Below are 71,728 nucleotides of genomic sequence, written 5' to 3'. Positions count from 1 at the left end.
GTGAACTGAAGTCCCTGTGCCATTTTCTTGAAAGGAGTAAAGGACTGAAGTTGAGCAACACAACTTAATGTCTATCATGCTGGCAAGCAGAATCGGGGTTTCTTTTTTTGTCTTTCACATTTACATAGACGGAGCTGATTAAGCTCATTAGTACAATACATCTATAATTAGACGATGAGTATACATGCATCTAGTCCGAATCACTACTCTCTCACTCCTCTGACCCCAATTCTAGCTTGAGGCTTTATCCACACCTCGAAAAAGAATATAGAAGAATCTCACTCGAAACATATTTACAGGGGTGATCTCTACTTACGGGTAGGAGCAGTTTATGGCGACGTCATCATCTCGCGATTAGCGGCTCCGACGATTCGTCGAGGTTGACAGCGGCCACCTGTGAGGGCCCGACGCGTATTGCCACGACGGCCGGTATCCTTAGCGGCGGCGGCCTCGGTGCCTTGACGACGGCGGGAGCGACGGCGTCCTGCGGCGCCTCTTTGGTCTCCCTGAGGTCGCTGGGCGGGAGGAAGCAGTCCATGGAGAGGCCTCGGATGTTGAAGTCGACCTCCTCGATGCTCCAGGTCTCCTCCATCCTCGTCCTGGTGCTGCCGTCCTGCCCGTCCCCGAACCGCACCAGCGAGACCGCCGTGCGGCCCGCGTGGGCGATGTTGACCCCGTCGACGGCGCGGTAGTCGTCGAGGCGCGACTCCATGGTGGTCTCCCAGAAGACGCTGCCGGTGCCGGAGGTGGGCTTGATCTGGAGGAGGTGCGAGTCCTCGAGCTGGACGAGCAGGCCCGTGCGCTGGCTGAAGTATCCCCAGACGGTGTGGCGGATGATCTCGACGCTGCCGCTGTTGCGCGCCCGCAGGCTGGACGCCTCCGCCTCCACCTTGAGCACGAAGCAGTCCTCGCCGCCGATGCTCCGCTCCCCGATGCACACCGAGTCCTCCGCGAACAGGCTCGCCGTCAGCATCGGGTCCAGGCCCTGCACGTTGAAAGCAGACGTCAGCTTCGCGTCATGCAGGTGTGAAAAGTACGTTGGAACGAGCGGTGCGGAGTGGACTTGGGCGTGTCGAGCTAGAGAGTTGACTATAGGGTCAAAAATAACGACGGCAACAACCGCACGATGGAGGGAGCGCACGCGGAATGCAAAGCTAGTGTATTTTTCTCGATGGGGTTGGGTTGGTGCGGCGCGATTAGCGGGGATAGTTGGCCTGTTGGACGGAGAGATTGCGCGGCACCAACCGACCTTGATGGCGGCCGGGGCGATGAGGAGGCCCATGTCCATGTGGAGTGTTCGGCCAGCAGCGCACATGCACGCACGTTGGAGTGATCCCCCTAATCACGCCGCGTCTCCGCGCTTAATCTTCTACCTGCGGTCACGCCCTCCGTCATCATCACAGCACTAATTACCTTCCCAGGCGCGACCGGATACCGCCACGGCGGCAATGATGAGTTTTCGCCCGGCCCAAATCTACTACTGATACGTACGTATACGTGCCTGCGAGATACCTGGATCTTCTCCTCTGCTCCATGATGAGCACGCACGCACGCAGGCGATCTTGATCTTGATCTTATCCCCGACAGACATTTGCCATGGACCTTGACCGCGGCCGGCTCGATCGCGCAATCATTCCGCGGCCGATCAAGGGGCGTAATTTATGTCCCCGCGCGCGCCGTACGGGGAATTAACGCCGGCCTGTCTCGCCGACAGCGCGCGCGCAGGGGAGCTGTCAGTAGTAACACGCCAGCCCTGATCAACGCCGCACAGTCGCCGTTGGTCCAGCACGGCCGCGCGTCGGCAAGGATCACGTACAGATGACAATGGTGTTGTACCAGGCGTACGGTTGGCTTCCTGCATAGCGCTGTACTGCGTACTGTACCATCGGCAATGTCCATGTTAAGTTAAGTGAAAGACTATTAGGAGGAGTACCAACAGCTAGCGCAACAGCTAGTTAAGAGCCACCGATGGCAGCAACAGCAATGGCCTCGGTTCGTACGTCTAGCTAGACTTGCGTCAGCTCAGGCTATACACTGTTTTCTTTTCTTTCAGAAATCAGAATCATAGTAAGCAAGTGTGCAGAGCTGTTGCGTTAAGTTTAATCACAATCCTAGCTAAGCCAAGCTATCTAGTATGTGGGAGGGAGTTCGTTTTGTTCAGTCAAAACATACTCGTACTACGCATACCAGGCGTACGTACGGGGAGTACCAAAAGAACACGCTCACGGTACAGAAAGGCGGCAACCAATCAAGGGGTAACGTATACGTTGCGAGCGTACATACAGCAGAAACTACGGCACGCACCTGGAGCGACCGTCGGAGCGGCCGCGGCGGGCCACGGGAGGCGTGCGACTGGTGCCACGGCGTCTGCCGCCAGGCAACCTTGCCGTCGCTGCCGGCGCTGATCTTGCACCCGGACACCACCAGCTCCAGGCACCACAGCTCCGGCTTCTTCTGCCACAGCACGAACCCGCCGATCTCGCCACTTGAGCCAGCGCCCTTGCCGCCTTTCTTCCCGCCGCGGTGACCGTGGCCGTTGCCATTGCCGGTGGCGCCGTCGGCGTCGTTGGTGTTGAGCTCGGCCGCCGTCATCCGCACCCGCCCCATCGCGTACATGCTCGTCACCTTGTTCAACGCCCACTCACCGCCAGACGCCGCGATGTACTGCTGCACGATGTACTTGGCCGAAGAAGACTCCTGCCAATTCAAACGATCGTTGATTACTACTAAAACCAACCTGCAGGCAGGGGAAAGCCTCGAGCACACGATCGAGGAAAAAAACGACGTACGATGGGGTCGCCCTTGAGCTGCTCGCAGAGCACGGAGGACGGCGACTGCTTGGCGTGGCCGACGGGGAGCGGGATGAGCGGCGCGCCGATCACGCCCAGCATCAGCTGCAGCTCGCCGCGGCTCATGGAGCACGGCTCGCCAGCGCCGGACCGGTCCGGAGCGCCGTGCGCGCGCATCCACGCCTTCACGCCCGTGCAACCGAACCTGGACCCGCGCGACCCGCCGCCGCCGGTGAACATCTCCTCCGGGATCGGCACCTCCAGGACCGTGTCCAGCGCGTCGTCGCGCTCCAGGTTTGGGCACAATTTCCTCATCGGAGATACAGGGGCGGCGCTATACCACAGCTCAATCTCTTCTCGCTCCTCTGCTCTGCTCTGTTTCGTCGATGCGATGCAGCTATACCTCTGTAGTCTGTACGCCCAGGAAGTGTTTGTTAGCTAGAGCGCAACAACAAGGCTCCCCTTTTTGTTGGGCTTCCACTCTCCTGGTCTCGGTGCTCTTGTACCGGTTTTTCCTGGGTCGTGCGGGCGGCTGGCACCTGGGCCCCGCCCAGGATTTTTTATTTTCCATTTCCATTATCTTTTCCCCAAAAGTTTGGTCGTGGCCGCACGCTCTGGGCAATATCTTGTTTATCGTTTTCTTTTTCTAGATTTTCCTCGGGCGTCAGCGTGTCAACGAAATTATACATTTCCCTTTTCGATTTCCAAGTTTCAGTCCCGCGTTTCTTTCCGGTGTTCCCACATACACATTTGACGACACTTGCTTTCAGAGCAGCAACCGGCCGTGTGATTTTCAGTGGACTTTGTTTGATTCTTCCAAAACGAAACCAGATTTTGCCTAATACGACCTACTACGTTTTACTACTTTGCAACTAAGTACGTTGGAAGTATTCCTACTTGCGTGCGTAGAGTCAAAAGCCCTAGTTTAGAGCCGACAGAATGTTGAATGTATGTTATCCACAGGCTGGGCATTCGACATGATACAAACTTGCGTGTAAGGATCATGCCTCTACTCCGCTGACGATGAACATCATGCTCTTGTGCGGCTAGATTTGGGGTTACCATCAATGCCCAAGACTCAGGATTACAAGCAACCAATCCCTAACGGTTTTGATCATGCCTCTACTCTGCTGGCGATGAACAGCATGCTCTCATGTGGCTAGATTTTCAGTGGACTTTCTTCAGGATTTTATTTTACCTGTCTTCGGGCTTGTTTGATTCCTCCAAAACCAGATTTTGCCTAGTACGACCTACTACCTTTTACTAACTAGTACGTTGGAAGTATTCCTACTTGCATATACTAGTCAATAATAGCCATAGTTCAGACTATGCCTACTTTGAATCACCAAGTATTGCCATGATAATTAACTTGCGCATAAGAGGATGAACAGCGCATGCTCTTGTGTGGCTAGATTTGGTGTTACCATCAATGCCCAAGCCTCAGGATCACGCCCCAAGCAAGCAAGCAATCCCTAACGGTTTCTTCCGCCCAACCATGGCCGCTCGCCATCACGCGCACTGTGCCACCGCGCTCGTACGCCATAGCTAGACCTCTGAACTGCTCGAGATGTTCTTCCTTCCCGGCCTCATGCATCCACCCACCGCGACGTACGGCCACGCAATCGGCCAAGGCCAGTGTCCCTTTCCATAACTGGTAGCCTAGCCTACGTGACCAGTACCGGCTTGAAAAAAGGTCCAGCGTTAGCTAGGGCTCTGTTGACGCTCGCGCGTGTGTTCCCCCAATCGTCCTGCTGGGGCTGGTGGTTGGATGCCGCAATGATCCGCGCTTGATTGGTGTCTTGGTGAGATCGCACGGACGGATGATGCGATGAGACGGATCTTCCACCGCCGCCGGTGGTTGGGCCGGCCGCGCACAGGACAGCTAGACTCCGGCGGGCGAGTCGATCGGGGTGGACGGAGCGGATTCGTCTCTCCGATTTCCACCTGTTCTTATCGCGCTGGTGCTGTACCTTTGCGTCGGCCCCGTCCGTCGTCCAGGCGTGCTGGAGTGTCAGTATATAGTATAGTAGCAATGTAGCATCTCCGTTGCCGGCGCCGGGCAGAATATTGTATGCGCGTTCGTGTGGGCTGGAGATCTTGTCTCTTCCCTCGACGTGCCAACCAGGTTCCTGCCGCGGCCAACGGCCATGGCCAGCACCACTCTGTCCTTATCATTGCGCGCGCGCGCGCGGCTGACCTGATAGACAGGTGCCAGCCTCCGGGAAGAAGATCCACAGATCAATCAGGGCGTCAAGGCCAGTAGATATTTCCCTAGCTCATCATTTACGCCTCCTGATTCGATTTGATCCGGCCGCACGCATACGTTTTCTAATCGGAGATCGCGCCCGGTATCAACATCCCAATCATCATCAGCAGCAATTCGACGATCAGCAGGCATTACATACATGCATGCCGCGTACGTTTTCTAATCGGAGATCGGGGCCGGGGATCATCCCAATCATCAACAGCAATTCGACGATTAGCACGCACGTTTGCGTAGTGTGGCGGATAAGGAATGCGAGCATTACCGAAAGTAATTAGTAGTGGTGGATCTAGGTAGCTTAAGCACGCAGCGGAGTGAGTGCTGAGGCACGTAAGCACCTTGCCGACGTGCCGGCCGGCCGAGAACGTGATGACGCCGGCGGCCGCTTTCACGACTGGTGCGCCTGGTTTGCTGGTGGCATCGGTTGCTGCTTGCTATGGGGACGGGGATACTGTTTGTCCGACGTGATATCCCCAACAACCTGACAAGGCGATCGGAATCCGGTGAGCAGCCTGAGCCTTTCGGGCTATAAACTCGAGTTCTAATCAATTTAAGCTTGTGTTTGCTAATTTGGTGCTAGGATCCGACACAACTATTCTTGTCAGACAGCTGACACTTTCAGCCCCAGTGACCACGTAGTATCGACGTATCCTACTTCGACTATAAATTACTAAAATTGCCATAATTCGAGCTAGGGTTATAAGTTAGCATCGTTTTTCTTAAAATAAATTAAAACGTACCAATTCTATGGAATAGAGCAGCATATAACGCAAATATGGTAGTGCTGACTAGGACAAACGGTCATTTCCAAGCCGTTAAAACATGTCGTTGTGTATTAGATGGTACTCCGGAGAGGGGTGTCTCACATAGAGGAGAGAGAGGAGAGCCATGGAGCGAGGAGTCACCGGAACGGGGATATACGAGTTACCCAGTTTCAAAAATCTTACGACGGTGGCGAGGCCCTACTATCGCTTATGTGAAATTATCGAGCAACAAGTGCAAGATTACAATAAGTTGTGTCATGCCTCTAGGGCTTCCAGGATCCGGTTTATAAAGGCGCCCAGATCTAAAGTTACAATCGTAGGAGTAAATGACAAAAAAACTACCACAATTGTGGCAGTCGTGACACGGAACTACCAAATGTGTTGCGTTTGTCACATGACTACCAGATTTGAGGCACGATCGCGACGCACAGCACTGATTCTACGTTTTACCCATCTTAACCACGTTTCTGGCAGCTGTGACCCACTGTCAGGTCTGGCGTGCCGCTCACTTGACGAACGGAGGCCACAACCGTTAGGGCTCGCGGTAGGGCAGCATGTTTAAGTGGTCGGCTAGGTCATTGTCTCCTTCCTCGTGTTTCTTCTCTGTCCCATCCCAGTGCCGCCCCTCGCCGCCGATGCAGATATCCGGCGTTAGCAGACCAATTCGTCCATGGTTTCATGGGGTGACGGCGAGGAGTCCTCTCCAGAGATGAGCTCCCTCGGCAGTGATGTGAGTACACGAATCTGTCCAATTTGCAGGGTATCGATTTGGGGAATTTTGATTTTGAGCATGATTTTGGCTGATTCTTTCTTGTTTTTTTAACTGTTAGAGTGTGAACACTACGTACGACTTCGATTTCTGCGGATTAACTGATGACCGTGGTAGGCCTGTCACTTGCAAACATGTGTTGTAGCTGCCCGAGGATGTTCTTAGGATGTGCAGGCCATGATGGAGAAGTAGCTTGTGATTTTCATCTTTGGGTAGACGGTGAGTGGCCACCTACAATTCAGAAATCGCTGTCAAAGCTGCATGATTTGTATGGGGAAGAAAAGGTTCAAGCTGAAAGATGATATTGAAAAGATGCACATTGACTAGAGGAATGCCCAAGATGAGATAAAGAAAGTTGTAGAGGAGAAGCAGGTCATACTAGCTTGGATTGGAAGGCCCAAGCTGAACAAGGTTTGATTGATGTCAGGGCTGAATTAGAGCAGAAGAAGTTATTGGATGCATCAACTAGCAATAGGCACAAATGCTTGAGGATACATGCAGAGAAGGAGAGGATAAGTTGAAAGAATAGAAGAGGAAGTTGGAGTGGGATTTTTTTAGGCAGAAGGAAGCCAGAAGGGCAAAGTTGAAGAAGATTAAGGAGATGTGTGAAGAGTAGTTCCTATATTTCATATTAGCTAGCATGTGTATCAGTTTAATTTGATTGCAATGTGGGAATTTAATTCCCTTGGTTTGTAATGTTGAACTAAATTATGTCTGGTTTGTAATGTTAACCTAAATTATGTTTGGTTTGTAATTTTAAACAATATTTGTTGAATCGGTTTGATTTGATCCCTTATGTTGAAGTGAATTCCTTTTTATCAGAGTTATTAATGATTTTAAAATATGTGTTATGTGGAGACTTTGTCGAGACCTTTAGGGTTATTTTATAGTTGGAAAGATTTCGACATCGACTCGTCGATTTTGTCAAGACTTTTAGGGTTATTTTATAGTTGGAAAGGTTTCGATATCGACTCGTCGACTTTTTCGAGACCTTTAGGGTTATTTTATTCTTGTAAAGGTCTCGACATCGACTCGTCGACTTTGTCGAGACCTTTGAGGTTATTTTATTCTTGGAAAGGTTTCAACATCGACTCGTCGAATTTGTCGAGACCTTTAGGGTAACAAATACGTAAGGAAAATTGAAATGAAGCACAAACTGGTCTTAAGCAATACAACATCCGATGTTCATAAGCATCTCTAATAGTGTTAAATATGGTCTTAAACATCTCAGGTAGCATGGTCTTTAGTTTTACAGGCATCACAAAATGGTCTTAAACATCCCAAGTAGCATGGCATACATATGAAACTCCATACATGCATATCACAAAGGTACATAGCAAATAAGAGGACCTAATGTCCTTGTAGAGGAGGATCAGAGGCATCTCTTCCTGGACCAGCATTAGCTCCTGCATTGAAATAACCAGACAAACCTGGCAGGTTGTCTAGCTGTTGGACCTAGAGCTTGACTTGGAGCATTTTCTGGGAGTAGTTCTTGGAGCTTTTCCTGGAGTAGTTCTTGGGGCTGAATGATTTACATTAGTCCCAGAAGAACTAGCAGCTGCATGATCTGTTGTTGGCATTGATCTATTGGCCTGGAGATGTCATGTGGAAATAAATTAGGAGATTACAATGTTAACTACAATGAGAAGAATATGCATGTATGCATTACAATGAGAGGAATGTTAACTACAATGAGAGGAATAAGCATGATCTCGTTGTTGGCACTGATCTATTGTCGAGTATGTCAAGGAACCGACCAACATCTACTATGGGCTGCATTCAATTACTTCTCTCCGGCTGGACTCCTCCATGTTGGTTTTCCGAGCAACTAGGCAGCCCAGTTAGGCCATAGGCATCAACACCATTTGTGGGTCACGTGGACTTGCCGGAATTGAGACCCCTTCGTGGTCCACCTAGTTGGCATATCCAAAACAGTACCCACCTGCACCAGCCGCTCTCTTTCTCTCTCTCCGACTCTCTCTCTCTCACTCACTCACTCACTCTCTGTCTCTCTCTCTCTTCTCCCATTCTTTCCCACGCGAGCTCGAGTACTCTTCCCGCCGTTTCATTAGAGATGGAGGAACTGATGAATCCTGCTGGAGGCAGCGGCAACCACATCGGCGGCGAACGCGGTGGCGGGAGTGGCGTCTCCAGTGCTACCAGTGGAGGAGACGCAACTGTTGGAGGCGGAAGCGGAATTGATGGCCTGGATCGGATGATCATTGGCCATCTTGGCCATAGAGGACAGTGGTAATGCTTGCATAGATTGGGTGGACAAGGCGAAGAGCGAGTGGTGGACCCACAGTCTCGGTAGAATTGAGTGCGTATCCACTCTGTCCCTCTCGATTCGTACTCCGTTGATCAAATTTTGATATTTTATAATATTTTGGAATCTGGTATAAACATTCACACAAAAAGTTGCACAATCATTTAGAATCTGATACAAAGCATACAACATATTTAGAATCTGATACATAGCAACATATTTAGAATCTGGTACATATCATAACCATCAAATGCTAGTTCAACAACCCAGGACACAACACAATTAGTTCAACAACATAATAAAATCTGTTACATAGAAACTACTAATTTATTACAAGCACAACTCATTCTCCACATATCTTGGATATTTGCTTCAGCTTGGCCTTGTTAACTTCTCCGGCCTTGAGAAGATGTGTTATCTCCAACTTCCGCTTTTCTTCTTTCAAACTGGAAACTTGTAGCTTTTTTGATCTTGTGCCTCATTGCCTTCGAAGCTCCGGATCATGGATAGTCACAATTGCAACTTGTTCCAGAGTCAAAGTGTTACCCAATTGTTTATGCAGTTCGAGGTTCAACTTTTGTAATCCCCTTTTCTCTAACATAAGATGGTCATTCTTAGTTGCATACTCCACATTTCCAGAAATTATTTTATCTTGCTCATCCACATACATAGCTCAAATCTTGAGCGAGGACTACTTGAGTGTAAATGGCCACTCTCCATCTATCCAACGAAGTGTGTCACATATCCTATCCTCCTACACATTTGCTAAAACATTTTTACACATCAAATCCTTGGCAGTCTCTAAATTAACCGAGTGTACAGAATTAACTAGGCCATAGCTGAATTAAATAAGCACTGCTATAAAAATTTAGCGATGTAGCTAATCATGTAGGCAGTAGCTAAATGAAATAAGTGTGCAAAATTAAGTAAACAATCAAATTTTGTAGCTCTTTTATCTAAGGAGTTGCTAAATTAATTAAGCACTCAAATTATCTAGGCAGTACAAATATAAACAATGTGTAGTCAAATTTATCTAGGCAGTAGCTAAATTAAATAAGAACTCAAATGTAGCAGTGTGTGTAGCTGAATTATCTATTCAATGCAATCAAATTTCATGAAATATAAACAATGCAATTAACTAACCTACTTTACATCCACAACTCATAATTTTCCTCCCAGTGTTTGCGCCTTCGAAAGCGACATACTTGAACAGTGGCGTCATGCTTGCACCGCAGGTCAAAATCATCATAACCGTGTACGCCGGGTCAACAATGCTTTCTGGGATCTAGGCAAAGCAGAGGAAGCAAAAAAATTGAACTGCAGTCGAAGCTTCAATCGAAGAAATCCCAAGTCAGTAGGAAACCATATTCTTAATCTTACACATACTAGCGGACGTGGACTAATATCATGCCCCTCCTCGAACGCTGAGAGAAGGTTGCCGCTGCTAGTTTCTCCATCGTTCTATCCTTTTAGGACGGCATGGAGACTGCCGGCACGCGGCAGCGAAGGAGGCGACAAAGCAGCACGACGAGACTGGGCAAGGAGGGCGAGAGAGAAGGGTCAAAGCGGCACGACGAGATTAGGGAAGGAGGGCGAGAGAGAATCGACAAAGCGACATGACGAGATTGGGGAAGGAGGGCGAGAGAGAAGCGACTGGAGTTTGGTTCCGACCGATCGCAACCGCTTGGTCTTAACCGGCTGGTGGGCAAACAGCTTAGAAATGTTCGTTTGTCCTAGTTAGCATTGACTGCGGAGCTGCGACCGTCCAAACTCTATCAGTCGACCATTAACGCTATTTGGTGCTCCCTTCCCTGTAATTGACACATTTTTCCTTTCTTTTAGAAAAAATAGTAAGAAAAGATAATGATTTGTTACTTTAGCCCGAACTATAGTAGTTTTATGTAATTTAGTCACGTACTTTTTGCTGATCGTTGTGTGTGCCCACACTATGTGTCTATGTCAGCTAGCTGAGAGTGTAGTACGTGGTGGTTCCGGTGATCACGTCCGCTGGCTTGAAAATTAGCATCTCTGCACGTTACCGACAATGCACCCTCCGATTCAAACATGTCAATGATCGTAGTAACGGAAGATGGCCAGGTACCGATAAGACTCGAGATTTTTATTTCTCGCTCGCCGAAAAAAGGTCAAAAGCGATTGTTTCAGTACAAAAAGGCTAGTCGGAGTTAGGCCGGTCGTAGGTCCATAGCATGAGAAGGAAGCCGTAAGAGGTCAATGAGAAAAGAAAAGAAAAGGAAAGGACCTTTTGTTCCCGCGGGAATCACAAAGTCAAAATTCTAGCAAAAAAATGCGGAAACTACACAATCCACAACTAGCTCCGTGTACATTTTATTTTCTTTTTGACATTTCCACGTTTCCAAAAAATATAAACTATAATTATGGATCTACATTGTGTTGTATCTTGTGTATCTGTGAAGTTTGATCTAAAAATATGTTTATATGTGATCTGCAAAAAAAAGACAAATGATATGTAATAGTACATGACACTATTCACTTATGTGTTCTTTTTTTTTGCACATGTCACATATGATCATATTTTGGCACAAATTTTTGCAGGTTAACAACATATAGCATAATCAATGTCCATAATTTAAGTTTACATTTTTTAGAAACCTAAAAATGTCACAAAAAATGAGGTGCACCCGCAACTAGTTGCCGAATGTTCCCTCTAAAAAAAGGGGCTGATCGGGTATACGCTAGCAAACAAGAACACTGGAGCGCATCCAGCCCTTCCGAATTAAGATCGTCGTCGATCGGATCGGATCGGGTCGGCGACGGCGATTCCGATTTGGCACGCATGTCACTAGCTAGAGCTACCGCATTGATCAAACGGTCCCAAGATTTGTACCCCAACAGCAAGTAGGCGGGGAGGCACCTCCGAGTAGTAGGCCGGTCTACTTGTAGTAGCCGTAGTAGTATACCTACCGGCGCAATACACACGAACGCGACCGCGCGTGGATCGGATTGGTGCTAGTCCACATCGGAGACGTCGGAGGCCCCCGTTTTTCGCCGCACTGTCCTCTCCTGGTGCGCGCTACCACGTTAGCTTTGCCCGGTTGGTGCGCGGAGGCGCAGGCCGGCGGCCGATCGTCGATGGGGCGTGCCCGTCGACGCCTTTTTCAGTTGTAAAGCGATGACATAGGCGTCATCACCGCCATCTGCATGCGACGTGATCGAGCCGGCCGGGCACTGAGCAAGTGGAACATCTCACATGCATGCCAAGGATGCATGCAGGTGAATTTATGATATGGATCGAGAGATGATTTCATTCAGGCAGCTAGCAATCGGATTGCAATTAGCCGCACGATCTGCGCCGGGGATTTAGTCCGGAGAGTGACGCTACGCTCAAAATAAATGTCCAACGTGCCGAAGACCGATCGCCCCATCGGCGTCCCTGACTCGGCGGAAAATTATTGTCACCAGCGCGACACGGTAGTGCGATGCCTTTCGGGATGATCTGCACGTTACGTTAATCTGCTCTGCCGTCTGAAAGTACCGTCGGCGGCGAAAGGGTAGCGTATGTTCATATGCGTGGACCTTGCTTGTCGGGGCAAAAACCTCTCCTCCTTAATTCTTCATGGTGGTGGAGCCGGAGGGTGTGACTTGCTAATGAGTTTAGGGTTGAGCTGCCGGCCGTTGGGATAAAAATGGAGCGGAAATGGATGCAACGGGGGTGGTGCCACATTTGTTTTTATATTATTTTACGAACGCAAAAAAGCGAATACATATACACTAGAAACAAAAACGAAATCAAATATTACTGGAAACAGATACAGACCGAATGCGCATCGGATGCGTAGCTATGCAGATGTTCGTGGGAACAAGAACAACCCTTGATCCATGGAACAAAAAAACTCAAGCATTCAAACAAACCAACAAACTTGTTTCCTAATTCTCTTAGTGGAGCTCGATTTACTAGGAAATAGTGGAATGGTTAGACCCGTGAAAACCTCGTCCAATGGATGAAGGGGTTATATGGTTGCCAGTTTTGGGATTATCTGTTTTGGAAGTTCGGCTTGACAAAGTCATGGAATGTGGCTGTTGGATTATGTTTCCGTGTCTGTTCCGTTGGAAAATGTTGTTCCTTTTTCTTTTCTGCCAAAGTAATTTCATTTCTATTTTGAAAAATTATGTTTTCATATCTCTATTCCGTTCTTGTTTTTCCGCACAAAAGTATAAAAAGTTTTCGCTCCATTTTTATCCTGACTCGGCTGGACGTCGGAATTAGCATGGCCAAACTAGCTTGTTTTGTGAAGTCTTTGCAATGTTTCTTTTTTCTCGAATGTTGGCTTATTGTAAGCTGCAACACTTTAATTATGAAATCTAAGACTTGCTAGATGTCGCATGATTCCTCTCCAGCTAGTGCTCTTAAACTGTCAAATGCTTTTTTGTTAGTTCATAACACGAAATACAATGGTGGGGGTAGTTGAATCCATAGAGTGTGGTCGAATCAAACATTCTTTGACCGGTTAGTGCCTGTCTAGTTTAGTGAAAGGTCAGATACATAGACATAACTTTGTATATATCAATGGGAAAACTGTAAGAGACTTTTGGAAAACAATTGGATCCTGCAAGTCTACTGTAGGTTACTATTTGTTCTGCTCCTGCTCTGAACAAGACAACAGGCATAGAGCCATAGACAGACTAGACTTGGCTGGTTGACATCCCATCCAAAAAAAACAAAAGAAAGAGAAAGTAGGCTTTGCTGGTTGACTAGTTCAACATCGATGTTCTCTCCCGCTACCGACAGAAATGTGCCTTTGGCCGCGTACTGGCTCACAGCTTTGGCATTGAGCTACATGACATGGCGTCTCCTAAGATGACGCGCGCGATGGAATCAAGACGGTGTGATCGCTAAACCTGTTGGGTGAATCCGAACATTCTGAATCGAACAAAGCTCTGCCGGTGATCCATTGAAGATTCCGTTGCTAGCTACTGAACGCGAGAGCGGACAAGTACAGAGTTTTCGACAAGCGTATTATTCGATTCTTGTTTTTTCTTACGACTGTCTCCGGCGAGGTGTCCCGATTGGCGGTAGACACAAAATAATGCCGTGGGTTTGGAGCGGAGCAGGGCGCACATCTGTTTCCCGGCTTTGTCGATGTAAAGTGTAGCACGTCGACGTGCGCGTATCGTGCGGGCTTCCTTCTTGGAACGTCCACTTTGCTGGACGCATAGTATAGGTGTTGTCTTCTGATTGCTTGGGGTCGATGGTATGCGATGGCAGAGTTCAGAGTTTGCTAAACGTAAAACTACTACGCAACAAGATGGGGCTTTGCGGCCAAATTAATCGGGTGTTCTTGTTCAAACTGTTAGGCATGGATGCTTCGGTTGGTGTTGGTAATGACGAAACGTGCACAGATTGGCAAGAATTCAGCTCCAGACGGAGACACAAGAGTTCATGGCAGTCGTAAAAGAATGAAGCAAATCATCTTCGGTTGTCAGCTCTTAGGCTAAGTTTGGTTGCTGACTTGCTGTCCATGACGAATCTCTACCAACTAACCTATTGGTCTTATCCTGCAGGATTGTTGCCGTATTTTTGGCATGCTCATGTCATCTTGTTTACTCTATAGCAACTTTGCTGCCAACATTGCTGGTCAAATTATATATGGGCGAGCAAAATTCTAAAAAAATTCTACACTTCTGACAGATGATATATTTAGACTAACATATAGATGCGCTTAATTCTATCCGGCTGGTCCATTTAAGCTCGGACTTTTTGATACTATATCGAAAACCTTGCAAGATTTAACAACTGTTCTGAACTGTGAGAACAAATAATATACTTCTCACCAAAATGGACAATTTGTTATAGCACAGTGGACATTTTATAGATACTGTATATATGGACAAATTTATAAAGTGATATGCGACTTTTAGTTGGCCAACACAAATACTACAACTACATTCCTTGGACTATATTGAAAGAATATTATAATATAGTGATTTTCTATTTATGTAAATAAATTGTAAAGTCAACTAAGAATTTGTTCATTCAGAACGTAGACGTGGGTAGTCCCCACCAGATCGTGCCCCTGCTGATATAGTGGCAAGAAAATATAAAGGCTCCAGATGTTCCAAAAAATTGTTCAGGTGGTGAAGAAGAAAATGGTTCAGTTGACATTCTGATAGTACGTCAGAATAAGCCTTATTAGCATATCAGAAGAATACATGATTTACATCATATCTTGATTTGGTATACGCTCTACGTGATCCAAAATTTATTATGTGACATATGTGCTTAAGGTAATCTACCGACGCCCATACTACTTGACGTTGACGATGCAATATGCAACAACTACAAACTATGGCACATGGAAGCCTGGACCTCAACGAAAATGCGCCAGCAGCCCACGTGGGCCGAAAATGCATGTTTTGGTTAGAATTACCCACTACAATGGAGTGGGCTAGAGTCCTTTGGTCATGGGGGAGGAAACGGTTCTCATTAAGAGGCCCATCCATTAGTTGACAGATAAACATATCTTGAAAAAAGGTTTTTTAGGGCATTTTTTTTTTGATAAAGGGATCTTTATTACTTAAAATATTTAAGCAACACACCCGGCCTCCGCATAGCTAAGATGCACACCGCCGTTAAAAAACTGTGAAAACGACATAAAAGATACAAAAACCGACAATAGAAGACTAGACCGCTAGCTATGCCATTGGCGTCGCAATCCTACGATTATGCAGTCACACATGTTGGGTAATAAATTCTTTCGCCGTATCCTATAATCGTGTAAACACCTCCATAAAGAGGTCGCTATCCTCCAAGCTCTGAAGCGGCGGCCAAAAACGAAGCAAAGCCGTACAGCGGTAAATAACCTCCATAAGAGAAGAATTTTTATCCTTAAAAATCTTTTCATTCCTACATAGCCAAGATGATCATATAATTCCAATCGCTCCCACTCTGATAAGAGTCTTAAACCTAGAATCCGCCCTATTTTAGCCAATTGCCAAGAATATTTGTAATGCTTCGAGAAGGGTATAAGGTAGAACCTATCTGAATGATTAACCATATAGATCTAAGGAACCGACAATAGAAAAAAGATTTTATTGTCTCCTCTTCGTGACAAAAAACACATTTCGTGCATCCATGCCAGTTTCGTTTTCCAAGATTATCTTTAATAAGAATAACACCACGACGAATATACAATGCAAAAACTTTAGTTTTCAACGGTATCTTCATCATCCAAATTTTGTTATTATTAAGTACCATCTGAATGGGATCGATTAACACTTTATACATGGAACCTACAAAAAATACACCATTCTTAGTTAGTCCCCATCAGACCCCTGAAACAACTGGACTGAAGCTAACCGTTGTAGCATTTCATTCCAAGAAGCCAACCGGGAGCCAATAAGATCACACCTAAACGACATAGACGGTGGAGATGTTTCCATCACTTTTTGTAAGGTGCTGCTTTTATGACGTACGATATTGTACAAAGCTGAATATTGTTCTCGAATGGTGGTTGCTCCCAACCATCTATCCTCCTAAAACCTTATCTCTGACCCATCCCTGATGGAGAAGCATCATATATATAGGAAGAAATACCTTTTAGTTGCCACAATAACAGACCAAAAATGAGAGTCTCCAAGTTTCCATATGACCTGAGAAATCGCTTTTGAGCCAACATACTTCTCCGCAACAAGTTTGACCATATACCATCCTCATTTAGTAACATAGCCAGCCATTTTTCTAGGAAGACTCTGTTTTTAACCTCCAGATCGTAGACCCCAAGTCCACCTTGATCTTTTGGAAGGCAAATTACACTCTATTTAGTTAACTGGTATTTCTTCTTCTCACTATCTCATTTCCAAAAGGATCTATATCGGAAATAATCCAATCTATGCAAAACTTCTTTAGGCAGCTGAAAGAAAGAAATCATATATACGGTACCACGTTTGTGAGTACTAAATTTATGAGGACTAATCTGACTCCCAAAGATAGTAATTTTCTTTTCCAACTACTTAAACGCTTCTATAGTTTTTCCTCGACAAATTTCCATTCAGCAAGCGTAAGCCTCCGATAATGAATCGGAATGCCCGGATAGCTGAATGAAAAACTGCCCAGTCCACATCCAGAAAGCTCGGCATATAGATTGACCTCGTCTTAGGCCTCGCCGAAGCAAAACATTTCACACTTATGAAAATTAATCTTTAGACCTGACAAATGCTCGAACGCTGATAGTATTAATTTTAGGTTTCTCGCATTTTCCAATTCATGATCCATAAATAGAATTGTGTCATCGACATACTGAAGGATTAATAATCCTCATCCACTAGGCGAGAGGCCACTCATTCAATTTGACCATCAAATTTAGCAGGATCAATTAAAATAGCCAGCATATTCGCCACAATATTAAATAACATCGGAGATACGGGATCACCTTGCTGCAAACCTTTTTTTGTTTAGAAGTATTTACCAATGTCAGCATTAACCTTTATGCCAACACTTCCATCAATTTTTTTTATCAATTAAAGCGCGCCACTCTTCATAAAAACCTTTCATTATGAGATATTTTGTTTTTGGTAGCACAACGCGAATCCCAACCCTCATGCTCCTACCGCACGAAGGCACTCCGGGTCGTCAGGACATCGCTGGAGCCTGTCGCGGACATGGTCTAATGCTTGTCGCGCCGACGCGCCTGACCCTCCTCCATATGGCAACTTCCCAGCAGAATCTCTTCACCAGTAGCGCTGCCTCCATGCCAGCATCATACGTCATAGCGAGTCTAGTCGCTCGCCACCGCTTGCGCCATGGTCATGGTGGCCTGCTCCAGTCCACCAGCAATTGCCGATTGCGCCTCACTGCTGGAATTTGTTGGGGAACCCCAAGAGAAAGGTGTGATGAGTACAGCAGCAAGTTTTTCCTCAGTAAGAAACCAAGGCTTAATCGATCAGTAGGAGAAAGGCGTGACTTCTGAAGGTGTTGCTAGCTGACTATTGGCAGGACGTACTACCGGCGTCAGCAACAATATGGAACCTGCATACAACACAACAAAAATACTTTGCCCCAACTTACAGTGAGGTTGTCAATCTCACCGGTTTTACTGAACACAAAGGATTAAATGTATCAAGTGGAAAGAGATGTTTGCAGTAATTAAAGAGAACAATGCTTGCGGAAAGTAAACAGAGCAGGATTGCAGTGGATGAATTTATCAGTGTAAAAGAAAGAACCGGGGTCCGCAGTTCACTAGAGGTGTCTCTCCATAAAGATAAATAATATGCCGTGTGAATAAATTACAGCTGGTAATTGACAGAATATCGACCATACATGACAAGATAATTACTATGAGATTCGTTTGGGCATTACAAGATAATACATAGACCGTATTCCAACTGCGTCTATGACTAATAATCCACCTTCCGGTTATCGTCCGAACCCCTTCCAGTATTAAGTTGCAAGCAACAGATTATCGCATTAAGCAATATGTGTAAACTAAAAAAATAGAATTACCCTCGGATAAAACATTGTTGTTTTCTTCCTAGTAGCAACAACACATCTACAATCTTAGAAGTTATTGTCACTCTTCCAGAAAACTAGAGGCATGAACCTACTATCGAGCATAAATACCCCCTCTTGGAGTCATAAGCATCTACTTGGGAAGAGTATCTACTAGCAACGGAGAGCATGCATGATCATAAATAACATATGACAAGAATATATAATCGATCTCAACATAGTATACAATATTCATCGGATCCCAGCAAACACAACATGTATTACATAAGGATGATCTTGACCATGTAGGGCAGCTCACAAGATCTAAACATGAGGCACAAATTGGAGAAGACAACCATCTAGCTACTGCTATGGACCCATAGTTCAGGGATGAACTACTCACGCATCACTTCGGAGGCGAGCATGGCGATGTAGATGCCTCCGGCGATGATTTCCCCCTCCGGCAGGGTGCCGGGAAGAGCTTCAGAACCCTCCCGAGCTAGGGTCTGCAATGGCGACCGCGACGGAACTTTTCGTGGATGGAGGCTCGGGTGTTCAGGGTTTTCCCGAGATCGTGAATAAATAGGCGGAGGGGAGATGTCGGTGGAGGCCAGGGTGGCCCACACCACCCCTAGGCGTGGGCCAGGGCTAGGCCGCGCCTAGGGATAGCGTGGCCGCCCTGCTGCTCCCCTTCGACACCCCTCTGGACTATGTCTTCGTTACAGAAAAATATTGACTTCGGCTTTTGTTTCGTCCAATTCCGAGAATATTTCCTATACAACTTTTCTGAAATACAAAACAGCAGAAAACAGGGAACTGGCACTGTGGCATCTTGTTAATGGGTTAGTGCCGGAAAATGTATAAAAGTGCAACAAAGCATGAGCAAACCATATATAAATTGGTGTAAAACAAGCATGGAACATCAAAAATTATAGATACATTTGAGACGTATCACTCACCTCCACCACCAGCGATCGTGCCACGTCTCCATTTCACCGCGTAACTTTTGTTCTCTCATTGAAGATTTTCCCACCAACGGTTGCTGGCTACGCCTCACCTCCACCACCGTATTGTGCGGCACCACCGTATCGCTAGTAATGGCCGACGTGGCACGACCCCATTGGCAAAACTTAGGCTCTCCACAACACCGTGAAGTGGAGACCGGCACGCCGATAAAAGATTAATGACAAATAATCACCGAGTCAAAAATCTGTATCAAGAAATAACCGCCAAACAAGTCGAAAAATCACCTTCGAAGTTGCAGTGGACAAATTGCGGCCGGAAAAATGTGTCAAAAAATTATCGAATAAAAATAAAAAAACAATAAAACAAATAATAAATTACTACTAGAAAATTTTAATCAAAAAATATTGTCGGATAATTACTCACTGTCAGGAGGTACCGTGGGGTAACTACCAGTTGAAAACTACAACCGAAAAGTTATCTCAAAAAGTTAACGTCGGAGAATAAAAGGTGAGCAACATAATTTTTTTTAGCGATGGACGATGTGGCACGATCCCATTGGAGAAAATTAGTCTCTCTACAGTATCGTGAGGTGGAGTGTTTAAATCCTCTATCTTTAGTATATGTATCTATTGATCAAATATTATTACGGGATTTTTTCGAAAGTCTATATTTTGGTATTTAATTTTAGTAGCCAGAAAACCTTTTTCCTTCTTATGTTCTTGTTTTAGAGACCTTACGGGGGTCAAACAATTCAAACAAAAGTTGTGGAAGTTTTTGTCACAAAACTAGAGAACTCGAGTGACAAGCGGGGAGCCGCGAGGGCCATAGTGGGCCCCACGTAAGGCCCACCTCCTGGCCACACCATGGGGGCCCATCTTGCCCTCGAGCACTTCCTCTCACCCTCCTTTTTACGAGGTCTCCGTCGCGGAAAAAGTTACACCATAGTTTTTAGTGTTTTTTTTTCTGGCGTCCAACTGGCGAGAACTTGGGATGAGGAAATCCAAATCTGGCAAAATGGCAACATGCGATATGGAAACCGGAGAAGAATAGACATAGTTGCTCACCGTCGGCGTGAGTATGAGGCAGACGCCTAGCCGCAACAGAGAACGGTGCGTCGATACGAATTGTTGAGGGCGCATGACATAGTTTATAGATGGAAATTCAGCAGGATCCGTCTCGTATGCTAGCATCAATTTGCCATACATTAATTTCTCATAGAAGTCAGAGGGGGAGGAAGAGAGGACGTACTCATGTACATTGACACTGATAGAGAGGAGCCGCTGGTCGGTCGATCCAGATTTTGTTCTCTCGAGAAGAGAGTACTGGGCTGGTTGGTGCCCCCGAGTCACTCTATGGCAAGCTAGGAGCACGCATCCGATCCAACCTACAACGAGCACCTCATGCACACGCTTTCAAAGTTACACCGCTAGGGCAAAGATTCGCATAGTCCTTGTTAGTCCCGCCGTCGATATCGCCCCGACACCAAACCCGTGCACCACCACCATGCGTCCTATACCGAGAACCCGCTGCACCATGTCACTGAGAGTCGCCATCGCTAAAGCGATAGATACAACATCTCTCCACCGTCAAACCGCTCCAACTAGAAATTGCTCCAAAGACCATGACCTCAAGAGGGAGAGTGGCGCCAAAAGTGCTGCTAACGTCTGATCTGGGGGACTTGGATCTTCGGGTCTAGGGTTTCTTCTGGAGCACCCAAGCAAGGAAATGGGAGGTGCAAAAACGATACCTTCAACAAGGCAAACGATGCCAAGAGGTGCCGACGTCGTCCACCTTGGTTTTCATCAGCAGCCACGTAGATTCATCTTCGACACTAGCTGGTTGGATCCCGAGCACCACCGCTGCCGAAGTGGCAAGCGGTTCTGCTGCCCGTGCCACCCAACCCATTTGCCGCACATAGATCGGGGCCCAAGCCACCGTGCCGCCAGGACGCAGATCAACATGACGCTGTTGTTGCAAAAAAAAAAAAAATGAAAGCTGAATAGTGTGCCGGATGCTATTTCTACGATCCACGAAATATCTATTCTCACTGGGCGTATATGCGAATGTGACTCAGGCAGAAGACAAGACTCTGAACTTCTGAAGCGAACGATGACATCCTCACAATTCTTTCCCCAATCCACACACTCGCCTCCCGCCCTCTCTCGAGCCACACATACCACATACCGCAGCCCGGAACCAATGGAACAAAACAAGAAGCTGCCACCTCCACCACGGTGCGCACCAACAGCAAAGCAATGGCCGCCGCGACCACCACCACCTCCCACCCGCTTCTGCTCCCCCGTCAGCAGGCGGTGGCCAGCTTCCTCCAATGCGGCCTCCCCAGGAGGACCGGAGGCGGCCTCTTCGCCGGCCAGGCTTCGGCTCCGAGCATGCGGTGCATGGCGGTCGTGGACGCGGCCTCGGCGCCGGTAGCAAAGCCTAAAACAAGGAGCAGCTACGATATCATCACCCTGACGACGTGGCTGCTGAAGCAGGAGATGGCCGGAGTCATCGATGGCGAGATGACCATCGTGCTGTCCAGCATCTCCACGGCGTGCAAGCAGATTGGGTCACTGGTGCAGCGCGCGCCCATCTCCAACCTCACCGGCGTCCAGGGTGCCACCAACGTGCAGGGCGAGGACCAGAAGAAGCTCGACGTCATCTCCAACGAGGTATGTGTGTGCGGATGGAGTAAATAGTAAACAAATTAACCACAGGAAACCTCGAACCGATGTACTGTACGCACGCGCGCCCGCAGGTGTTCTCGAACTGTCTGAGGTCGAGCGGGCGCACCGGCGTGATCGCGTCGGAGGAGGAGGACGTGCCGGTGGCGGTGGAGGAGAGCTACTCGGGCAACTACATCGTGGTGTTCGACCCGCTCGACGGCTCCTCCAACATCGATGCCGCCGTCTCCACCGGCTCCATCTTCGGCATCTACAGCCCCGCCGACGAGTGCCTCGCCGGCATCGGCGATAACCCAACCGTACGTACCACTTGAATCCATATCGTTCTTGCTTCTTCCGCGCAGCTCGTTCGTGCGCTAATAGAAGCTCGTTCATGCGCGAGCGTGCAGCTTGACGAGGTGACGCAGATGTGCGTGGTGAACGTGTGCCAGCCGGGGACCAACCTGCTGGCCGCCGGCTACTGCATGTACTCGAGCTCCATCATCTTCGTGCTCACCATTGGCACCGGAGTGTACGTGTTCACGCTGGACCCAATGTACGGCGAGTTCGTGCTGACGCAGGAGAAGGTGCAGATCCCCAAATCTGGCAAGATCTACTCCTTCAACGAGGGCAACTACGCGCTGTGGGACGACAAGCTCAAGAAGTACATGGACAGCCTCAAGGAACCCGGCACCTCCGGCAAGCCCTACTCTGCCCGCTACATCGGCAGCCTCGTCGGCGACTTCCACCGCACCATGCTCTACGGCGGCATCTACGGATACCCCAGGGACACCAACAGCAAGAACGGCAAACTGCGGCTGCTCTACGAGTGCGCGCCCATGAGTTTCATCGCAGAGCAGGCCGGCGGCAAAGGCTCCGATGGCCACCAGAGGGTACTTGACATTATGCCCACCGAGGTAAGCTGCTTATATAGTTATATGCAATCACCACTGATGCGCTTAAAATGTGTTGGTTAAATTGGTGTTCGTGATCTGAACCATTGTGTATGCTCCGTGCAGGTCCATCAGAGAGTGCCTCTGTACGTTGGCAGCGTGGAGGAGGTAGAGAAGGTGGAAAAGTTCTTGGCTTGAGATTAGAGCATGAGTGAGGATACGCTGGCTGTGTCGTCGAAGAAATTATTGTAACTAATATATGTCATAGCAGTTTTCTTTTGTGATGATGCAAATCCATTTTGAAGAATTGGATTGTGAGGTCAAGGTCTGCTAATTCTTTGCCGTCTCGTTCAAATGGTCAAATACATTATCATGGCTTTGAATCGTAAATATCTAAAGACACCAAGAGGACCAGCATTAGTGTCCCCCTGATCATTCAAGGTATTAGCATTTAATCGAACCATAGAGACAGAGAGCACTTGTGGACTGAACAAGCATAGAAAGTTAGAAACGCCTGCATCTGTTCGTTCATTCAAGTGCAACACATTTCCAACAACCCGATTCGAAAATTTGGATAAACTTTGAATGCCCATCGTGACCCCACGTCGTCTCCCTCGTTCCACTTTGCCCTGATAGGTGGGTCCAATGTCTTAAACCTAGTCAATTTGCTCTCAGCGTTGATCGGTGCTATCTTGGCGAAAGAACTTTCAAAATCCTAGTGTTTTTTTTTTTTACTTTGAAGCGATGGCTAAAAAAACATAAAGTGATAGAGTTTGTTAAATTAAGCCATCAGAGTGATGGTTTTATGAGTGTTCAAAAAAAAAAAAGTGATGGTTTATGCCCTTAACTCACTATAATCAAAAGTACAATCTATTTCCCATCGTCCGAAAGAACGCTCACAAGGCAATTAGGGTTTCTTCGCCTCCCCGAGATCAGGAATAGACAAATACCAAATCTTCGTCTGACATAAGTCGAATCTAGAGCTCTAGAGACTACAATGAGAGAATCGGTAACACAACAGTGACTCTACGACTCACAAACAATATATTACAACTCTTAGCAGAGTAAGATCCAAATAATTACACATAGATGTCACTGACCCAACATTACAACAAGAAAAGGAAAGTGAATTATGTTATGCTACATAACAAGATAACAAAGGGCCTAAGAGGTCATAACATAAAGCGAGTGTCCTAGTTCATAAGTCTTAGGTTGCTGCCTAGGAACACCAAACTACTCGTCGATGTTAACGTAGAAACCACCTTCGGCTGTAGCAACTTCATCTGAAGCAGAAATGTGACAAGCTGAATACAGGGACTCGGCAAAGACTTAATACAACTTGTTAAAAAAGCAGGAATGCGGGCTTTCTATGGAGTTATTTTGCGAAAAGCTAGTTTTTCTATGTAAGACAAGAGATAGGAGAAGCTCGACTACTCAGAACCTTTAGAAGGGGATAAGAGATTGATACCTCGGGATCTATTGATCATCATATGATATCCAACGAATCAACATCACCTCAATCTATCAACTAGGATCACCCCTGGATCAACCCTAGAGGAGGCATCCGTATTCACACTTTGTTTCCAAGTTTTAATACCAGGTTAAAGTTCTCTGTGAATCCAATATTCGTTCCCTAGTTGTCTATAACCGTGGATATGACTTTTTGAAAAGATATAACCCTACAGGGATGCACAACTTTTACCCACACGTGCCAAACAACTCTAATTTCAATCGTAGCTCTGATTCATCAACCAGAGCACACTAAGCATAAGTTATGTAAGGCTCTAGCGATGCATACGAGATCAAACCTAATTATGTCGGGAGAAGTGGATCAATGAATTTATGCTACAAGGATAGAACATGCAACACGTAGGATAACTCTATCTACCGACAAAAGACACTTGAATCGTATGGAACATGTAGTAACCAAAAGTTGTAATGCTTTGAAATCATATAAACGAGGTTATGCTTGCCTCGTCCTTCAGCAGACAACTTCGGATCTTATGTGGTGTTGAGCTCGGACCAAATATTGAAAAGGGAAACATCCATTCAAGACATGGCATAATGCAATGCACATATAACATAAATGATATGTCATGTTAAAGGACTTGAATAAACCCTAGGTGCAACATCAATTTGAAGGATACTGACATCGGGCCCGACATAAGAGAGGGATTCGTTAGGGTTTAACTAATGATGCAAATTTATTTGTTTCAATGATGTATGAATTATACATAATATTTTAGAGTTTATTTTCAGAACATTCTGATATATATTATTTTAATTTTTCCGATTTAAATGAATTAGTTCTGAATTTCCAAAATTTTATTTAATTTCTGCAATAATATGATAGTCGGACCCATTGTTAGGGTTTTAAACATTTATTAGCATTTAAGAAAAATTAAAGATCTAACGACCATGGCCCACTTGTCATATATTTAAGTAATACAGAAATGATTTCCGAAAAAGAAAAGGGTCGCTAAGTCATAATGGCATCAGCGTGACGTCGGCCGGACTTCGTCCACACCGGTCGAGCACGACATCATCGACTAAGCGTGCATGCGACTACATGCACTAGCGCGTTCGACACGCAAGTTCACGGCGGACCAATTGGTGGCGGCGCCACTCGCCAATGGTTGCCGGAGACGCGGCGCCGAAAAGCTAGAGCAACACCGAATGCAGAGTGGTGGCGCGAGCGCGATAGAGAGGGATAGGGAGAGAGGTGAGTAGCGCCAGAGCAACGAGACCTCACCCTAAGGTGGATGGATTCGACGGCGAGGAAATAGATGGCCGAAGACGATGGCAACAACAACGACTGGCTGTGGCGATGGAGGCATCGATTGGCTCAGTTCGGATCTTCCCAGCAGGCGCGCTTCAACGGAGAGGTAGAGTGCCACGATGCGGAGCTTGTGGGCTTCTCAGAAGGCGTGGGTCGGCGTAGAGCGGAAGGGGCATGCGGAAGCTGGGGCTAGGGTTTCCGCAGTTGGCTAGAGAGCCGGGGGGATAAGTGAGGGGCTAGGGTTCCTGCGGCGTCGCCGGGTGCGGCGGCGCAGATCGCAGCGGTGGGGCGGATGATTTAGCAGCTGGCGCAGTGCCAGGCAACACTGTGTCTTCCTATCAAAGTATACATGGGAGGTTTTGAAGAAAAAAAAACCCGCACTTTTGGTAATACTCTGCATAATTTAAAACAGAGAGGTATTTTGAGGTTTTAGGGTATTTGAACCCATTTTGAAACTTCTATTCAAACCATAAATTATAATTAGAGAAAAATGCAAACATTTGCAAGGTTTTCTTCCTTAATTTAGTGATCTTTTTATCAAGTTCAATGTAATGCACATGATCTAACCAACATTTATTTATGTAACAAAGTTGGGATGTTACAATCTGCCTTGCTATTATGGCCTTCGGGCCATGGAGGTGGAGTGGATTTCAGGCCCTGTAGGAGGGCTCCATTCCACTGGTTTTAGTGTTTTGGTTTGGTGGGCGGCGTTCAGGTGGTGGCGGCGGCGTCTTCTCCAATAAATTCTTCTCGGCTTCAGCCACATATTCTTCTAGATATGGGGATCTCCAGGTCGCAAAGGAGTTTCATCGACGGTTATTCCTTCTTCTTTGGGACAGATGTGATCTTCTTGACCCGTTCGACGACTTCCCGTTCGCAACCAGAAATATCATGCTGACTCAGGGAGGAGTGGAAGCGGTAGCGCACCATTAACACGGTCTGAAGATTGAAGACGAAGGGCATTTTAAAAATTTCGTCGTCATTTTCATTTTGTTGATCTGCTTTGCATTGTTCGATGTTGTCTTATTGGCAAGGAAAACTCACTGTAATCAAGAAACTCAGAAACAATCTTCTCTCATCTTTGATATTCCATGTTTACCCACCTAAAAAAATGATATTACATGTTTACACTCGTCGATAATAGCGATGAAGTGTGGCTCATTACTATAGCTAGTGGTCGAATTTGTCATTTTTGTGTAGCCCAGAATATGAAGTTGTTTGTATTGAGATTTCATACCATTATAGTATACATCATTGGCTATCTATAGAATTTTATTTTGATTTTTTTTGAAACTTCAAAATACGAAGTGTGAGTGTTGACAAATAAAGAGTCACAACTTCTCTTTGCTTTCCACTTCAGCCGTTTTCTAAGGATTACTAAAAGTTATGTCTCGCGCGTGTGCCGACACGGATTTGGTAAACATAAATCCATGTGAATCCCAATAAATAATAAATCAGAAAATGAAATTAAAAATACAGCATAAATTGTGTGTCTAGAGACTGTATGCATGCACGTTAAGTTTGAAAATAAAGTAAAATGTGATATAAATTTCCTTAAAAGGGCAAAGTATATAAGAAATAGTATAATGCTCTCTTTTTTAGAAACACAATACAAACGCAGAAGCTTACATACACGCGCATACACTAATCCCTAGAAACGCACACACGCACACCCTACCCCATGAGCACCTCCGCAAGACTAAGCCGGCGGATTGGATTTTGAAATTGACGAAGTCACCGCAGCCGTCTCGTTGTCAACGGGAATGTCGCCTCGCTAAATGAATATTCCGTCTTTCATGAGACACACAGATGTCAAACCTGAGTCTGAACTCTGGTGGGCTGGGGTACAACCACCCTCCTAATCACCCAACCTCAGGTTGGTTCTCGCCCCGAATTTCTACTGTGTCAAATATACGCAGCCGTCTCGCTGTCAACGAATTATGGAATGTGTCCGCACAGTGTCTTTCTCTATCCGCGTAAATGGTGAATTCTCAAATTTCTTCAGACCATCTAGAGGAATTCGACAAGGTGGCCCTATTTCACCTTATCTTTTCTTATTATGTGCTGATGGTTTCTCCTCTTTACTTAATAATTTAGGACCAAGACATTTGGCAAGAGGAATTAGGGTGGGAGTTCATGAGCCTTGGGTGTCACACCTCCTTTTTGCTGATGATTGCATTCTATTTTCGGAGGCAACCAAAAAAGATGCAGATCGAATTCAGAAAGCCATTGAGGATTATAACAGAGCTTCTGGCCAGCTCGTCAACAAGCAGAAATCTTCAGTTTTCTTTAGTATTAATACCAATGAGAAGGTGAAGATGGAAGTGCTGAATAGTCTGGGCATTGAAACTGAGGCGTTAGGTGCTAAATATTTAGGCCTCCCTACGGCTGTTGGAAGGTCGATAAAGGAAGCTTTTGAGTACATACCAGAGCGAGTGCATGCCTTAGTATCTGGATGGTGCGAGAAGAATCTGAATGCGGCCGGAAGGGACGTCTTTTTGAAGTCGGTGGCGCAGGCAATACCAACTTACTCTATGAGCTGTTTTAAGCTCAGTCCGGCGATTTGTAAAAAGATCACCTCATCAATGTCAAATTACTATTGGGGTGGATGTCCAGAGAAGAGGAAAATGCACTGGTTAAACTGGCCAGATATGACATGCTCTAAGCTGAAAGGAGGAATGGGGTTCCGTGACTTGCCTACTTTCAATTTGACACTTCTCGCAAAATAAGGCTGGCGACTGTTGATGAAACCAGACTCGTTATATGCTAGAGTGATGAAGGGGAGGTATTTTCCACATTGTGACTTCATGCAAGCAAAGAAAGGAAAACACTCCTCGCATACATGGCGTGCTATCCTCAGTGGGCGTTATGCGCTGGAACGTGGTATGATCAAACGAGTCAGGACTGGAAAGGATATTAAAATATGGAAGGACAATTGGATCCCCGCAAACAGATCGCTTAGACCCTTATGGAAACCCCCGGACACCCAGCTAACATGGGTGACCGATTTGATAAATGCGGCTGAAGGAACTTGGAATGAAAGCCTGGTACGTGATACTTTTATACCTCCAGATGCAAATGCAATTCTCTCCATCCCTCTTGGTGGAATTGAAAGTGACACTCCAGCCTGGCCTTTTGAGAAGCATGGTATGTACACAGTGCGCTCGGCGTACCATCTTTTATCTAATGCTGCTATGGACCGACGCCACAATGGTCCGACTTCCTCTGCAGGTCATGACCTTCCTATGTGGAAACAATGCTGGCAACTGAATACATTGCCGAAAATTAAACACTTCTGGTGGCGAGTTCTTCATGGCTACATCCCTACCATGGGAATTTTGAAGAGGCGCCATATAGAAGAATCTGGGATATGTATTTTCCGTGGGCATCCAGATGAATCCATTTTCCACACAATCATATCTTGCCCATGTGTCATTGGAGCATGGAAGGCGATCAAGGATGCCACAGGTGTTAGATTGCCCCATCTGCACCCAAATACGTGGGCATCTGACATTATAAGTGGGCGAGTTTGCTCCCGCTATGAGGCTGAAGTTATCACAACTGCAGCATATAACATATGGACGAGCAGAAACAAGCACAAACGAGGGGAACAACACTTTCGCACTCGCCAGTCAGCACACTGGATCGCTGAAGTTATCCAGGAGGTTTGCTCAGCTTCAGACCATCAAACCACGACATCGTAAATAATGTTATTCGTTGGCAACCTCCTCCTAATACATGGGTTAAAATCAATGTGGATGGCAGTTTCAATCCTTCATCTATAAATGGGCTACCGGATGTATAGCTCGCGATCATGATGGCCATTGTCTAGCGGCTCGAAGCCGTTGGTACAATTATGCACAGAATGCTAACAGAGGCCTTGGCTTGTCGTGATGGGATTGAGCTTGCGAAGTCCCTTGGAGTCCAACAGGTTATTATCGAGACGGACTGTCAGAACATCGTGAATCACTGGAATAATTTTCAAAATGAGCGATCGGAAATTATGGGAATCCTCCATCAAGTTCAAATGCATGCCTCACAGTTGGCTGGTTGTAGCTTACAGTTTACTAGACGAGAAACAAACTACAAACTATGCGGCACACTTGTGTGCGAAGCAAGCTAGCTATGAAAATATTAATAGCTCATGGGTAGGGATGACACCGCCTTTCCTTGTAAGTTGTATCGAACATGATTGTAACTTGCTTGGAAATATATAAATGAAGCCCTAAGTTTTCTATAAAAAAAAAGAAATGAATGGAGAAGCGGTGGAACGTGGGGAACCACAAAATTTACATGCCTAGTTTATTCTATTATTTCTAAAACTTTAAAATGCGATTCTTGAGATCTTTTATATATAATTCAGCTGTACGTAGACACATACTCTATTTGGGTATTTTTGGCAGGTGTGCCTTCTAAACACTACACAGTAGTACTCCCTCCGATCAAATTTAATCGACTCAAATTTAGTATAAATTTATAATAAATTTGAGTTAATTAAAAGGATTAGAGGAAATAGATTAGAACATTGCTAAGGGCATCTCCAACGGCGCGACGTAAATGGAAGCCGAGCGGCCGTTTGCGTCCGTTGGGCCGAAAAATGCGTCGGGTTCCTGCTCCAGCGGGGCGACGCAAAGTGACCGGACCGTCCGCGGCGACGCAAACCTGCCCAAATATGCTCCTCCGATCCGTCTCTACGGACGCAACGCGGACGCGCAAAGTGTCTGCTCACATCTGGCGGACGTTTCGTCGGGCCCGCCTGGCAGTGATCATGCGTCGATGCGTCTTCTCAGGCGCGCCAGCGACTAGCGCCGAGGCGTCGCTTCGGCAGTCTGTGCCACGTTAATGGCGATGCCTCGCCTGCCGAGCGGCCACCCACCTCCGCCAAGGCAGTAATGGCGATGCCACGCATCCCGTGGCCGTCTCTACGTTCGGCCTATATAAAGAGGGCGCACGCTCTTCTTCCTCATTCACTCGTCCACACAAACCCTAACCACCACAAGCTCCACTGTAGCGCCGCCTAGCTCTACCTGCGACGCAGCCAGACCCGCGAGGAACTCCATGGCGGGTCCTGGTGGCCGGCGAGGCGGTCAAGGCCGCAGGCATGGTCGCCCCCTGGGCCGGGGAAGGGGCCGCCATGGTGGAGCAGCACGGCCCCATGGTCGTCGTCGCATGGGCCTTCCTCGTCTTCACAGGAGGAGCGTTGCTTCGAGTTCCTCCTCCGCATCGACGATGACCCACTCGGCATCAAGCGGCTTCCGGACAAGTTCACCGAGTTCGTCGGTGGCGTCGAGCCGGCCCAGTTGCAGCTAGGGGAGGCCAGCTGCAACTTCTGCCGGTGGCCTATCGTGGTCCTGTTCGACGGGCAGGGCAAGATGTACCTGCGCACGGGGTGGGACAAGTTCGCCCGCGACCTCGCGCTCGAGCCCGGCTGCCATCTCACCTTCCTCTACGAGGGGGACGGCGAGATGATCGTCAAGGTGTTCGACGACACAGCCTGCCGCAGGCACTACCACACCGGCGAGTTTGGCTCGGACACCGACAGCTAATATTGTTAGAGTGTTCTTTCTTTGCATTGAATATGGTTACGAGCCAATTGAAGCCAGTAGTGGCGGTTTCTATATGTTCTTCCTTGGTGGGAACAACAGGGTCATCATTGTTAGTTGGATTTTCTAGTTTGGGTGATTGAGTGTGCCCGAGAGTACGGAACCAACACTACTGGCTTTCCTCATTTTCCAATGTTTTAATTTGTGTCAACCATGGTTCATTTATTAGTTTGTGTAAACCATGTTTCAAATTATGTATTTGTTTGTGTAAAACCATGTTCCAATATGTAATGTTTGGAACTATGTTTAAATGGAGTAGAGAAAAAAAACAAGTAGAAAAAATGCATCGTCCCGCTGGAGCCACCTCTAGACGCAAACGAACACGCGGACAAAAACGATCATTTTTACATCCACGGGGTGATACAAACGGATGCTCGCGGACAATTTAAACGTCCGAAATACGCCGCTCCATTGGAGATGCCGTAAGGTTACACTTGCGTAGACCATGGAGGGAACATGAGACAGCTCAAATCCCACCGATATCAGTTTCTCTCTCTTTTTGACAAACTAATGGAAAAAATCTCATTATAACGTCTTCAACATAAAAGAAAAATCAAGAAAGACTTCAAGAGTATAGTTTCACCACACCCATTAAGCCCATCGAAGGCCCAGAAAGTAGCAGATAACTTCGATACCAGAATTTGACCTTAGGATATTTCCAACGGGGCGACATCAGGCGATGGATATTAGACGCGGGCGACGCATATCAAACGGCGAAAAGTGGTCAACATGAAAATGGTCATTTTTCATCGCGTGTCCGTTTGCGTCTGGGTATGCTCCCAACGGAGAGCATGCAAGATCATAAACAACATATATATGATAGATCAATAATCAACTTGACATAGTATTCCATATTCATCGGATCCCAACAAACACAACATGTAGCATTACAAATAGATGATATTGATCATGATAGGTAGCTCACAAGATCTAAATATGATGGCATAATAGGATAAGACAACCATCTAGCTACTGCTATGGACCCATAGTCCAAGGATGAACTACTCACGCATCAGTCCGGAGGCGGTCATGGTGATGTAGAGCCCTCCGGTGATGATTCCCCTCTCCGGCAGGGTGCCGGAGGAGATCTTCTGACCCCCCCCCCCCCCCCGAGATAGGGTTGACGGCGGCGGCGTCTCTGGAACTGTTCTCGTATTTTGGCTCTCGGTACTAGGGTTTCCAGAGACGAAGGAATAAATAGGCGAAGGGGCAGCGTCGGGGGAGCCAGGGGCTCCCTCCCCACATGTCGGCGCGGGGGCCCCACTGCCGCGCCGCCCTATGGTGTGGGCCCCCTGCTGGCCTTCCTCGACTCTTCTTCGGTCTTCTGAAACACTCCATGGAAAATAGGGCCGTGTTCTTTTGTTTCGTTCAATTTCGAGAATATTTGTAAACCAACTTTTCTGAAATCAAAAACAGCAGAAAACAGGAACTGCACTGTGGCATCTTGTTAATAGGTTAGTCCCAGAAAATGCATAAAAATATTATAAAGTGTGAATAAAACATGTAGGTATTGTCATAAAACTAGCATGGAACATAAGAAATTATAGATACGTTGGAGACGTATCAATGCCTAGCGGTGCGAAATAAAATCGAAACTTATAAGTCCATGGAGTTTGTATATGAGTTAGGGAAACGCCTGGGCCGCTAATCTAAGCCATGCATCATTCATGATGGAAATTTACAGCTAAGTCATAGTGAGCATTTTATGAAGCATTTTCAATAAAGCTATACTAATAGTAAATAAAAAATTGCTGAGATGCTTACTGTCTGTTTGTCTTATCATTTTGGCATGGGATTGCTCCACAAGAGTACCTCCATATCATTGGGAAAGAGGTACCCCGTTGGAGACGTATCAGTCGACCGTGACCGGAAATGCGTCTGGCACCACCTCCAGCGGGGCGACGCAAAGTGATCGGGCCGTCCGTGGAGACGCAAACCTGGCCCAAATATGCGCCGGGTTTGCGTCTCCGCGGACGCTCGGCGGTCGCGGAATCTGTCCGCGTTGGGTGCATCCGGCCCGGTCGGCAGTGAATAGGTAAGCAAAAGATTTTTTTCATTACTATTGATTGGCCAAAAGGACCATCTTTACAGAGATGGTTAGTCGAGTTAACCTAAACTACAACGGCCGTACCTACTCGCCGTCGCGCGGCCTACACCGGCCTCGGTTACTCGCAGTCGCGCGCCCTACTACTGGTCGCCGGAAGGGCCGGTGCCGTCGTCGAAGCGGGAGCGCTTCGCGCACTCCGCGCGCCGCGCACGCCGGCCAACGGACATCTCGTCCTGCCGCCTGCGGCATTCGAGGGCCTCGGCCAGGGAGCTGTCCCACAGGGCCTCCGCCTGGGCCAACGCCACCTGGGTAGCCGCCGCCTCCGTCGCCGCCTGGGCCTCGTCCTCCTCCGCCGCTGCCTAGACCGCGGCCGCCGCGTCCTCGTTCGCCTGGGCCGCCGCTGCCTGGATCGCCGCCACGTCGGCGATGAAGCGGGCCCTGTCCCTAGCCGCCTCCGCCACCGCTTCGTCCCTGGCGGCAATGGCGACCTCTAGCTCCCGGTTCTCCTGCTCGACCCGTGCGGGAGAAGGGCCCCTACGCTGGAGCGAGTCCAGGTCGGAGCACATTAACCCCCGAGCCATGGCCATCGCATAGCTGTGGGCTTCCTCCTCCGCCACCCAAGCCTGACGGCGCTGGGCGTCCCCAGCCAGGGACTCGAAGGACGCGAGCAGAACCCGCTGGTCGTCGGCGCACTCGAAGCGGGTGGGCACGGGAGGGTCGTCGTCCACGATGTCGTGGATGACGGCGTCCGCAGGAGGGGCAGCGATGGCCGCACGCGCCTCCGCGAGCTCGGCCCTGGCGTCGGTGAGCTCGGCCATGGCGTTGGCGATCTCCGCCCTGGTCGCCGCGAGGCGCCCTTCCGCGCTCTCTGCCGCCTCCGCCACCGCCTGCGCAACCTCCGCCTCCGCCGCTGCCGCCTCCAGGTCCAGCTGTTGGGCCTCAACGCCGGCGGCGACTACCTCCTCCTCCTCCTCCTCCTCCTCCGGGTGGAGGTGCCGGCACATCTGAACAACTTGCTCCCAACTAATGTGGTCGGCCATGGATGGATGGTAGGGTTTGAGGTGTGCCCGTCGCCCCCGCCGGTGTCCACCATATAGCCACGGCGCGGCGGGAACACTAGTAGAAAAAGAGCCTTCCATCCGCCCCCATTAGTCCCCAAAATATACGAACCGCGACTAATGGGGTCTTTAGTCGCGGTTCGAGAGGTGACCCGCGACCAAAAGTCTGGGCCCAGCGGGCTCGGTCGACATGAGAAGAATGCTGCAAAAGTAATTATTTTCATTCATTTGCGCTCTATATTGATCGGCCTCTTTCGTTTATTTCCTAATATCAAGTAACAGTTGACGTCAGAAACCCCCTGGCGGGCAGAGACGGCCAACACAGTAGAGCCGGGAACAACTAGGGCTGCGGCTGGCCCCAGTCCCTCAGAGCGACGGCCCGCAAAGCCTCCTGGTCGCACGTCCGATGCTTATCACAAGGGCGTGCCACCTGACCTATACCTGGTCGGGAAGGTGTGGATGATGCCTCGCTTAGTTTCCTGCATGGCATACACGTAAACATTAAATACGAGCCTCGATCGGCTCTCGGGTTATCCCGTGAATCGGCTCAAAGAGCCGATCCACCCATGATTCGGACGAGGTGCCCGAATATATGGTGGTCCCGCTTGATCAAGATAAAGCTAATTAGATCTACGACGATTTAGGGTTTTCACCGCATAATCGGATCATCCTACTCACGATTGGGCCTCGCGCTCGCGCACGGTGACCGTAAGCCGATCCTAGACAGGGCCTAAAAACCAACACGAGGTTGATCCCCGGAACATCCTTTCTAGGGCTAGCAAACGCCACCCTACACGCCGCCGGATCCTCCAACCCTTTGTAAGGCCTAACTATTGCGGATGTTAAACTAATCCTTGATGAACAAGGAGCAACCGTAACGGATCAGATCTACTAAACTATGATCAAGCGGGTGCCGCCCCTACACCTAAGATAGGTGTAAGGGCGGCTAGATGTGCAAGGGTCGCATAACGAAAGCATGTAATTCGAAGAACAATGCTAACCCTAACACATCTAAGATAACTACGTTGCTCGCCATCAAAAAGGCTTCAGTACGAGCAACGCATGAACAACGTGGGCAGGCTAGTGCTGCCTAGATCGCAAGATGCGATCTAGGCAGCATGGTGCTTACCGGAGAAACCCTCGAGACGAAGGAGTTGGCGATGCGCCGAGATTTGTTTGTGGTTGAACGTTGGTTGTTGTTTATTCCATAAACCCTAGATACATATTTATAGTCCAGCGGACTTTCTAATGTGGGCGTGCACTAAACCGTGCACGAGTAAGATTCTAACTCCTAAACTAAGATACGATCTAATATGTTACAGATACACGGGCAATTTAGCCCAACTTGGTATAAAAGGCCGATTCACGTATTTCTTCCATGTATATATCTTCAAGTCCATCTTGATCGCGGCCCACCTCTGACTCGGTCAAATTCTGGTGATAACACATGCCCCCCGGTTTTGGAAATAACATTTCCAAAATCATTATGCTTTTCTTTCGTCGGGACATGTCGTGGCGCCTTGCCCCCTTTGACTTTATCACCGTCCTAAAGCATTCATCTTAACTGAAGGAATGTCTTCACTTAACTTTGCCGATAGCTAGAGTCAAGCACTCCCTGAAAGAGCCGATGGTACCACATCAGCCTCCAAAATATAACGGGAGCAGGGTCAACCTAGCCGCCCTCCCAAACGGTAACCTGCGCCCTCACCTGAGAAACCTAGATCCCCAAATCGCCGCCCCGGCAGTTCCACGAATCTCAGATCTCAGCCGCACCGTCCCAATTCCTCAGCGCACCCAATGGCGGAGTCATCCAACGCTGACGCCATGGTCTCCGGTCTGAAGGTAACCCTCGACAGCCCTCTTGTCATGTGCACCAATGTTAAGAGTGAACAGCAAACACCTGAATTAATGCTCTAATCCGCTATCAATTTTAGGTCTCAGACATCTTGCTACCACATCCTTCTCTCGCAAATTCTATGTGCCTCGGTCCTCGTTCTTCCGAGAGTCCTGCTCACTTAATTTCTGCGAAGCTAACGTAATTCCCTTCGTAAACCGTAACTTAGATCCGACCTCATGGGCCGACCGTCTCGCGAGCCCGGCCTAATCCCCCGAGGGTTGGGTGGTATGGTATAATAGAGTATCCGTAACCCATTATGCAACCTCGGGAAGCCATAGGAATAGCCGATGCCCCGTCATTATCATTATCTCCTCTCGAGAAAAATGAAAATATTCCGAAAACCATCGGCTATTTCTGGTCCGACGCACCGAATCGCTTTATGTTCGGCCATGGCCCTATGACACCAACCCCGCTGGATGTAGCCATGATCACGAGGCCTAGACGTTGCGTCCCCAAGCCCTTCCGCATTCAAACCGCCGAGAGTTCCTTTCACCCTTTCTTCTAAAAAAGAGTGCACCGCTCGGGGAGCCTACCTCAAATGTTATATGAAGACCAAAGGTCCCGTGACAGAGAGAGAACATACGGCCTTCCCGAACTTCTCGGTTAGAGCATTTTATCTTCTGTGGCCCATCCCTCGCCCCTACCAAGAATTATCTTTCCCCGGCCTATGAACCGGCTAAAGGCACCCAACTCGGCCTAGGCAAACCGTTTCTTGGAGAGGTCTATCGATCTCTTCAACCGATGTCCGTCAAACTATTCTCTCAAAAGACAGCTCAAAACCGGCGGTCCCCGGTGGTTTATTCAGCTATGGGCGCAGCTATACTTTCGGACCCGCATCCCCGACTTCCCACCTTTGACCTCCCGCACCTTTCCGGATGTCAACGGAAAGGATATCCGATGCACCAGCTATGGCCAAGCTTTGTATGGTCTCCCAGGCAGCAGGCTGATCCCTAAAGAAGCAGCAGGGTGGTTGAAGATCTTCTTTCAAGGTTTAGACAACCCCCTGTTCTTTCCTTATACTGAATCGGTGAATTTTTAAAATCCGGTCTCCTTTCGATTGGATAATTTTGCCGATGATGCCAGCACCCAGCATCTGTATTCCATCATGATTCGTCCTTGCTTCCTTCCTGTCGGCATGAGTACCTCAAACCGGATAATCAAACCTGGCTATGAGTGTTATCAACCGGTAGTGGCAGCCCGACAGCTTGGTCTTGGGCAGGTGCCTCCACACTTCTTCTTGCACCATCCGACAGCCAGCGCAGCCGAACCGCCCGACATCCTCACGGGCCAAAGGTGTTATACCTTCTTTGATGCTTTGGCCATTCCTATTCCCCACGACCTCCGTTTCTCCTTCACCACTGATGGTTTCGAGACTTGGTGGTCCATGTGGAAGACCCATGTCTTCAGAAGGGCCTTAGGACCGCCGTTGAGACAACTTGATGCCGAGTATGACATCCCCGCAGCACTGGGTACCATCACTCGAAATATTTCTTGCAGCCGCTTATGATGATTGTTTGCGACCTGACCCCATTTCCTGACAAAGCAACAAGACGGCCCAACTCCCACGCAAGCCGATGGCTCCCCCTTCGTATTCCTTCCTCCAGCCCCAGTGGTCCTCTTCTCGCCGTAACTCGCCACCTCCGAAGAAAATTATAATGCGTAGCCAGCCGATTTCACCGAAATCGGCTCACAAGAGTAAAGCATCTTCAGGGTCATTTGCCCCCCGAGCCTCGACGCAGGCGAGGACGGCAGTGAGAAAGGTGGCTGCCAGGAAGACCCTAAAACGCAAAGCTCCTGCCCAGGAAAGCCTGCACGTAAGTTGATCCGTGTTTCGTCCGACCACGTTTGCCTTTCTAACCTTTGTAACATGGGTGTACCTCCTTTCTTTCGTGGCTTCCACCGAAGAGAACTCCGAGCGAGGGAGCACATCCGAGTCCAAGGGACTCCTCCTCGGATGATACGAAAGATCCACCACACGAGCCGTACGGACTCGCCAACGTCGGCTTCTAGGAAGAGGTCGACTCCCGAACCTCGCCGTCCCTCGAGCTCCGATCCAAACGGGGTCGCGCCCGAAGCGTAGATGCGTCACACGGGCTCGCACAGGCCCTCAAGTCACCTCGCCGAGCCAGGAAGTTTCAAATGTAATTCCCTCAACAGCTCGTGTTTCACACTGTCTTGCTACTAATTGGATTGCCTCAACATTTCCCTTGCAGACTAATGGGACCTCTAGCGGGGATGTTGAAGAGTTGCCGATGCCATCGGCTACCCTTGACCTACCCAACCCGCCAAGCGTGGCTACCCTGGCCGATACTACCGAAAAGCCGATTGTCCCCACCTCGGCTTCCATTCCTTTCTTGGGGGAGGTAAGATTCATTCTCCCGGGCCCACATTTTTCCTCTGTCGCATGCTCATGCTGCTCTTGCTCGTCTATCCGGGGTGTGACCCTTCAAGCTTGCTGTCGTTCGATCCCAACTCCATCGAGCCGGCTGTTTCCAAAGCAGGTTCCAAGGCAGGTGAAGAGCTAGAACCTAGCGCAGTTGATGGTCCACTCCGCCGCCTCAAAGTTTTGCTCTCCTCCTCGGTCGAAGCCCCGGTCGAGAACCCCGAGGCAATCAAGGGCCTCCTCGAGGACATCCAGCCCCGTCTCCCGCAGCGCCGCAAGTTAAGCTTTGGCCGGCAGTGACTTTGTCAGTTTTCAGGTCAAGGGTGCAGTCGGCTCGTCAAAGGATTACTCTTCGGCGTGCCCAACTCCCGTTAAGAGCCGATATTGCAGGCAAATGTCAACGGCTCAATGAGAAGAAAGCCGCTTTAGACGCCAAGACCGCCACTTCCACCCGTAGTGTCGTGCTTGAAACCTTGTGCAAAGAGCCGGAAGACCTTGAAAAGAGGACCAGGGAGACCAAACAACTTATCCAGGATGAGAAATCCCTCATTGCTCGCTCCCAAGAGGAAGCACAAGGTCTCACGGCTGATCCGAAGACCGACCCGGCTGAAATTCGTGCTCCGAGCAGCCACCGGTGATGGGGAGGGACGAGGATGACGAGGCCGAGATCGCCGAGGTGGATCGAATCCGTGCCGATGCTCTTCGCGCCCTTGAGGCTTTTCTTCAGTAGGGCTTCTTTGTGTGAACTGATGCATGTAAACTTGCTTCGCTGTAAGGTTGACCGCCGTGTAAACTGATGCATGTCTCGATTTCTTCAGTTTTTTTTTTCTTTGAATTTTCCACTGGCCGATTTCCCTATCAGCCACCAATATTTCTCCGCACATGTTCAACGATGTCGCGTATGCTCATATACTTAGGTGCCCCCCCGAGCCGATTCTGCCAGGTAACTGCTGAAATCGGCTCTATGGTCGGCCAAGGTCCTACGATGTGAACGTCGGCTTTGTTAGGAGCGCAATGGATTTTTCCCAGTGTATCAGCCGACGCCCCCATTGCCCATACATCGTGTCGGAGCCGGTCGCGCGGAACGGCTTCCTCCTCATCTCCGCTGTGAGAACAGTTGTCATCATCTCGGGGCCGGTCGCTTGGATCGGCCTCCTCTTTATCCCTGCCACGGGAGTGGCTGCTTTCTGCTTCATCTCTGCCATGGTGGCTTGTAAGCCCTGCCATGTTGACACCAAAGGAGAACTCTGGCTGGCATATGGAGTGGCTGAGAGCCACCACGTTGATGACGTAGGCCGGTGAACTCGGTACTTCCGGTGCTGCTGATGCGCATGGCAACGGTGGACGGACCTGGAACGCATTTTCATGTGAGAAACCCTTCCACTTGACGCCATGGGAGAGAGTTCCGTGGGAAGAGCCGATGAGTTCGGCCTCGAGGGTCGCCTTGATCTCGTCCTGTTTCTTCTTGAGCTCATCAGGCAGATCCTCGTACTTGACCGTAGTGTTTTCCGCCATCTCGGATGCAGACGGCGATGTGGTGAATGTCGAAGGTTGTCCCACCGGGCGTGCCAGAATGTGTTGACGTCAGAAACCCCCTGGCGGGCAGAGACGGCCAACACAGTAGAGCCGGGAACAACTAGGGCTGCGGCTGGCCCCAGTCCCTCAGAGCGACGGCCCGCAAAGCCTCCTGGTCGCACGTCCGATGCTTATCACAAGGGCGTGCCACCCGACCTATACCCGGTCGTGAAGGTGTGGATGATGCCTCGCTTAGTTTCCTCGCATGGCATACACGTAAACATTAAATACGAGCCTCGATCGGCTCTCGAGTTATCCCGTGAATCGGCTCAAAGAGCCGATCCACCCATGATTCGGACGAGGTGCCCGAATATATGGTGGTCCCGCTTGATCAAGATAAAGCTAATTAGATCTACGACGATTTAGGGTTTTCACCGCATAATCGGATCATCCTACTCACGATTGGGCCTCGCGCTCGCGCACGGTGACCGTAAGCCGATCCTAGACAGGGCCTAAAAACCAACACGAGGTTGATCCCCGGAACATCCTTTCTAGGGCTAGCAAACGCCACCCTACACGCCGCTGGATCCTCCAACCCTTTGTAAGGCCTAACTATTGCGGATGTTAAACTAATCCTTGATGAACAAGGAGCAACCGTAACGGATCGGATCTACTAAACTATGATCAAGCGGGGTGCCGCCCCTACACCTAAGATAGGTGTAGTAGCGGCTAGATGTGCAAGGGTCGCATAACGAAAGCATGTAATTCGAAGAACAATGCTAACCCTAACACATCTAAGATAACTACGTTGCTCGCCATCAAAAAGGCTTCAAGTACGAGCAACGCATGAACAACGTGGGCAGGCCTAGATCGCAAGATGCGATCTAGGCAGCATGGTGCTTACCGGAGAAACCCTCGAGACGAAGGAGTTGGCGATGCGCCGAGATTTGTTTGTGGTTGAACGTTGGTTGTTGTTTATTCCATAAACCCTAGATACATATTTATAGTCCAACGGACTTTCTAATGTGGGCGTGCACTAAACCGTGCACGAGTAAGATTCTAACTCCTAAACTAAGATACGATCTAATATGTTACAGATACACGGGCAATTTAGCCCAACTTGGTATAAAAGGCCGATTCACGTATTTCTTCCATGTATATATCTTCAAGTCCATCTTGATCGCGGCCCACCTCTGACTCGGTCAAATTCTGGTGATAACAGTAACTAATAACTCTTTTGTTCATTTAATTTTCTTTGCCTCGTAGGGTTTGGAGACGGTTCATAGATGAAACGGTCGGTGAATTCCAAAAAGAGCTAGACTTTAGAAGGTCACTGACTGGGGATATTCAGCCACCGGGGACCAATCTATGTGGATACGATGTTTGTGAGTTCATCAGGAGATACACCTCTGAGCGGAAGCCGTCGGATAACAACGTCAAGAGGAATAACTTCCGAAAGACGCTTAGTCCAGAAGCTCGCTTCCGACCAATTCAAGAGGAACTAGCAGGATTTTTCATGAGGGAAGTCCTCCATTCTAAGGAGAACACTATTACGAGGACGTAGAACTTCTGATGGCGTAAATTATGTATGGAAACTTGTTCAAAATTGTATATGGTCATCCGATATTGAATATATATTGTATATTTCTCTTAAATTCTTCTTAGTTCTAATTTCAAATTTGTTTGAAATTGTACATTCATATGCATGTATATAGTACCATAGAATATGTGTACTGAAACTTCTTCAAAATTAAAATAAAACACAAAATAAAATATAAAAGAAATAAAACAATACAAATTAAAAAGAAACCAGATTTAGGTCCTCCGCCCCGACGGACTGCTGGCGGCCACGTGGACGGGCCTTTAGTCGCGGTTCGTAAGCAACCGCGACTAAAAAGGGGGCTTTAGTCGCGCATATTTAATCCCGGTTGCGCAACCGGGATTAATGGCAGTTGCCAACCGAGATTAAAGCCTCATTTTCTACCAGTGGAAACGCGCGCGAAACGCCGGCGAAACTTGCCAATGTATTGGGCACGCACGGGAACGATCGTCATCGCGCGGGAACAGTTAATCGCCGGCGGCAGTCCTCGATGGAACGTAAAACGCCATTAGCGACCTTGACGCTGTCTCCGGTTAAAAAATATATCCGTACCGTTGGAGGTACCCAGACGCAAATGATCACCCTGGCCCACATCGCGTCCGCGAGCCGACGGAAACGAACATTTCAGACATCCGAAAGATCCGGAAAGCACCGGAAGATTCCGGTTTGCGCCAGTGCCGATTCCACCCCAGCGGCCCAGCCATCGGCCCAACGTTCCAAAATTAACTTCTTCCAGATTCCAGTGCATTCCAGAACGGACGAGCGGACTCCAGACCTCCCCCACCGTCGCCGTATAAATTCTGGCCTCCCGGCGTTGCCATGGCCCAGAGCAAAAGCAATCGCAAGCCTTGTCGAGCTGGTACACAAATCGCATCCGAAGCATCCCTGAGCTTTCCCAATCTTCGCTCTGTCCTCCCCCGAATCGAGCAACCATGTCGCTGATCCGCCGCAGCAATGTGTTCGACCCCTTCTCCCTCGACCTCTTCGACCCCTTCGACGGCTTCCCCTTCGGCTCCGGCGGTAGCAGCAGCGGCGGGGGCAGCCTCTTCCCCTCGTTCCCGCGCACCTCCTCCGAGACCGCGGCCTTCGCCAGCGCGCGGATCGACTGGAAGGAGACGCCCGAGGCGCACGTGTTCAAGGCGGACGTGCCCGGGCTGAAGAAGGAGGAGGTGAAGGTGGAGGTGGAGGACGGCAATGTGCTGCAGATCAGCGGCGAGCGGAACAAGGAGCAGGAGGAGAAGACGGACACATGGCACCGCGTGGAGCGCAGCAGCGGCAAGTTCCTCCGCAGGTTCAGGCTGCCGGAGAACGCCAGGGCTGAGCAGATCAAGGCGTCCATGGAGAACGGCGTGCTCACCGTTACCGTGCCCAAGGAGGAGGCCAAGAAGCCCGAGGTCAAGTCCGTCCAGATCGCCGGTTAGGCTGCTTTGAAGCTGTAGAGGTTCAGTTCGCTGCTTGGATGGATGCGTTGAGTCGTTCCTGTTCCGTACTGAGTGGATTTGGGTCTGTGTCGACTGTCGAATGTGCTGAGTCGTTTCTCTTACTGTAAGCATGGAGTCTGAAGTGAAGTGTTCTAATCATCTTCTGTGCTGGTTAAGCTTGATATAACGAGTGAGTCATCCTCTTTTAGCTTCAGAGTTTTCCACTTCGTTTCTGACTCCCTGTTGAACTTCTATAGATTTCCAGTCTCCATGATGCCATTCTAGCGAGTTCACAGCACGGTGACTCTGTTCTAGCGTGGCAGCCAACGTTTAGAACTCTGCCATCAAAATCCGTTCTGTGGGCTTTTCCAGAATTCTAGTAGAAACGAAATGCGCAAGTTTAGAGTTTCTTTGTGCTACTGAATTTAGATGGCCCTAATACATGAGTTCTGATTTCCCAACCAAATTTCTGTACATGCCAAAATGATTACACTTCGTGGTAGCTTTGTCTTAATAAATTAGACCGTTGGGAAGATTACAATGAAAACAGGTTGTCTTCAAGGGAGAGACTTGTATAGGATCTTCCCATTAGGTAGGATTATAGGATCCTTAGAGAAATCATACTTTGGCTATGTGAAAAAATCTAAAAATAATTAGCAACATGCATATAGGTTGTATCTACAACTCCAAAAAAAATCAGCTTAAAATCTAATCTACACTTGGAGAAATAAAAAAGACAAATTCTGTTGTGAATAGTGTCAGATCTGGTTGAATAGTATTTCACACTATTCACACCTAGATTTATCTTTTTTGTCTCTCTAAGTGTATGTCGAATTTGAAGTTGTAAATTTTTGGCATTGCATATATAACATAGATGTGTGTTGTCATTTTTTTCAGAATTTTTAAACATGTTTTATCTTTGCAAAAAATTAATCTCATAGATCCTATCTAAGATCTGATCCTACCTAAGCTTCAATGTCATCATCTCAAGAAAGCACTAGAACGGGAGGAGAGGCAGCGCCGCGAAGCTCGCCATCGGAAATCCTTCCAACGAAAGTCATGGCGCATTGCAGCCATAATGTAATCCGCCTCCACCTCCAAATAAGGTCCCAACCTTTTCACCCTGGATCGTAGGGTCGGCGGGCGGAGCAGGTCTCCCTAGAGCGCAAGAGCACCAAGGGCATCATGCCAAGAACCAGAACCATACACCACCACCGCATGCAGAAGACCACAAGCCTCACGGCCGGCCAACACACCGGCCGCCCAAAGGACTTTAGCTCCAGGACGGAGTTCGCTGAAGAAGACATGGCAAAGAGCCACAACCGCAGACAGGGACACACACGTAGCCAACCCAAGGTGGCATCTCCAAGAAGAAAAACAACACTCGAGCTCCGTCACCGCCTAATCCGGAGATTTAGGTTTTCGTCCGGCGCAAAGGAGGGAAGGGGAATATACCTCGGCATCGCCTCCAAGGAGAAAGACGACGTCCAGGATGTCGCCGACGTTGTGACCGCCACCGCTGGCAAAGGATTTCTCCCGGCCAGAGCCCTCGCCCCTGCCACCCCAACAACACCGTGAACGCCGAGTTCCATGGCCTTGGGTGGGTACCACGCGAAAGTTGGCCTCCATCTTCAGATCCACCACGGGATCGACGGGGCAACCACCGCGACGCGAGCACCCTCCACCACCTCCACGCCACCCACGCGACCTAGGAGACGGTCCTTAGCACCAGCCAGCCACCTCGCAGAGGCCGCCACCTCCGATGCCCAAGCCCCCACCGGGGAGAGCGTTGGTCAACCACGCCCTAACGCACGGCCGCTCCGGCAGGAGCAGGAGGCAGCAAGGGCGCTGACGTCGCGCCCGCACCGACACCAGCAGATCTCGCGCGGAGTTCCTCCTCTTATCGCCGCACGAGGAGTGAGGAGCCAGAATCCCCGCCGCCTCCTTCCCCGGCGTCACGGCCTTCGACCGGCGGCGCCTCCGGGGTGACAAGGAGAGATCGAGGCGGGGAGGGACCAGATACGGCCTAGGGTTTCGTCCCCCCTGTCGCCAAGAGGAGGCGACGCGGGGGTGCGAACCGGTTTTTTTTCATCAGATAAGTATTGGAGCCAAATAAAATAAAAAAATCGAAATATTTGTGTGAAAAGTGTACACTAACGCGCTGCTACCATGTGCCAACCACTCGAACCCTGCTGCGCACTATCCGTTCTATCTTCCCTTGTCGACCAAAACCAGCAGCTTACGCATGGGCACAGATCTTTCTCCATGGCCACAAAGCTTAGAGCATCACTAGTAGAGCCCTTAAACCCTCAAATCTTCAAAGCAGTTTAAAGATTGAGAATGTGCATTTTTTGCACTTTCGAGGGGTGAAAAACAGGGGCAAAGACTAGAACCCTCAAATCCTTAAATTTGAGGATTGAGGGCAAAGACTAGAACCCTCAAACCCTTAAAAATATTCATTTGATATATCACAATTATCATCATGTCAATAACGGTTTGAAGCACATAATAATCATTCAAGTTATTACAATAATTGTTCAAATAAATAAATAGGACATAGAAAAGTAAAACAAAGATACATCATGGGCCTTGGCGCCGCCCATCCAACTGCCAATGGTGCTTTACTAGATCATCCTAGAGCTGACCATGAGTCTGTGCATCCTCACTCGCACGATGTGCTGCAAGAAAAGCTTGTATGCGACAAAGGTTTCTACAAAACAACAAACTATATTGTTAGTGCTAATAAACAAAATTGTTAGTGACAGTTGAAACAAACAAAAACAAAGAAAATGACAAAAATGACATACCTGCAGGGGCGGGGCGGCTCGGGCCGACGCGGGTGACGCGGGGCGAGGCGCGGCTCGGGAGGTCGGGCCGCGGCTCGGGGAGGCGCAGGAGGCGGCGGGCGGCTGCGGCGGCTCGAGACGACGCGACGCAGGGCGGCGGGCGGCGGGGAGGCGCGGATTCACGGGCGGGGGAGCTCGCGGCAGCCGGCAGGGTCGAGGGGAGGCGGGCGGCGGCCGGAATCGCGGCGGGCGGCGGCCGGCGGCGCGGGGCGGGAGGTTGGGGATGGGAAATTTCCCTCCCGCGCGACGAGGAAGAGGAGTGCGGGTTGGGTGCAGTTCTGCCTCCCCAACCCTCACTTCTACATGTTGAAATCGTGTTTGAGGGTTGGACCTGTAAATTTTTTTAGGGGTTCTAGTCTACGCATTTTTTCTCTCGCAAACTGTAAAAAAACAGTTATTTTTTAGGATTATGCTCTTAGATGGTGGCCACGGTTCCTGCTCATCCTTTCCATGTTCTTCCGAGTCCGCCACACCGCCGCCTTGCAATACACTGAACCATGCGCCGTCGGGCGTCCACCCTGTCGTGCTGCTGCCGGGTAACACCTGCAGCCAGATCGAGGCCCGCCTCACCGACGCCTACGAGCAGCCGTTGGCGTTCTGCGTTGCGCGGAAGGGCGACGGCCGGTGGTCCCTGCTATGGAAGAACACCACCGCTCCTGATGCTGAAGTCCCCTGCTTCGCAGACCAGCTCCGCCTGGTCTATGACCAAGCCACCGGCGACTACGGCAACGCGCCGGGCGTCGAGGCCCGCGCCGTCTCCTTCGGCTCCACCCGTGGCTTCCTCGCCGACGACCCTGCCGACAAGTAATTATCACATATTAATTAACCTCTCATGTCGTCAGTTCATCACAACAACTAATGCAAAGCAGGGCACTTCAATTCAGCTCCTCACACCGGTCGATTTTGTTAACGGTTTCGTTGGCCAGGGAGTTGTGCATGGGGAAGCTGGTGGAGGCGTTGGAGCGAGAGGGATACCGCGACGGCGAGACCCTCTTCGGCGCTCCGTACGACTTCCGGCACGCTACCGTCCCGGCGGGGCAGGCGAACAGGGAGCTGTCTCTATTCCGGGGGCGGCTCAGAGCGCTCGTGGAGCGCGCGAGCAGGGCGAACGGGGGCAAGCCTGTCATCCTCGTCTCGCACAGCCAGGACGGCTACTTCGCCCTGGACTTCGTCAAGCACTTCGTCATGGCCTCCACGGGCGCCGGCGGGTTCGTCTTGTCAATGCAGGGCCTCGCCGCCAGCACTACCTCCTCCAGCTCATCCGTCTCCTCGCCGTCGCCGGCCGACGTCCTGTCGCTGCCAAGCGTGGGCAGGACCTTCGCCTGCACGTTCACGGCGCTGCCGTCTCCCATAGCATTCCGCGACGACACGCCGCTGGTAGTCACGCGGAACAGGAGCTACGCCGCGGGCAACATGCCGGCGTTTCTGGCGGCGGCCGGGCTGCCGCCGTACTCGGTGCAGCTCTACGAGACGCGGGCGCTTCCCGTGGCAGTGAACCTCGGAGCGCCGGTGGTGCCCGTCACGTGCGTCAATGGAGGCGGCGTGCCGACGCCAGAGATGCTGGTGTTCCGGGACGGCCGCGGGAACGCCCCCGAGGTGGTGTACGGAGACGGCGACGGGGTGGTGAACTTGGCGAGCATACTGGCGCTTGACGAGGTGATCGGTGGAGACCCGAGGCAGGAGTACTACAAGTCCGTCAGGATCGCCAACATGTCTCACCTCGGTGTTGTCTCGGATAGTACTGCGTTGCAGCGTTTGATCGGTGAGATTCTTGCTGCCACTCGAGCCGTGGATACACCGGTGATGTAGCTTGCCTCATCGGTGACTGAGTAAGCACCGTGAGTTTCTGCTCTGCTTCATGGATATTTATTGTTCTGTATCGGCTATATGTGGACCGGGAGGTTGAATTCTTCTGCAGAATGTGTATTTGCCTCAAGACCTTCAGCGATCTCTTCGTTTTAAAACCAGAACTACAATTATATTTTTAAGTTTTAGAAAAGTCTAAAAACAAATCTAGGCATAGTCAATATGAAAAGTCACAATACGAAATTCTTTTATTGTTCGCTACACAAAAATGACAAAATCTAATAAAACTTGAAGATTTGAAAGTCATACTTAGATCGACAAGTTATGTCATTTTTGTGTAGGTGGAATACAAAATTTTGAAATTAATATTTTGCACGTTCTTGGGATAAATCATTGGTTACATCTGGATTGTTTTCTATAAAATGCTAGAACTACTAAATGTGATTTTTATTTCTTTTAAAATTGATAGTTGCCTATGATAAGATGAACCGAAGAAAGGCCTTTATCATCTGGTAGGACAAGAAACCATCAATCAACCCACGTAGTGTTGATGAAAATTTAAAAAAAAACATAGTGCAAATTTAGGACTATGATCACCGGAAATAACTTTGTACACACAAGTATGGGTGAGTAAGCAATCATTACCGTTCAGAGCAGCAGGTTGCTTTGAGATCCGGAGAAAAGAAAAGTTAGAGGGATTCACTTGTGCTCCCGTCTTGCATTTCCTTGCAGCAGTGGAAGCACTGTGAGACAGGACATAAAGGCAGTCGGAGGGCACGAGATTCCCTGGACATAGAGGCAGGCACACGGGATTTCTGGGACGTGCTTTTTCTCCATCTCCTTCCTCCATCCTCTCTAGTTCATCTCATCCATTGCCTCCACTTCCCTGCCTTCTCTTCTCCAATCCAATCTCACCTCCCCAGCTTCTCTGTGCTTGCAAAATCCTCCTATTCTGAAAAGATCCCGTACCGCTAGGAACCCTAATCGAGATTACTACGCCTGCAGTAGAATAGGACCAAATGCAAGAAATTTTTACCCTTCGATTTGAGACTCGATCTGCGTTTTTGGGTTACATTTTTTTTGCAGCTTTGCCCCTCAGCCCAGAAAGTAACATTTTGTTTTTTGAGTCGAAAGCCCAGAAAGTAGCAGATAACTTCGATCGGGCGATAGATATCAGACGCAGGCGACGCATATTGGACTCCGAAAAGTGGGAGGTGTTGTCCGCTAACCAGGTCGGTGCGGACGGACCACCGCACACCCAGACCAGGTATGTTGGGCCGGCCAACTTTATTTTTCTTTTTTTCCTTTCTCATTTTTTCTTTCCATTTTTTTCTGTTTTGAATCTGAACAGTTTTAAGTTTGAACAAATTTTGGATTGAACGATATTTTGAATTTGAACAAATTTCCAAATTGAACGACTTTTTCGAATTTGAACAAGTTTTGAATTTGAACAGTTTCAATTTTGAACAAATTTCCAAATTGAACGATTTTTCGAATTTGAACAAATTTCCAAATTGAAAGATTTTTCGAATTTGAACAAATTTCCAAATTGAACGATTTTTCGAATTTGAACAAATTTCGAATTTGAACAATTTTCAAATCTGCACACTTTTCAACTTTGAACATTTTTCAAATTTAAACAATTTTCAGATTTGAAAATTTTCATATCTGAACAAAAAGAAGAGAAATAAAAACAAAATAAGAAAGAAACAGAAAAGAAAAAATAAGAAAGAAACAGAAAAATTGAAAAAAATAAGAAACGAAAAAAGAAACTGACAGCGAACTGGGCTGACCAGGCTGGCCCATAGGGCGCGCGGGGGTGTACGGCGCGCGGTAACGGCGACCTGGTCAGTGTATAGGAATTGCCCCGAAAAGTGGTCGTGCGCGTCCGTTTGCGTCTCCCCACGAACATGAAAATAGTCGTTTTTCATCGCGCGTCCGTTTGCGTCTAGGTATGCTCCCAACGGGGCGGCCCATATTTTTTGCAACAATATATTTCATTCAAGTATAAAACATAATATACAACGAAATAACAAGCCCTAGGCTGTCGCCCGAAGGCCCGGCCCCGTCGTTGCCTCCCTCCCTCCTCAGCTTCTCCGCCGCCCGCCGTGCGGCCTCTAGAGCTCGGTGGGCCGCCAAGTCCTCTAGCCGGCACTTCCGCAATGCCTCGTTGGCGGCATCCTCGGTCTTCTTGAGCGTCTCGAAGGACTATACTAGAGCCCTATGCTCTGCCGCCTTCTCCTCCGGGTCAGGCCCGTCGTCAGAGGATCAGTCAAATTCGGAGGAGTTGTCCTCTGCGGCGGCCGCCTCCCTGTGGCGCTCCATCTCGGCGTCGAACGCCGCGTGGGCCGCCCGCTCCTCCTCTGCTTCCTGCTCTGCGTTAGCCATGAACTTCGCGTACATGGCCGCGTCGATGATGTTGTTTGTGATTTTGTCGTCCTCCTCGCCGAAGCTCTTGAGCGGGGGAAGGTGGAGTGGCAGGTGGAGGCGCAGTAGACTAGCCACGCCCGATGCCGTTCATGGCAAAGGCGGAGGCTGTGTGGAGGCGGCGCTTCGGTGGAGGTTGTGCGGCGGCTAGGGTTTGTGTAGGAGGAGATGAGATGTGCGCGCCCCTCTTTATATACGCCGGGGGTAGCTGAGAGGGCACGGCACATGTGGCATCACCATTATTTCGTTGGCAGAGGTGGGCGGCGGCCGCTCGGCAGGCGAGGCATCTCCATTAACGTGGCGCAGACTGCCGAAGCGATGACTCGACGCTAACACTGGCGCGGCTAATAAGACGCATCGAGCCTGGGTCGCTGCCAGGCGGGTCTGACGAAATATCCACTAGACTCGAGCGGACACTCGGCGCATTCGCGCAGCGTCCGCGGAGCCGCATCCGAGACACATATTTGGGCTAAGTTTACGTCTCGATCACTATGCGTCGGGTCGATGGACCTGGTTCCTGATGTATTTTAGATCTGCAGGAACGCAAACGATCGCTGACCCTTTGATACGTCCCAAACGTATCTATAATTTCTTATGTTCCATGCTACTTTTATGATGATACTCACATGTTTTATACACATTATATGTCATATTTATGCATTTTCCGGCACTAACCTATTGACGAGATGCCGAAGAGCCGATTCTGTCGTTTTCTGCTATTTTTTGGTTTCAGAAATCCTAGTAAGGAAATATTCTCGGAATTGGACGAAATCAACGTCCAGGGTCCTATTTTTGCACGAAGTTTCCAGAAGACCGAGGGAGAGATGAAGTGGGGCCACGAGGCGCCGCCACAACAGGGCGGCGCGGCCAGCAAGGGGCCCGCGCGGCCCTGTTGTGTGGGGCCCCCGTGGCGCCTCTTGACCTGCCCTTCCGCCTACTTAAAGCCTCCGTCACGAAACCCCCGAGCACCGAGAGCCACGATACGGAAAACCTTCCGAGACGCCGCCGCCACCAATCCCATCTCGGGGGATTCGAGAGATCGCCTCCGGCACCTCGCCGGAGAGGGGAATCATCTCCCGGAGGTCTCTTCATCGCCATGATCGCCTCCGGATCGATGTGTGAGTAGTTCACCCCTGGACTATGGGTCCATAGCAGTAGCTAGATGGTCGTCTTCTCCTCATTGTGCTATCATGTTAGATCTTGTGAGCTGCCTATCATGATCAAGATCATCTATTTGTAATCCTTCATGTTGTGTTTGTTGGGATCCGATGAATATTGAATACTATGTCAAGTTGATTATCAATCTATCATATATGTTATTTATGTTCTTGCATGCTCTCCGTTGCTAGTAGAGGCTCCGGCCAAGTTGATACTTGTGACTCCAAGAGTGAGTATTTATGCTCGATAGTGGGTTCATGCCTCCATTAAATGCGGGACGATGACGAGAAAGTTCTAAGGTTGTGAATGTGTTGTTGCTACTAGGGATAAAACATCGATGCTTTGTCTAAGGATATTTGTGTTGATTACATTACGCACCATACTTAATGCAATTGTCTGTTGTTTACAACTTAATACTCGAGGGGGTTCGGATGATAACCTGAAGGTGGACTTTTTAGGCATAGATGCATGCTGGATAGCGGTCTATGTACTTTGTCGTAATGCCCTGATTAAATCTCATAGTACTCATCATGATATATGTATGTGCATTGTTATGCCTTCTTTATTTGTCAATTGCCCAACTGTAATTTGTTCACCCAACATCTGCTATCTTATGGGAGAGACACCGCTAGTGAACTGTGGACCCCGGTCCTATTCTTTACATCTGAAATACAAACTGCTACAATTGTTCTTTAATGTTCTTCGCAAACAAACATCTGTCGAGGGTACTCCTCGCCAATGCCCTCCGATAGGGGCTTAGGGTTGACGGAATCCTGCAAGCTGGCACGAGACATCGGTTCACAGACAAGCGGGGAGAGCGATTTACCCAGGTTCGGGGCCCTCGATGAGGTAAAACCCTTACATCCTGCCTATCTGTTCTTGATTATGATGATAATGGGTTACAATTGGGTGCCGAATAGTTCGGCTGAGATCTCGTCGAGTTGGCTAATTGCTAGGGTGTCCTAGCTCTAAGCTTTTGCTGGCTAAGATTGCTAAGGTTGATTATGTCCCTCGGCAGCCCCTCTCCTGGCCTTTATATAGGAGGCCAGGTCTCAAGAGGTCTCACCGAGCACGACTAGGTTTACAGTAGTTTTAGAAGCAATCTTTCCTTGTTCGATCGCTTCCTTGTCTTGCCCGTCAAGGAACCTTCTGGCGCACCGACCTAGTGGCCCATCTTGCCTTCAGGTGTCTTCATGGGCCTCCAATTAGTCGATACGAGGATAGGGTAATGTCGGTTACCCGAAGGGTAGTGCCCACGTCGGTAGCCCCCGAGTGTCTAGCCGAAGATAGTTCGGGTAGAGACTAAAACATGTCTTCTCTCGATGTTCTTCTCCTTCATTGTCCTTGTCCATCTTGAATCTGCTCTTGTCTTCATTTTATCGGGTGCGCGTCAGCGCTCCCGATGGGAGTAGCCCCCGAGTCTAGGTACGGATGCTTGCAGTCCGTGCGTAGACTCAAGTTGTACCACTCGAATATTCTCCTCTGCCGAAGTTTTCCGCAGGTCTTCATAGGTCATCCGATATACTTTCTTTATGCAAAGGATAATGAGTAACGTGCCCAACTTTTGTTGGTTAACTGCCGATGGCAAAACAACGTTACCCTACACAGAATCAAGTCCCCGGGCATGATCCTGGAGTGCAAAAAACTTCTATCGGGTGCACGCCACGCTCCCGATGGGAGTAGCCCCCGAGTCTGGGTGCGAGCGCTTGTAACCGAGTGTAGACTCAAACCTTCTTCCTTCGACTGTTCATTTTGTCGAGTCTTCATTTTATCGGGTGCGCGTCAGCGCTCCCGATGGGAGTAGCCCCCGAGTCTAGGTGCGGATGTCTGCAGCCGGGCGTAGACTCAAGTCCTTCATCCGATAACTTTTCACTTTTCCTTCGAATGCTTCAAGGTTTTTTATGACGTCACTGTGGACGTGTAACTGCTGTGGGCCGATTGATAGGACTTGACCTGATGGGCCCACCCTAGCTCTGCGCGGGCAGTTTTTAGGGCTTGACCAATACACGCATGGCGATCGAGGCGTCTCCTCGATTTTCGCACGTCGTGGGAATAATGGGCCGCCGGTTCCACTCCTTCTTCAAGCGCCACGTGTACAGTCAGATCTGCTTCACTCCCCACGATCCTTTGTGGATTTATGGCCACGATTGAACACGAATTCTTACGGGATAAATAGGAGGCCTCTTCTCTTTTTATCTTTTACCCCGTTTACTGCTCATCTTCTCCCTCAAGCCTCCCTGTTCCTCTGCCTCTTCACCAGAAGCTCCGTTCACCATGGGCAAGAAGAAGAGCGGCAGTACCTCGGAGGCGGGCAAAGTTAGCCGCGATTGGAGTGCCTCCGCCATTTCCAACTGCGACATCAGCAAACTTCGCGCTCTCGGCTTCATCTCTGCATCTGAGGACGACATTCATCTCCCAGGTTCGGTTTCTCGCCCAAAGCCCCCGAAGGGCTTCACTGTCATGTTCGCTGCTTTCCTGTTTCGTGGCCTCTCTCTTCCGGCCCACGAGTTCCTTTGCTCCCTCCTTTTCTTCTATGGGATTCGGCTCTGGCAGCTGACCCCAAATTCCATCCTTCATCTTTCCATTTTTATTACCGTCTGCGAGGCCTTCCTCGGCATTGAGCCTCACTGGGGCCTTTGGAGGAAGATCTTCTATGTGAAGCGCCACAACTACAGTAATGCCCCCCCCCCCCCCGTTGTTGGTGGCGTTGGCTTTGTCGTCAGGAAGGAGGTTGACTACTTCGACTACCCAATGAAGGAGTCCGTCCAGGGCTGGCGCAACAAGTGGTTCTACCTGCGAGATCCCGCCGTTTCTGGGCGGCGTTCAAATCTCCCTCTCTTTGATGATGTCTTGGTAGCTCAAAAGAAGAAGTCTTGGCAAAACGTCCTTTCTCCCGAAGAAAAGGCGATAGCCGATGAACTGTTTGAGCGGATAGTCACTTTGAAGAATACAGGAGGCCGACGATGTGCGGCACGAAGTAGTTTCAGTGTTCCTACAACGTCGAGTGCAGCCGCTGATGTCCCGCCCTCACCAGTTGTGGCTCTATACTGGCAAAAGCGACAAGTCAAGGATCAGCTCTGCCGACTTATCGGCAGATGAGCTTCGAGACGAAGTTCGCCGCCTAACATGCCTTAGTACGAAGGACACCATTGTCTTGACATCGGCCCGTCCTCCTTATGATCTCAAACACCTCATGTCTGAGGTAACCTTACTGCTCCTCGTTTTCTGTTATTACTTCTTTTCCTGTCTGCGCCTTACAAGTTTTCTCTCCTTCTACAGGCTCCCACTGTTGCCCAATGTTATCCTCCCTCACCCGAGAGCGGCGTGGTACTGAAGGATGACGACGATGATTCTGAGGGAACCGAGGACATTCAGCACGTTCTTGAGGACAGCGATGCCCAAGAGGAGAAAACTGCCGAAGATGACGCCTTCCTCAGGAGCAGACGTCGTAAGCAGGTATATGATGACCTTATCACATCGGCTGAATCAAGTCCTAGAGGAGGAGATAATGATACCGATGAAGCTGCTTCGCCTCCTCCTGCTAAGAAGAGTTCAACAAGCTTCTTCGTGGACGAAGATGATCTGGACCTGTGAGCATCTATACTCTTTTTTTAAATTTATTTCCTGTCATCCTGCATGCTAACTGTACACTGCACTTAAGTAGCTCTGATGATGACGATCTTCCTCTCGCGAAGAGGGCCAAGCTAGCCTTTGAGAGAGCAGCATCGGCTAAGGAGCCAAATCCTTCTCCTGCCAAGTCAACACCTCCTTCACGAACGGGTGTGGAGAAGGTCCCAGTATCGAGAGTTATTCCTCCTGATGATGCTCCCACCCCGTCGGCCGGCCGTGATCATGTAAGTACTTAGTCTATCTGGCTTTGTCGAGTTTCTATCGTCTGACTCCTCTTGATTTTTTCTGGCTGCAGCCGATTTACGCTACGATCGACGGCGTGGCGGATTTTCTTGAACAATTCACTCGTCTTGCGGCCGAAAACTCCCAACTTCGGAAGGCCGTCAAATCTTCGGCTGATCAGGTGGTTGAGGCCAACAGGCTTGCTACCGATGCCAAGAATGAGAACGCCTTGTTGAAGGAAGAAGTGAAGAGGCTGAAGCGTCAGATGAAGGATGATCAGGATGCCAGGCGTGCAGCGGCGGCTGCAATCGACGAGAAGGAAGGTGTCCTCCGTGAATCCGTCAAGAATTTATTGGGTAAAAATCCTCATGATATTCCGCTTCTTTCTTGATGTTTCTTCATTGATTACTGATACGTCTCTCTTTCAGAGGCCGCCAATATAACTGTCAGCCGATGCCATCAGCTTCGGGAGGACTCCACAGCCGATGCTTTGTCACTTGCCGCTGAGTCTAATATCCAGGTCCTTAGACTACTGCAAAAGACCAAGGGAGCATTGTCGAAGCTATACTCGATGATCTTCCCAAAGATGAAGATGGACAAGACTCTCGACGAGATGGCGGAAGCTTTCCTTGTCGATCCTTCCGAGCCCGTGGAGGTACTGAAACACCGCAGCCGCTTGATTGGAGCGGTTCTTACTTTTCAGTTGCTTATGGGCCATGGGATGGGGTCGGAATTGGAGGAGTTTTCTAAGGCACTGCCGGTTGATGATGAAAACCATTTGGTCGATCTTGAGCCTTTCAAGAGATCGGCAATAACTTGCGCCAACCGACTTCTGAAGCTGGTGGATGAAGCACAAGCTGAGCCTGTTCCTGAGTCTGCTCCTGGTTCATCGTCGACGAATCCTTGAACTGTTATTTGACTTGTTGTACATAAGACCATCCGTAACTCGTAAAATTCGGCTCTGTTGCCAGTTTAAACATCCTTTTGCCTGTATGATGATGTGTGTTCAATGCTCCCGATGGGAGTTTTTATATTAATGCTTGATCTGAACCGAGGACTGTACTGCAGATTCCTTCATCTTCTTCCCGTGCTGAGCTCTTTCCGAACCCTTCGAGTAATGACGAGCCAGGCCTTGTTCGTCACTTACGTGATCAGGTGTCTTGTCTAAATAAAGACCTCACTTCTCTTCGTGCGATGGCTACCTTGGTGAAGAAAAAGGGAGATATAGCGACTGATGTTGAACAATACGCTCTCGATGGTCTTCATGTTGCTACCGAAAGCTTGGGCTGTAAGTATTAGCCTATCTTCTGATTTCTGGCATAGCTTGAATGTTCTTTTATCTGACATTCATTCCTTTTCCAGTCGTAGCTTCGGATGCGGCTGAAGAGGACAAGAAGATTCATGAAGAGGTTGAGGCGATGACAGATGTTGCGCATCCAACACATGGTTTATGGCTGCATCGTTCGAAGGGATGGTTTGGAACACCTTGTTTCCTCTGGACCAAGCACCCGAAACCTTGTCTGGCTTGTTCACCCGATTTAAGTCTCCTGAGAGGATTCGACAGCTGGTGCGGAAAGAGCTTCTAGCTGGTGCTGGGCTTGCCTTTGCTTCAATATCGGCGTGCCATCCATCTCTAGACTTGAGAACCGTAGCAAATACTGAAAGAGATTTAGGCCAGTACTATGATGTTGCTAGAGGTCCTGCTTACACCGTCGTTTCTCGGATGGAATCATGCCTTGAAAAGGAACTGAAGGCCCACTGGGACCGGGGAACCCGATTATAAATGTAATAACCTTGTATCTGCATAAGATTGTTTACTGCGTACGCTGCACGCTATGTTAGTTTGATTGATATTTTATTGTCGAGTGCGGCTGAGTGATCAGTTCAACCTGCTTTCTCGACGACTTCGTTGAATTTTATGCAATGTTATTGCGAAGTCGATATGTAATTTATTCGAGAGCTTGGCTTCGTCAAGCGGTGCACCGGTTTGAGCCTTATCTTGTGATAATGTAACCATCGACTGCAGCATGATACGTCTCCGACGTATCGATAATTTCTTATGTTCTATGCCATATTATTGATGATACCTACATGTTTTATGCACACTTTATGTCATATTCGTGCATTTTCTGGAACTAACCTATTAACAAGATGCCGAAGTGCCGATTCGTTGTTTTACTGCTGTTTTTGGTTTCAGAAATCCTAGTAACGAAATATTCTCGGAATTGGACGAAATCAAAGCCCGGGGGCCTATTTTCTCACGAAGCTTCCGGAAGTCCGAAGGAGAGACGAAGAGGGGCCACGGAGGGGCCACACTATAGGGCGGCGCGGCCCCCCTGGCCGCGCGGCCCTGTGGTGTGGGGCCCCCGTGCCGCCTCTTGACCTACCCTTCCGCCTACTTAAAGCCTCCGTGACGAAACCCCCGGTGCCGAGAGCCACGATACGGAAAACCTTGCGAGACGCCGTCGCCGCCGATCCCATCTCGGGGGATCCGGGAGATCGCCTCCGGCACCCCTGCCGGAGAGGGGAATCATCTCCCGGAGGACTCTACACCGCCATGGTCGCCTCCGGAGTGATGAGTGAGTAGTCTACCCCTGGACTATGGGTCCATAGCGGTAGCTAGATGGTTGTCTTCTCCTCATTGTGCTTCATTGTTGGATCTTGTGAGCTGCCTAACATGATCAAGATCATCTATATGTAATTCTATATGTTGTGTTTGTCGGGATCCGATGGATAGAGAATACTATGTCATGTTAATTATCAAGTTATTATACATGTGTTGTTTATGATCTTGCATGCTCTCCGTTTCTAGTAGAGGCTCGGCCAAGTTTTTACTTTTAACTCCAAGAGGGAGTACTTATGCTCGATAGTGGGTTCATGCCGCATTGACACACGGGACGATGACAGAAAGTTCTAAGGTTGTGTTGTCTTGTTGCCACTAGGGATAAAACATTGGCGCTATGTCCGAGGATGTAGTTGTTGATTACATTACGCACCATACTTAATGCAATTGTCTGTTGTTAGCAACTTAATACTGGAGGGTTCGGACGATAACCTGAAGGTGGACTTTTTAGGCATAGATGCGGTTGGATGGTGGTCTATGTACTTTGTCGTAATGCCCAATTAAATCTCACTATACTTATCATGTCATGTATGTGCATTGTTATGCCCTCTCTATTTGTAAATTGCCCGATCGTAATTTGTTCACCCAACATGCTTTTATCTTATGGGAGAGACACCTCTAGTGAGCTGTGGACCCGGTCCATTCTTTAATACTGAAATACAAATCTGCTGCAATACTTGTTTTTACTATTTTCTCTGCAAACAATCATCTTCCACACAATACGGTTAATCCTTTGTTACAGACAAGCCGGTGAGATTGACAACCTCACTTGTTTCGTTGGGGCAAAGTACTTTGGTTGTGTTGTGCGAGGTTCCACGTTGGCGCCGGAATCTCCGGTGTTGCGCCGCACTACATCCCGCCGCCATCAACCTTCAACGTGCTTCTTGGCTCCTCCTGGTTCGATAAACCTTGGTTTCTTTCGAGGGAAAACTTGCTTGCTGTGCGCATCATACCTTCCTCTTGGGGTTGCCCAACGAACGTGTGAAATACACGCCATCAAGCTCTTTTACAGGCGCCGTTGCCGGGGAGATCAAAACACGCTGCAAGGGGAGTCTCCACTTCTCAATCTCTTTACTTTGTTTTTGTCTTGCTTTATTTACTACTTTGTTTGCTGCACTAAATCAAAATACAAAAAAATTAGTTGCTAGTTTTACTTTATTTGTTATCTTGTTTGCTATATCGAAAACACAAAAAAAATTAGTTTACTTGCATTTACTTTATCTAGTTTGCTTTATTTACTACTGCTAAAATGGCCAACCCTGAAAATACTAAGTTGTGTGACTTCACTAGCACAAATAATAATGATTTCTTATGCACACCTATTGATCCACCTGCTACTACAGCAGAATTCTTTGAAATTAAACCTGCTTTACTTAATCTTGTTATGCGAGAGCAATTTTACAGTGTTAGTTCCGATGATGCTGCTGCCCATCTCAATAATTTTGTTGAACTATGTGAAATGCAAAAATATAAAGATGTAGATGGTGACATTATAAAATTAAAATTGTTCCCTTTCTCATTAAGAGGAAGAGCTAAAGATTGGTTGCTATCTCTTGCCTAAGAATAGTATTGATTCCTGGACTAAATGCAAGGATGCTTTTATTGGTAGATATTATCCCCCTGCTAAAATTATATCTTTGAGGAGTAGCATAATGAATTTTAAACAATTGGATAATGAACATGTTGCTCAAGCTTGGGAAAGAATGAAATCTCTCGGTTAAAAATTGCCCAACCCATGGATTGACTACTTGGATGATCATCCAAACCTTCTATGCGGGACTAAATTTTTCTTCGCGGAATTTATTGGATTCAAGTCTGCTGGAGGTACCTTTATGTCCATCACTCTTGGTGAAGCAACAAAGCTTCTTGATAATATGATGGTTAATTACTCCGAATGGCACACGGAAAGAGCTCCACAAGGTAAGAAGGTAAATTCTGTTGAAGAATCCTCTTCCTTGAATGATAAGGTTGATGCTATTATGTCTATGCTTGCGAATGATAGGACTAATGTTGATCCTAATAATGTTCCATTAGCTTCATTGGTTGCACAAGAAGAACATGTTGATGTAAACTTCATTAAAAATAATAATTTCAACAACAATGCTTATCGGAACAATTCTAGTAATAACTATAGGCCATATCCTTATAATAATGGTAACGGTTATGCTAATTCTTATGGGAATTCTTACAACAATAATAGGAATACACCCCCTGGACTTGAGGCCATGCTTAAAGAATTTATTAGTACACAAACTGCCTTTAACAAATCTGTTGAGGAAAAGCTCAATAAAATTGATATTCTTGTTTCTAGAGTTGATAGTCTTGCCTCTGATGTTGATCTTTTGAAATCGAAAGTTATGCCTAATAGGGATATTGAAAATAAATTGTTACTACAGCAAATTCCATCCAAGTTAGAATTAATGAGAATATAAGATTAATGGCTGAACTGCGTGCTAGGTGGGATAGAGAAGAAAATGAAAAACTAGCTAAAAAGGAAAATGTAGCTAAAGTTTGGACTATTACCACCACTAGCAATGCTAATGATTCATATGTTGCTGCACCTCCTACTATCAATGATAAAATAATTGGTGTTGGCAAAGCTTCTACTCCTAGTGCAAAGCGCGCAAAATTACCCGAAACTGCTAAAACTGCTGAAACTGCTTATGATAAAACTGCTGAAATCTTTTCCAACCTTGGGGATGATAATCCCATTGCTTTAGATTGTAATGATTTAGATTTTGATGATTTCCACATCTCTGAAGTTATAAAGTTCTTGCAAAAACTTGCTAAAAGTCCCAATGCTAGTGCTATAAATTTGGCTTTCACAAAACATATTACAAATGCTCTCATAAAAGCTAGAGAAGAGAAACTAAAACTTGAAACTTCTATTCCTAGAAAGCTAGAGGATGGTTGGGAGCCCATCATTAAAATGAGAGTCAAAGATTTTGATTGTAATGCTTTATGTGATCTTGGTGCAACTATTTCTGTTATGCCTAAAAAAGTCTATGATATGGTTGACTTGCCACCATTGAAGAATTGTTATTTGGATGTTAATCTCGCTAATAATGCTAAAAAGAAACCTTTGGGGAAAGTTGATAATGTTCATATTATGGTTAACAATAACCTTGTCCCCGTTGATTTTGTTGTCTTGGATATTGAATGCAATGCATCTTGCCCCATTATATTGGGAAGACCTTTTCTTCGAACCGTTGGTGCTACTATTGATATGAAGGAAGGTAATATTAAATATCAATTTCCTCTCAAGAAAGGTATGGAACACTTCCCTAGAAATAGAATGAAGTTACCTTATGATTCTATCATTAGAACAAATTATGATGTTGATGCTTCATCTCTCGATGTTACTTGAGTTACACTTTCGCGCCTAGCTGAAAGGCGTTAAAGAAAAGCGCTTATGGGAGACAACCCATGTTTTTACTACAGTATTTTTGTTTTATATTTGTGTCTTGGAAGTTGTTTACTACTGTAGCAACCTCTCCTTATCTTAGTTTTATGTTGTGTTGTGCCAAGTAAAGTCTTTGATAGAAAAGTAAGTACTAGATTTGGATTACTGCACAGAAACAGATTTCTTTGCTGTCACGAATCTGGGTCTAATTCTCTGTAGGTAACTCAGAAAATTATGCCAATTTACGTGAGTGATCCTCAGATATGTACGCAACTTTCATTCAATTTGAGCATTTTCGTTTGAGCAAGTCTGGTGGCCTAATAAAATCCATCTTTACGGACTGTTCTGTTTTGACAGATTCTGTCTTTTATTTCGCATTGCCTCTTTTGCTATGTTGGATGAATTTCTTTGATCCATTAATGTCCAGTAGCTTTATGCAATGTCCAGAAGTGTTAAGAATGATTGTGTCACCTCTGAACATGTGAATTTTTATTATGCACTAACCCTCTAATGAGTTATTTCGAGTTTGGTGTGGAGGAAGTTTTCAAGGATCAAGAGAGGAGTATGATGCAATATGATTAAGGAGAGTGAAAGCTCTAAGCTTGGGGATGCCCCGGTGGTTCACCCCTGCATATATTAAGAAGACTCAAGCGTCTAAGCTTGGGGATGCCCAAGGCATCCCCTTCTTCATCAACAACATTATCGGGTTCCTCCCCGAAACTATATTTTTATTCGGCCACATCTTATGTACTTTGCTTGGAGCGTCGGTTTGTTTTTGTTTTTGTTTTGATTGAATAAAATGGATCCTAGCATTCACTTTATGGGAGAGAGACACGCTCCGCTGTTGCATATGGACAAATATGTCCTTAGGTTCTACTCATAGTATTCATGGCGAAGTTTCTCCTTCGTTAAATTGTTATATGGTTGGAATTGGAAAATGCTACATGTAGTAACTCTAAAATGTCTTGGATAATTTGATACTTGGCAATTGTTGTGCTCATGTTTAAGCTCTTGCATCATATACTTTGCACCCATTAATGAAGAAATACTTAGAGCTTGCTAATTTGGTTTGCATATTTGGTTTCTCTAGAGTCTAGATAACATCTAGTATTGAGTTTTGAACAACAAGGAAGACGGTATGGAGTCTTATAATGTTTACCATATGTCTTTTATGTGAGTTTTGATGTACCGTTCATCCTTGTGTTTGTTTCAAATAACCTTGCTAGCCTAAACCTTGTATCGAGAGGGAATACTTCTCATGCATCCAAAATACTTGAGTCAACCACTATGCCATTTGTGTCCACCATACCTACCTACTACATGGTATTTATCCGCCATTCCAAAGTAAATTGCTTGAGTGCTACCTTTAAAACTCCATCATTCACCTTTGCAATATATAGCTCATGGGACAAATAGCTTAAAAACTATTGTAGTATTGAATATGTACTTATGCACTTTATCTCTTATTAAGTTGCTTGTTGAGCGGTAACCATGTTTACGGGGACGCCATCAACTATTTCTTGTTGGATATCATGTGAGTTGCTATGCATGTCCGTCTTGTCCGAAGCAAGAGAGATCTACCACCTTCATGGTTGGAGCATGCATATTGTTAGAGAAGAACTTTGGGCCGCTAACTAAAGCCATGATTCATGGTGGAAGTTTCGAGTCTTGGACATATATCCTCAATCTCATATGAGAATAAAAATTGTTGCCACATGCTTATGCATTAAAGAGGAGTCCATTATCTGTTGTCCATGTTGTCCCGGTATGGATGTCTAAGTTGATAATAATCAAAAGCGAGAAATCCAAAATGCGAGCTTTCTCCTTAGACCTTTGTACAGGCGGCATGGAGGTACCCCATTGTGACACTTGGTCAAAACATGTGCATTGCAAAGATCCGGTAGTCCAAGTTAATTAGGACAAGGTGCGGGCACTATTAGCATACTATGCATGAGACTTGCAACTTGTAAGATATAACTTTCATAACTCATATGCTTTATTACTACCGTTGACAAAATTGTTTCATGTTTTCAAAATAAAAGCTCTAGCACAAATATAGCAATCGATGCTTTCCTCTTTGAAGGACCATTCTCTTTACTTTTATGTTGAGTCAGTTCACCTATTTCTCTCCACCTCAAGAAGCAAACACTTGTGTGAACCGTGCATTGATTCCTACATACTTGCATATTGTACTTGTTATATTACTCTATGTTGACTATTATCCATGAGATATACATGTTACAAGTTGAAAGAAACCGCTGAAACTTAATCTTCCTTTGTGTTGCTTCAATACCTTTACTTTGATTTATTGCTTTATGAGTTAACTCTTATGCAAGACTTATTAATACTTGTCTTGAAGTACTATTCATGAAAAGTCTTTGCTTTATGATTCACCTGTTTACTCATGTTATCACCATTGTTTTGATCGCTGCATCCACTACATATGTTTACAAATAGTATGATCAAGGTTATGATGGCATATCACTTCAGAAATTATCTTTGTTATCGTTTTACCTGCTCGGGACGAGCGGAACTAAGCTTGGGGATGCTTGATACGTCTCCGACGTATCGATAATTTCTTATGTTCTATGCCATATTATTGATGATACCTACATGTTTTATGCACACTTTATGTCATATTCGTGCATTTTCTGGAACTAACCTATTAACAAGATGCCGAAGTGCCGGTTGCTGTTTTCTGCTGTTTTTGGTTTCAGAAATCCTAGTAACGAAATATTCTCGGAATTGGACGAAATCAAAGCCCAGGGGCCTATTTTCTCACGAAGCTTCCGGAAGTCCGAAGGAGAGACGAAGAGGGGCCACGGAGGGGCCACACTATAGGGCGGCGCGGCCCCCCTTGGCCGCGCGGCCCTGTGGTGTGGGGCCCCGTGCCGCCTCTTGACCTACCCTTCCGCCTACTTAAAGCCTCCGTGACGAAACCCCCGCATGCGAGAGCCACGATACGGAAAACCTTACCGAGACGCCGTCGCCGCCGATCCCATCTCGGGGGATCCGGGAGATCGCCTCCGGCACCCTGCCGGAGAGGGGAATCATCTCCCGAAGGACTCTACACCGCCATGGTCGCCTCCGGAGTGATGAGTGAGTAGTCTACCCCTGGACTATGGGTCCATAGCAGTAGCTAGATGGTTGTCTTCTCCTCATTGTGCTTCATTGTTGGATCTTGTGAGCTGCCTAACATGATCAAGATCATCTATATGTAATTCTATATGTTGTGTTTGTCGGGATCCGATGGATAGAGAATACTATGTCATGTTAATTATCAAGTTATTATACATGTGTTGTTTATGATCTTGCATGCTCTCCGTTTCTAGTAGAGGCTCTGGCCAAGTTTTTACTTTTAACTCCAAGAGGGAGTACTTATGCTCGATAGTGGGTTCATGCCTGCATTGACACCGGGACGAGTGACCAGAAAGTTCTAAGGTTGTGTTGTGCTGTTGCCACTAGGGATAAAACATTGGCGCTATGTCCGAGGATGTAGTTGTTGATTACATTACGCACCATACTTAATGCAATTGTCTGTTGTTAGCAACTTAATACTGGAGGGGGTTCGGACGATAACCTGAAGGTGGACTTTTTAGGCATAGATGCAGTTGGATGGCGGTCTATGTACTTTGTCGTAATGCCCAATTAAATCTCACTATACTTATCATGTCATGTATGTGCATTGTTATGCCCTCTCTATTTGTAAATTGCCCGACTGTAATTTGTTCACCCAACATGCTTTTATCTTATGGGAGAGACACCTCTAGTGAACTGTGGACCCCGGTCCATTCTTTAATACTTGAAATACAAATCTGCTTGCAATACTTGTTTTTACTATTTTCTCTGCAAACAATCATCTTCCACACAATACGGTTAATCCTTTGTTACAGCAAGCCGGTGAGATTGACAACCTCACCTGTTTCGTTGGGGCAAAGTACTTTGGTTGTGTTGTGCGGGTTCCACGTTGGCGCCGGAATCTCTGGTGTTGCGCCGCACTACATCCCGCCGCCATCAACCTTCAACGTGCTTCTTGGCTCCTCCTGGTTCGATAAACCTTGGTTTCTTTCTGAGGGAAAACTTGCTGCTGTGCGCATCATACCTTCCTCTTGGGGTTGCCAAACGAACGTGTGAAATACACGCCATCACAGCACTCGCGTATTTTTCGAGGCTTGGATTGGTTGTTTTTGTGTGTCATTAATCTTAGCTCTCGCTGAGAGTATTTAATTAATGACACTGTGTAAGCATATTTCTTTTGGGCCAACGCTCCCGATGGGAGTTAGAGCCGATAGTAGGGGCTCCAAACGTTATGTTCGGATGCCAAAGCCTGAAGCAAGAAAAAAGGTAGAAAATCTGATTAGATCTTTATTCATAATGTAAAAGCAACCTTATAGGCCGTTGACAAAACAATCGTGTCCTATGTATAGAACCGTCGCAATTGCGCGATGTTCCATGGATTCTCGACGTCTTTCCCTGAAGCTGGATTTTTGAGCCGATAGGCTCCTCTTGGTATCACTTCGGTGATGATGTATGGTCCTTCCATTGGAGATTCTAGCTTCAAGGGTCTTTTTTGCTTCAGCCGCAGTACCATATCCCCAACATTGAAACTTCGACTGCGTATTCGTCGACTGTGGTAGTTTCTCAGCGCTTGCTGGTACACCGTTGTTCTTGCCAAGGCGATATCTCGTGCTTCGTCAAGGAGATCGACAGCATCTTGTATCGCGATGTTGGAGGAGGACTCTGTGTATGCTGTCACTCGAGGAGCTTCAAATCGGACGTCGGCTGGTAGGACTGCTTCGGCTCCATGCACCAAGAAGAATGGAGTATATTGAGTCGACCTGTTGGGTGTAGTACGCAAACTCCAGAGTACAGATGGTAACTCTTCGACCCAGGCTCCGGCTGCGCCTTTAAGGCGTTTCTTGAGGCCATCTCCTATTAGACCATTGATCCTTTCCACCTGGCCGTTGGTCTGGGGGTGAGAGACTGATGCGAATTTCAATTTGATTCCTCCATCATCACAAAATTTCCTGAACTCCTCGGAATCAAAGTTGGATCCGTTGTCTGTGACGATGCTGTGGGGCATACCGAATCGACAAGTTATTCCCTTGAAGAATTGAACCGCTGTTTCAGCTTTTTGGTTTCGCACGAGTACTGCCTCGATCCACTTAGTGAATTTGTCGATCGCAACCAACAAGTACGTGTGTCCTCCGGGTGACGATCTTGGCAGCGGTCCAACTTGATCGAGTCCCCATTGAGCAAAAGGCCATGCCAAGGGTATTGTCATTAGGTCCGTTGCGGAGCGTGTGGTTTTGGTGAAAACGTTGGCAGGGATCGCACTTCATGACTAGATCCCTAGCATCCGACGCTGCCGTTGGCCAGTAAAATCCTGCCCTAAAGGCTTTTGCCACAAGCGCCCTGCTCCCTGCATGATGCCCGCAGGTTCCATCGTGTATCTCGCGCAACAGTGCTTTTCCATCGTCAATGGCGATGCACATTTGGAAGATCCCTGAGATGCTACGCTTGTAAAGCTCACCGTTTATCACGGTGAAGGCCTTTGAGCGTCTGACGATTCGCCTAGCTTCCACAGAGTCCTCTCGCAGCTCTTGCTTTGTCAGATACGCTAGGAACGGTTTGATCCATAGTGGATCGAGGAGGAGGACTTGTTCGGCAGGAGGAGTTGGAGATTCTTCAGCCGAAGGAGTTTGCTTTGAGCTTGCCTCTAATTCATCAGCCGATGATTTTGGAGGTGCCGACATCTTTTCTTTTATCGATCGTTGAGTGATCACTTCGTAAAACACTCCGTCTAGGATGGGGGAGCATGTAGACCCGATGTTTGCCAAAGTGTCGGCTTCCACATTACTGGCTCTACCGATATGTTTGAGCTCGCATCCTTCGAATTTAGCTTCCATATTCTGATACAGCCGCTGGTAGGCAATCATGTTGTCGCTGACTGCGTCGCATAGGTTCATCGACTGCTGCACCACCAAGTTTGAGTCTCCGTAGATCTCCAGACGAGTAGCACCACACGCCTTTGCCATTTTCATTCCGTGCAACAGCGCTTCGTATTCTGCTTCGTTGTTTGTCGGCAGAGAGAAATTCATACGCAGTATATACTTCATCTTATCTCCCTGCGGTGATATCAGCACCACTCCTGCTCCTGCACCCGTACTCCGTTTTGACCCATCGAAGTACATTATCCATGACCCTGACATGTCGGGTACTGCCGGCGTCTGTGATTGGATCCAATCTGCCACGAAATCTGGGAGGATTTGGGATTTTATCGCCGTTCGATTAACGTAAGTTATGTCATGTGGCGCTAGTTCGATAGCCCATTGGGATACTCGACCCGTGGCTTCCGGATTGGTCATTATGCTCTTCAGGGGTGCTTCACTTACAACTTTAATCGGGTGCTCCGTGAAGTAGTGCCGCAACTTGCGAGCCGACCGCCATACTACATACGCCAGCTTACGGTGATGGGGATACCTCCGCCTTGCAGGAGTGAGCACTTCGCTGAGGTAATAAACGGGCCTCTGCACACCATGAACTCTCCCTCGCTTCCTCTCGTTCGACGACTAAAACGCTGCTGAAGACTTGTGCTCGTTGCGGCTATGTACATGAGCAACGTCTCCTTCTCGCGCGGAGTCACGAGCACTGGGGAGGTCGATAAGATTTTCTTCAAGTTGTCGAAGGATTCCTGTGCCTCCTTTGTCCACTCGAATTTTTCCGACTTTTGCATCAGGTTGTAGAAGGGCAAAGCTTTCTCTCCTAGCTTTGCAATGAACCTGCTGAGTGCTGCTAGCCGGCCTGCCAACTGCTGCACTTGGTGCAGATTCTTTGGCGGCTCCATATCAAGAACAACTTTGATCTTTGAGGGATTGGCTTCGATTCCCCTGGCTGATATGAAGTACCCAAGTACTTGTCCTCCCGGCACTCCGAAGAAGCATTTTTTGGGATTCAACTTGATTTTGTATCTGTCCAGATTGTCGAAGGTTTCCCATAAGTCATCGATGAGTGTGGCTGCGTGCTTCGTTTTCACCACGATGTCATCGATGTAAACTTCAATATTTCTTCCAATCTGCTCCGCAAGGCAAGCTTGCATGCAGCGTTGGTAAGTAGCTCCTGCATTTTTCAACCCGAAGGTCACGACGTTGTAACAGAAAACGCCGTGCGGGGTGATGAACGCGGTTAGCTCCTGGTCTTCCTTCTTCAGCTTAATCTGATTGTACCCGGATTATGCATCGAGGAAAGAGAGACGGTCGCACCCGGCAGTGGAGTCGACTATCTGGTCTATTCGAGGCAGTGGGAAATGATCTTTCGGGGAGTGCTTGTTAAGGCTGGTGTAATCGATGCACATGCGGAGGGTGGTTGTGTACTTCTTTGGCACCATGAAGGGATTGGCCACCCACTCAGATTCCTTAAGCTCCCGAATAAATCCTGCCTTGCGGAGCCGAGTAACTTCTTCGCCAATTGCTCTTCTCTTCGGTTCAGAAAATCGTCGCATTGATTGCTGCACTGGTTTGGCTGTCGGGTCAACATTTAGGGCGTGCTCAGCGAGTTCCCCGGGGATACCCGGCATGTCGGATGGTTCCCATGCAAATATCTCCCAGCGCTCACGGAGGAACTCGATGAGCGCGCTTTCCTATGCGTCAGTGAGGTCAGCCGAAGTATTGGCCGTCTTCTTCGGATCAGTAGGGTGCACCTGCAGCTTCTTAGTTTCCTTTGCGGCATCGAACTCATCGAATCTTACGTTTCGATTGTCGGCTGGTGGTTGTGTGTGGTCTGTGACGGTATCGATCGCGTTGAGTTCTTCCTTGGCTCCAAACTTTGAAGCGATCTTATGGAATTCCCTGTCGCAGTTGTCTGATCGAGCGAAGCTGCCGTGAACGGTTATTGGGGTCCCGTTGTTGCCTGGCATCTTCAGTTTCAAGTATGCATAATGAGGCACGGCCATGAATATAGCAAACGCGGGCATGCCGAGGATGGCGTGGTACTGAGATTCCCAGTCGACTACCTCGAACTCGATCTTTTCTTTCCTGAAATTATTGGGCGTGCCGAAGACTACGTCCAATGATGTTTTGCCTAGCGAGTAAGCGGGTCGAGTCGGTATAATGCCGTGGAACCCTGTGTCAGATTCTCTTAGCATGTCGACCGTTAAACCCATTGCTCTCATTGTGCTGGCGAATAGCAGGTTCAAGCCGCTTCCTCCATCCATGAATACTTTGCCCATACTGTACCCTCCAATCTGTGCTTCAAGGACAAGGGCAGCGTGACCGGGCATTGGGACAGCTTTCGGGTGATCTGCCCTGCTAAAAGTGATGCTTTGTTCTGACCAGTCGATGAAATCCTGCGTATCAACCATGGCGACTTCCGCATATTTTACTTCTCGGGAGAACTTCTTGATTTCTCTCTTCGAAAAGCTGGTTTTATGGATCATGCTGATTTGTCCATGTAGCGCTGGGAATACTTCGGCTGGTACATATTCATCTTTTTCCATTGGCTCGTATGGTTCTGGTACATACGGTTCTGGCGGATGGTCGTAGGACCTCGCCTTCTCCTCCATCATGTGAACTCTTGATATAGCTTCGGCTCTAAGATCATCACAAAACTGTCGAATCTCTAGGAAGTGTCGGCAGTTCCTCAACAAATGACTGGACTTCTCCCGACCATCCTTTGGATCGAAGTATGAGTGGAGGTAACATGGCGCCTCGAGTTGCTCTGTAGCTGAAAGATACGGAGAACGGGTGCGGCCCCTGATTGCCGATGTGTCGTGGCATCCTTGCTCGAACTGTCGAGGATGAACTGCTGTTCTGCCTTCCTCCTCACGGTGTGAGCTTCTTCGTCTCTTTCTTTGTCCAGCCGTGGTGTCGAGATTCCCTCGGTCGCTCCCTTGTATGCTTCTGGGCGAAATTTTTAGGGTTTTCGCCGAAGGGACACCCTCCGGAGGTACGGCCTTTGAGTCGGACGCACCGACCCTAGGGAGGCGAAGGAAACCTCCGGAATCGATGACGAAGTGGACGCCACTGAAAACAGCCTCCGCGTCATGAGATGATGCCATAGAGTTTGGGTGAAGTACTTCGCGGCGTGGCACGAACTCGAAGGACCCGCAGCGGATCGGATCTGTTGACTCTGCTGGCGTTGGTGATTCGAGTAAGAACGCCGCGGACGTGACTGGTACTGCCGATGACTTGCCTTGTGCCGACAGGCTTCCCACAGACGGCGCCAATTGTCGAGGGTACTCCTCGCCAATGCCCTCCGATAGGGGCTTAGGGTTGACGGAATCCTGCAAGCTGGCACGAGAGATCAGTTCGCAGACAAGCGGGGAGAGCGATTTACCCAGGTTCGGGGCCCTCGATGAGGTAAAACCCTTACGTCCTGCCTGTCTGTTCTTGATTATGATGATAATGGGTTACAATGGGGTGCCGAATAGTTCGGCTGAGATCTCGTCGAGTTGGCTAATTGCTAGGGTGTCCTAGCTCTAAGCTTCTGCTGGCTAAGATTGCTAAGGTTGATTATGTCCCTCGGCAGCCCCTCTCCTGGCCTTTATATAGGAGGCCAGGTCTCAAGAGGTCTCACCGAGCACGACTAGGTTTATAGTAGTTTTAGAAGCAATCTTTCCTTGTTCGATCGCTTCCTTGTCTTGCCCGTCAAGGAACCTTCTGGTGCACCGACCTAGTGGCCCATCTTGCCTTCAGGTGTCTTCATGGGCCTCCAATTAGTCAGTACATGATAGGGTAATGTCGGTTACCCGAAGGGTAGTGCCCACGTCAACATCATCATCCACACTATACATCTAATCCTTTGTTTACAGCAAGCCGGTGAGATTGACAACCTCGCTGTTACGTTGGGGCAAAGTTCTGTGATTGTGTTGTGCAGGTTCCACGTTGGCGCCGGAATCCCTGGTGTTGCGCCGCACTACACTCCTCCGCCATCAACCTTCAACGTGCTTCTTGACTCCTACTGGTTCGATTAAACCTTGATTCTTACTGAGGGAAACTTGCTATTGTGCGCATCACACCTTCCTCTTGGTGTTCCCAACGGACGTGTCAACTACACGCATCAAGCAAATATCTGGCGCCGTTGCCGGGGAACTGAAGAAAAGCTACACCACAAAGATTTCTAACTCCCACGTCAACTACACGCCAACAACAAATTTCTGGCGCCGTTGCCGGGGAGATCAAGACACGCTGCAAGGGGAGTCTCCACTTCCAATCTCTTTACTTTGTTTTTGTCTTGCTTTGTTTTACTTTATTTACTACTTTGTTTGTTGCACTTAAACAAAACACACAAAAAATTAGTTGCTAGATTTACTTTATTTACTGTCTTGTTCTCTATATTAAAAACACAAAAAAATTAGTTACTTGCATTTTTACTTCTGTTATCATGTCTAGCTCTGCACCTATTACTTCTTCACCTGAGGAATTAGTCTTCACTTTTAAACAAGGGGATGAGGAGAGTTTTAAAGATGCTTGGTCCA

The 71,728-nt window shown here is 48.1% G+C and overlaps 3 protein-coding genes and 1 pseudogene across 3 annotated transcripts; 3 read left to right on the top strand and 1 right to left on the bottom strand.

The window, feature by feature from the left end:
• Nucleotides 1–64: 64 nt before the first annotated feature.
• On the bottom strand, nt 65–3,244 carry LOC124697870. Its single transcript, XM_047230401.1, has 3 exons — nt 2,790–3,244; nt 2,305–2,697; nt 65–985 (listed from the first exon to the last, which is right to left on the bottom strand). Exons 1-3 carry the CDS (start codon nt 3,102–3,104, stop codon nt 344–346), a joined length of 1,350 nt encoding a protein of 449 aa, XP_047086357.1. The 5' UTR covers nt 3,105–3,244; the 3' UTR covers nt 65–343.
• An 18,261-nt stretch (nt 3,245–21,505) lies between these two features.
• On the top strand, nt 21,506–23,143 carry LOC124702029 (fructose-1,6-bisphosphatase, chloroplastic-like). The gene is made up of 4 exons (XM_047234120.1): nt 21,506–21,952; nt 22,039–22,263; nt 22,354–22,860; nt 22,963–23,143. The coding sequence occupies exons 1-4, from the start codon at nt 21,536–21,538 to the stop codon at nt 23,032–23,034; spliced, it is 1,221 nt and encodes a 406-aa protein (XP_047090076.1). The 5' UTR covers nt 21,506–21,535; the 3' UTR covers nt 23,035–23,143.
• A 19,507-nt stretch (nt 23,144–42,650) lies between these two features.
• On the top strand, nt 42,651–43,248 carry LOC124697869 (17.9 kDa class I heat shock protein-like). Its single transcript, XM_047230400.1, has one exon. The coding sequence runs from the start codon at nt 42,651–42,653 to the stop codon at nt 43,137–43,139; it is 489 nt and encodes a 162-aa protein (XP_047086356.1). The 3' UTR covers nt 43,140–43,248.
• Nucleotides 43,249–44,357: 1,109 nt separating this feature from the next.
• On the top strand, nt 44,358–47,794 carry LOC124695254 (annotated as a pseudogene).
• The last annotated feature ends 23,934 nt before the right edge of the window (nt 47,795–71,728 follow it).

The sequence above is a fragment of the Lolium rigidum genome, chromosome 3 (assembly GCF_022539505.1).
Source record: "Lolium rigidum isolate FL_2022 chromosome 3, APGP_CSIRO_Lrig_0.1, whole genome shotgun sequence".
Classification (NCBI taxonomy): Eukaryota; Viridiplantae; Streptophyta; class Magnoliopsida; order Poales; family Poaceae; genus Lolium; species Lolium rigidum.
The sequence above is the reverse complement of the archived record's forward strand: the minus strand, read 5'-3'. Positions and strand labels throughout refer to the sequence as shown.

Excerpts from the sequence above, each read along its gene's own strand:
- LOC124702029 (XM_047234120.1), top strand. The coding sequence starts at position 21,536 with ATGGCCGCCGCGACCACCACCACCTCCCACCCGCTTCTGCTCCCCCGT. Across the intron at positions 21,953-22,038 it reads TCGACGTCATCTCCAACGAG|GTGTTCTCGAACTGTCTGAG; the intron begins GTATGTGTGTGC and ends GCGCGCCCGCAG. Across the intron at positions 22,264-22,353 it reads GCATCGGCGATAACCCAACC|CTTGACGAGGTGACGCAGAT; the intron begins GTACGTACCACT and ends GCGAGCGTGCAG.
- LOC124697869 (XM_047230400.1), top strand. The coding sequence starts at position 42,651 with ATGTCGCTGATCCGCCGCAGCAATGTGTTCGACCCCTTCTCCCTCGAC.
- LOC124697870 (XM_047230401.1), bottom strand. The coding sequence starts at position 3,104 with ATGAGGAAATTGTGCCCAAACCTGGAGCGCGACGACGCGCTGGACACG. Across the intron at positions 2,698-2,789 it reads AGCTCAAGGGCGACCCCATC|GAGTCTTCTTCGGCCAAGTA; the intron begins GTACGTCGTTTT and ends TTGAATTGGCAG. Across the intron at positions 986-2,304 it reads CGCTCCGACGGTCGCTCCAG|GGCCTGGACCCGATGCTGAC; the intron begins GTGCGTGCCGTA and ends TTCAACGTGCAG.